Source organism: Silene latifolia, chromosome 11 (assembly GCF_048544455.1).
Source record: "Silene latifolia isolate original U9 population chromosome 11, ASM4854445v1, whole genome shotgun sequence".
Lineage (NCBI taxonomy): Eukaryota > Viridiplantae > Streptophyta > Magnoliopsida > Caryophyllales > Caryophyllaceae > Silene > Silene latifolia.
The window spans coordinates 68,364,795-68,436,883 of record NC_133536.1 but is presented as its reverse complement, the minus strand read 5'-3'; the positions used below and the strand labels follow the sequence as shown (position 1 = coordinate 68,436,883).

General features: G+C 39.8%; 2 protein-coding genes and 1 long non-coding RNA gene across 3 annotated transcripts; 1 reads left to right on the top strand and 2 right to left on the bottom strand.

The window, feature by feature from the left end:
* Positions 1–32,598: 32,598 nt before the first annotated feature.
* LOC141611726 (ARF guanine-nucleotide exchange factor GNOM-like) lies at positions 32,599–41,120 on the top strand. The gene is made up of 3 exons (XM_074430335.1): positions 32,599–33,003; positions 35,673–36,460; positions 37,183–41,120. The coding sequence occupies exons 2-3, from the start codon at positions 35,738–35,740 to the stop codon at positions 40,807–40,809; spliced, it is 4,350 nt and encodes a 1,449-aa protein (XP_074286436.1). The 5' UTR covers positions 32,599–33,003; positions 35,673–35,737; the 3' UTR covers positions 40,810–41,120.
* A 3,909-nt stretch (positions 41,121–45,029) lies between these two features.
* Positions 45,030–45,940, bottom strand: LOC141614913 (uncharacterized). The gene is made up of 4 exons (XR_012529460.1): positions 45,865–45,940; positions 45,630–45,756; positions 45,411–45,540; positions 45,030–45,303 (listed from the first exon to the last, which is right to left on the bottom strand). It is a non-coding gene; the product is annotated as an uncharacterized LOC141614913 (long non-coding RNA).
* A 5,887-nt stretch (positions 45,941–51,827) lies between these two features.
* Positions 51,828–52,445, bottom strand: LOC141613516 (uncharacterized). The gene has a single exon (XM_074432255.1). The coding sequence runs from the start codon at positions 52,443–52,445 to the stop codon at positions 51,828–51,830; it is 618 nt and encodes a 205-aa protein (XP_074288356.1).
* Positions 52,446–72,089: the final 19,644 nt, after the last annotated feature.

Genomic DNA, 72,089 nt, shown 5'->3' with positions numbered 1-72,089 from the left:
AGTTTGCCGATGTTTTTCCAGAGGAAATTCCGGGGTTGCCGCCGGGAAGAGAGATAGATTTCACCGTTGAGTTGAAACCAGGGACGGGGCCAATCTCTAAGGCACCGTACCGCATGGGTCCTAAGGAGATGGAGGAGCTTAGAAAGCAGTTGGATGATTTGATAGAGAAGGGATACATTAGACCAAGTGTATCGCCGTGGGGAGCACCAGTTCTTTTCGTGAAGAAGAAAGATGGGAGTTTGAGGTTATGTATAGATTACAGGGAGCTGAACCGAGTGACGATAAAGAACAAGTATCCTTTGCCAAGGATAGATGGCATGTTTGATCAGTTGAGTGGTGCATCAGTCTTTTCTAAGATTGATTTGAGGTCAGGGTACCATCAGGTGAAGATTAGAGAAGTGGACATACCAAAGACAGCTTTCACGTCGAGGTATGGCCATTATGAATATGTGGTGATGCCGTTTGGGTTGTCTAATGCACCGCGGTGTTTATGGATTTGATGAATAGAATCTTGACGCTTGGACCAGTTTGTAGTGGTATTTATCGATGATATCTTAGTCTACTCTAAGATTAAGGAGGAGCATGAGGAGCATCTGAGGATCGTGTTGCAAACTTTGAGGGACCATGAGTTGTATGCTAAGCTATCTAAGTGTGAGTTCTGGTTAGAGAAAGTTGCTTTTCTGGGGCATGTGATCTCTAAAGATGGGGTAGTCAGGATCCGCGAAGATTGAGGCGGTGACAAAGTGATAAAGTGGGAAGCACCAAAGAATGTTGCCGAGGTTAGGAGTTTCTTGGGTTTAGCTGGATACTACAGACGGTTCGTGAAGGATTTCTCCAAGATAGCTAGACCTATGACCGCGTTGATGAGGAAAGAGAACAGGTTTCGTTGGGATGAGAGTTGTGAGACGGCGTTCCAAACATTAAAGGAGCGTTTGACCACAGCTCCTGTCTTAGCATTGCCTGAAGGGACCGAGAACTTTGAGATTTATACAGATGCCTTGAAGAATGGGTTGGGATGTGTGTTGATGTAGAATGGTAAAGTGATTGCCTATGCTTCTAGGCAATTGAAGCCTTATGAGGAGAACTACCCTACTCATGATCTGGAGTTGGGTGCAGTGGTGTTTGCTCTCAAGATTTGGAGACATTACCTTTATGGAGCAATCTTTAAGGTATTTTCGATCACAAGAGTCTCAAGTACATCTTCACACGAAAGGAGTTGAACATGAGACAGAGGAGGTGGATGGAGCTGATTGCGATTATGACATGGAAATCATCTACCATGAAGGGAAGGCCAATGTTGTTGCTTGATGCTTTGAGTAGGAAGAGTGTACATTTTTACGTATGCACTCTATCCTTGATGAGGCTGAGGGATGAGGTAGCGAGTTTTGGGATACATATGATGCGAAAAGGAGATGCCATGGGTGATATGACAAGACATCTTGAGTTTTTATGATGACATTCGAGGTAAGCGGGCGTTGGACCCTAAGATAGTGGAGTGGAGAGTGGAGTAGAGAAAGGGACAGGTGTCCTGGTTTTCTATTCATACAGATGGTAGTCTGAGGTTTGATGGTAGGTGGTGTGTTCCTAATGATGAGGAGTTGAAAAAGACTATCATGGCAGAGGCTCATTGTACACCATATTCCGTACATCCAGGTGGTGACAAGCTATACAAGGATTTGAAGAAAACGTTTTGGTGGCCTGGGATGAAGAAAGAGACAGCTGAGTTTGTGTCCCGTTGTTTGACATGCCAGAGAGTTAAAGGGGAACAATGACGACCACAAGGTAAGATTCAGTCTTTAGAGGTACCTGAGTGGAAGTGGGAATCCATTTCCATGGATTTCATTGTGGGTTTGCCAAAGAGTCAACAAGGTAACAACATGATTTGGGTAATAATGGATCGATCGACCAAGTCGGCTCACTTTGTTCCAATGAAAGATACATGGACTAAGGCACAATCGGCTATGGCCTATCGAAAGAACGTCTTTGAAGTTACATGGAGTCCCTAAGGACATAGTGTCCGACGTAGATGCGAGGTTTATATCGAGGTTTTGGAAGGAGTTGCAGGAATCGTTGGGAACAACTTTGAAGATGAGTACAACATTTCATCCTGCGACAGACGGGCAGACTGAGAGAACAATCAAGACTCTTGAGGATATGTTGCGAGCTTGTGTGATGGATTTTGGTGGTAGCTAGGAGCAGAGGTTGGACTTGATAGAATTTTCTTACAATAACAGCTATCACACTAGTATTGGTATGGCACCGTTTGAGGCTTTGTATGGGAGGAGATGTAGGAGTCCAATCTGTTGGGACGATAGTCTTTGCCGAGGGTTTTTAGGACCAGAGATGGTGCATGAGATGGTGGAACAGATTAAGATGATCGGGAACGGATGAGAGCAAATCGATAGGCAAAAGAGTTTTGCAGATCTACATCGCAGAGACATAGAGTTTCAAGTGGGGGACAAAGTTCTTTTGAAAGTGTCTCCTATGCGTGGGGTTATGAGATTTGGGAAGAAAGGCAAGCTAAGTCAAAAGTTTATAGGACCTTATGAGATCTTAGAGCGAGTTGGGGAAGTTGCTTATCGTCTGGCTTTACCAGCTGCGTTAGAGAGGGTGCATAATGTGTTTCACGTATCGCAGCTGCGGAAGTATGTGAGTGACCCGTCACATGTGTTAGAGGCCGAGAACTTAGAGCTAGATGAGTCCTTATCATATCTTGAGGTTGTAGGTAAATATCCGTATACTACCCATCGAATTAAGGATTATAACGCAAAATTTACATGTGAATATTGTCATAAAACGATAAACATAAAGAAACGACAAAGATTGTAGGAATAACCTTCGGTCCTAGTGCAAAAGGCAATGAGAGATTAAAGCAAATCTCCTCCTAAACGATGCACCCAAGAAGTCCGAGTAATGCCCTTGTGCTAGATCAATTCCTCTAATTGCCTTTGCAATATTGAGAGGATAGTTTTTGTGAGTTGTGTTGGATGTGAGATCCGAGTCCTGAGAGGCACAATTCCCAAAACCCTAATTTTGTTTAGCAAATGAACAATTAGGTTAGAAGGGAGGAGAGAGCTCTCCTTTTGTCTCCTCTATTCGGTTTGGCCGAGTGGTCTTAGGGGGAAAATGGGCTTCCATTTTCTCCTTAAGTTAAACTCATGGTCCGGTCCAAAACTTGCTAAGTGTATACGACGCGGTTTCATTATAAACTGTTATCGGTTATCGGAATTTAAGGCATCAACTAATAACACGGGTTAGTTGTATATATAATATCAAAACGATGATGTTGTATAGAGTACAAACGAGAATGAATCTAATCCATAAAAAGTACTACAACTCAGGAACACGTTTGATTCCCATGGAATTAACGTGCCCTTCATGCTTATCTTGTCGTAATGCTTTAGTGAGAGGATCTGCTATGTTATCATCTGTAGCAATCTTTTCTATCACTCTTGTCTTTTTTGCTCCACGTAATCCCTGATTAGATGAGCTTTCCGTTGTACATGTCTAGACTTGTTGCTAGACTTTGGCTCCTTAGCTTGGAAGATGGCACCACTATTGTCGCAATAGATGGTGATCGGGTCATTCGAACTAGGCACTACAGAGAGCCCATGTAAGAATTGACGCATCCATATCGCTTCCTTTGTTGCTTCGACGCGGCATAGTACTCGGACTCGATCGTAGAATCTGCTGTAACATTTGTTTCGAACTCTTCCACCGATCAGCGCCATTAAGAGTAAAACGAATCCCGACCGAGATTTCGAGTCATCACGATCCGTTTGGAAGCTAGCATCTGCATAACCGGTTGCGCATAGCTTTTGTTCGCCTCCATAAGTCAAAGCCCAATCTTTAGTCCTCCGTAGGTACTTAAGAATGTTCTTGACAGCCAACCAATGTGGTTCACCTGGATGTTGTTGGAATCGACTTGTCATACTCAATGCATATGCCACGTCGGGACGTGTGCATATCATGGCATACATGATGGATCCTATTGCCGAGGCATAAGGTATCCGTGCCATGCGCTCTTTCTCTTCCGGTGTCTCTGGTGCCTGAGACTTGCTCAAATGCACCCCTGGAGACATAGGAAGGAACCCCTTCTTGGAGTTAGTCATGCTGAATCTCTCTAGGACTTTGTCTATGTAAGACTCTGATCGAGAGATAGCATCCGTCGTGATCTATTTCGATAGATACGGATGCCTAGAATTCTTTGTGCCTCTCCCAGATCTTTCATCCGGAAATGGTTTTTCAACCATACTTTCACCGAAGTTAAGAGAGGTATGTCATTCCCAATCGGGAGTATGTCGTCAACATACAATATTAGGAAGACAATCTTGCTCCCACTCGACTTGATATATAGACATGGTTCCTCGACGGATCGAGTAAATCCATTTTCTTTTATCACTTGGTCGAAGCAATGATTCCAACTCCTTGATGCTTGCTTAAGTCCATAAATGGAACGCTTAAGCTTGCACACTTTCTTAGGATGTGCTGGATCGATGAAACCTTCGGTTGTACCATGTACAACTCTTCCTCCAAAAAGCCGTTTAAGAAGGCGGTTTTCACGTCCATTTGCCAAATTTCATAGTCATGAAAAGCGGCAATCGCTAAGATAATCCGAATGGAACGAAGCATGACTACGGGTGCAAAAATCTCATCGTAGTGCAAACCTGGCACTTGGGTGAAACCTTTAGCAACTAGTCGTGCTTTGTAGATATCTTGTTGACCTTCCACAGAATGCTTTATCTTGTAAAGCCATTTGCATTGAAGGGGACGAACCTTAGCTGGTAAGTCAACAAGATCCCATACGTTGTTCTCATACATAGAGTCCATCTCGGATTGCATGGCCTCAAGCCATAGCTTTGAGTCGAAACTAGTCATGGCACCTTTATAGGTTACGGGTTCACTACTCGTTAAGAGTAGAACGTCATCTATATCATGTTCCTCGACCATACCAATGTATCATGCGGAGGAATAGAGACTCTTCCCGACCTCCTAGGTTCCTCGGGGATATTAACCGCAGTGGGATTGAAGGAATAGGTTCCTCCAATAGTTGCTCGGTATTTGGTTCTGGAATCTCCGACAAGTCGAAGGTTCTATCACTCTTTGCATTCTCGAGAAATTCCTTCTCTAAGAATGTCGCACTAGCCGCAACAAAAACACGTTGTTCGGTTGGCGAATAGAAGTAATGACCACGTGATCCTTTAGGATAACCTATAAAGTATGTCTTGACCGATCGCGGGCCGAGCTTATCTTCAAGTCTCCACTTGACATAAGCCTCGCAGCCCCAAACCCGTATAAAGGACAAGTTAGGGACCGTTCCCTTCCATAGTTCATATGGAGTCTTGTCAACAGACTTTAGACGGACTTGATTAAGTATTAGAGCGGACACAAAAGAGCATAACCCCATAATGAATCAGGTAAAACCGTGTGACTCATCATGGATCGAACCATATCAAGTAAAGTTCGATTTCTCCGTTCGGACACACCATTCAATTGAGGTGTTCCAGGTGGAGTTAACTGTAGGGCAATCCCACAGTCTTTGAGGTGATGATCAAACTCGTGAGAAAGATACTCGCCACCACGATCTGAACGTAGTGTTTTAATCTTTCTACCCAATAGGTTCTGCACCCTATTCTGGTATTCTTTGAATTTCTCAAAGGATTCACTTTTGTGCTTCATTAAGTAGACATAGCCATATCTACTTAAATCATCCGTGAAAGTGATGAAATACCTATAGCCTTCTCGTGCGGTGATTGACATAGGACCACATACATCCGTGTGTATGAGCCCTAATAGGTCAGCAGCGCGCATTCCAACACCTTTGAAGGAAATACGAGTCATCTTACCGATGAGACATGATTCACACGTGCCAAATGATTGAAAATCAAAGGCCGAGATCGCTCCATGTTTGATGAGCTGTTTTACGCGTTTCTCATTAATGTGTCCCATACGGCAGTGCCATAGATATGTTTGATCTTTATCACCTACCTTTGACTTTTTATTCATTACGTGTAATATTTCGGTCGTCTGATCTAAAACATAAATTCCGTTCAAGGAGACTGCCTTGCCATAAATCATATTGTGTAAAGAGAAAATGCAAGCATTATTTTCTATTACAAATGAAAAACCAAGTTTGTCAAGTGCGAAACCGAAATAATGTTTTTCGAAAGACTAGGAACATAATAGCAATCATATAATGATAACTCAAATCCGCTAGGAAGTTGGATCACATATGTCCCCTTTGAGATGGCAGCCACTCTTGCTCCATTCCCAACACGCAGGTCAACCTCACCCTTTACGAGAGGCTCGAGATTTCGGAGGCCCTGCACATGATTACACAGATGAGAACCACAACCAGTATCTAGTACCCAAGTTCCGTAACTTGCATGGTTAATCTCAATCATATGAATAAAAGTAGAAGAAGAAGACATACCAACAGGTTTAACGCGACCCGCTTTTATGTCCTCATGATAAACAGGACATGTACGCCTCCGGTGCCCGGACTTGTGGCGGTGATGGCATTCCATGTTATCCATTTTGCTCTTTGTCGCGCCTGATGAGGTGCTCGACTCACCAGGCCCACTCTTACCCGAACCCGACTTTTTGAACTTCGGTTTGCCTCTCGCTAGGTTTGCCGGAGCTTTGCCCTTACCCTTCCCTTTATTTGACACAACGAGAACATCCTGTTTCATGCTCCCACTTTGAACTTCATGTCCTTCTCGGTGCATGCGAGAAGGGAGTGCAGTTCATGTGGAGTTTTCTTCAAATCATTCATATAGTAATTCGCTCTAAATTGCGAATAACCATCGTGGAGTGAATGAAGAATACGGTCGATAACAATATTCTCGCTGATGTTACGATTAAAGGTCTCCGTTTCTCGACATTCTCAATCATGCTGAGAATGTGTGGGCTAACCGGTTGGCCCTTCTCGAGTCTCGCATCAAAGAAGCGAGTGGTATGCTCATAGGTCACGATTCTCGGTGCTTTCGAGAATTCCTTGGTGAGCGTGGTGAAAATCTTGTTTGCACCTTGGGCTATGAAGCGTTTATGCAAATTGGATTCCATTGCAAAAATGAGCACGTTTTTAATCGCACCCGCTTCCATGACGAAATCGTTATAAGTAGCGGTCTCGTTAGCTCCAAACCGTGACCTGGTGTGGCGGCATGGGCTCAAGTAGATATTTGAGCTTTAAAATCGGCGCGGCGGCATTTCCGTAATGCCTCCCGATCTCCGTTGGATCCATCATTCTTCGATCGAGTAGACTGATTCATCGATTCATGAAGATCCGGCCGGGACTCACGGTCCAATGTGGCACTAGGCATTGGGTCGTTCAAGTGACTTGACCATTTGTTATTTTGCGGTTAAAGAACGTGATCTACATTGAAAAAGAAAGAAAAACAAAACGAAATAAGCAACTCATCGAGGTGATTTAAGTCTATTTTAAAATTCATTTTAACATGTAGACTCAAGCACTTGCACAATTGATCTCCCTCAAGAAAGATACAAGTGATCCCAAGACTCAATTTCTGTAAATTGATAAGCCAACTGTTTAGCTAATTCTTTCGGAAGAACTCTTGGTCGATAGATTTACTCGTAAATCCTATCTATTAGTCCACCATAGTCACAGGATCGTACGAGTGACCATAGTGTTGAGATAAAATAGGTCAATCGGTTCCAATTTACCCGACGTAGAAGGGGTCATAGTATGCCTACCGACGAAGAAGGAGTCGGTGGAGTTTGACCTATAAAGACCGTTCTCAATTTTGGTTTATACGAGGAAGATCCCATCAGCTCAAAAATAATTCATTTTAAGTGAACTAATAACTAGCGTTTGCGTGAATGAATTAATTTGGGTGATGGCTTAAAATCGTGTGACATGCGAATGTCAAAAGAAAACTAACTCGTGACCTCTATATGTGTCAGTTTTCATGCAATTATTAGGTGGTTTGGTTTTTAGGCGGAATATGATGCATACTATCGTTGCAATAAAATAAATAAATGAATGCGATACGTAAATAAGAAATCCTAGTGTGGCCTATCCTAGTAAAAAGAACAAAATACAACTTTGGAATCCACCGTTGGACCCGAAAGCTTGTCTTGGTGTTCCATCTTTGTCCATGTAGCGGGAGTGAGCTCCGGTCTCCATCTTTAGTCTTCTCAAGAATTACAATTTAAAATTTACAAATATAAACCTATTTACATTCTAAATAAAAACTGTAATTAAAAGGAAAAATGGAGATTCGAGATCTCAAAATACAACCAAGACCGTGTTCCATCATTACGGTAACACGTTCTACTAAGGCCACACTAAGTTACAACCTTTTGCAAAATAATTAAATACGTAATTAAAAGGCATTCAAAACATTCAAAATATAAATAAGAACGATAAAACAAAATGCATCAACTAAAAATAAATTTATTCGTGACATAATTCCGTAATTATGTTAAATTTATCCAAACCACCAAAGATAATTAAAATTATGTGACAAAACCGCTTCATCAACTTAATTTTAATTCGATATAATCCGTTACTTTAAATTTTTAAAGTAACTAACATTTACGTGTGTGAACCGTTTCACTAATCAAGCGAGAGCATAAAAAACCGTTTTATGCATTAAAAAGGCCGAAAGAAGAAAAAACAGGAAAAATTTTTTTCTTCTGTACTGTTCACGTGAACAGTACCAGGGCCAAAAAAAAATTTTTTTTTTTTTTTTTTTTTTAAAACCGGCAGAAATGCCGAGAGGTTCTAAAAGCCAAAAAAAAATTTAACACGGCTAAAACGTGATCAAACAAGTGATCAAACAACAAAACGATTTGTAAAACCTCAATTGCAATTTATTCTAATCCGGATCAAAACAAAAAATACAATTGACATGTTCTTTACATCTTGTTGTAATTATCGATTAAAACAACAATTCGCTAAGAACAACACTAAAACAAGAGATCGAACGATCTAACAAAATTGTGTGGCACGCAAATTAATGTAAAAATCAGAAAACAGGCCGTGAACATCACAAGCCTCACGGTTTTCATGAACAAAATGCCGAGACAAAAATTTTTTGTGCAACACGAAATTTTATGCAATGATTTTAACCGATCTTTAACATATAGCGATGAATATCGATTACATAGACAATATGCAAAGATCAAAAATTAAAACAAGGCAATCAACACCGTGTAAACTAGACACGGTTTCCAACAATCACAAAAAAACGCAGCAAAAATTTTTTTTCAAAAAAGCCGTGACAAAAACTGGCAGCCGAGACCAATTTTTGAACAAAATTCATCGTTTTCAAAATCGTTTAATGAAAAAAACACATATAAAAATATACGTGGCCTCGCTCTGATACCACTTGTAGGTAAATATCCGTATACTACCCATCGAATTAAGGATTATAACGCAAAATTTACATGTGAATATTGTCATAAAACGATAAACATAAAGAAACGACAAAGATTGTAGGAATAACCTTCGGTCCTAGTGCAAAAGGCAATGAGAGATTAAAGCAAATCTCCTCCTAAACGATGCACCCAAGAAGTCCGAGTAATGCCCTTGTGCTAGATCAATTCCTCTAATTGCCTTTGCAATATTGAGAGGATAGTTTTTGTGAGTTGTGTTGGATGTGAGATCCGAGTCCTGAGAGGCACAATTCCCAAAACCCTAATTTTGTTTAGCAAATGAACAATTAGGTTAGAAGGGAGGAGAGAGCTCTCCTTTTGTCTCCTCTATTCGGTTTGGCCGAGTGGTCTTAGGGGGAAAATGGGCTTCCATTTTCTCCTTAAGTTAAACTCATGGTCCGGTCCAAAACTTGCTAAGTGTATACGACGCGTTTCATTATAAATCATTATCGGTTATCGGAATTTAAGGCATCAACTAATAATACGGGTTAGTTGAATTCTTAATACGTGTCCGACACAACAATATTGTATAATTAATTTGTCCAATATACATTAATCAAATATAAATCGCTTATATTTAATTTTACGAATTAACTGGTTAATCCGCATTAGCCCATGATATTTAATCCGTATTAAATATTATATCTCAACATCACATTTAACTAATTATTAGTCAAATAATTCAGACTAACTGGTTAGTCAAATTTGGCATCTATATGACTGTATTTTCATACCGTCACATCACTCAAGACGTATCCTATAGGTGTGACTTTTAGGGACCAGTTGATCACCGCCATCGCATGACAATAACGCGTCAAACTTATCTAGCAAGCCAATCGTTATTGATAAACGTGGATCAACTGATTATGATACAAAGTATACCCTTTGACCCTTTTAGAGGTTTATAAGTCCTTGCACTAACTGTTAAGGACACTAACCCCAACAGAGGTGCCTAAGCAGATTCTAGACCGAAAGGTTAGAAAGACTAGGAATGGTGAGACAGTTCTGCTCAAGATCCTTTGGTCTAACCACGAGACCGAGGAAGCTACGTGGGAGCCCGAGGAGGCTATGAAAGAGCGTTACCCTTTCCTTTTTGATCAGGTATGTATGGTTACGGGGACGTAACCTTGTTTCTTTTAGGGGGGTAGGAGATGATCGCGCACAGTTTTTAAGAGTTTTATACCCCTTTTATATGTTGTGTCGATATGTTTGTCGGGATGAGTTGGGTTAGTATCATGTTTTATGTTGAATTTTGTTTGATTATTGAGTCGGGAATGTTGTGGGAGTACCTTTGTTTAGTAGTGGTTTGAACTTCGGGGACGAAGTTCCTTTTAAGGAGGGAAGACTGTAATACTCCGTATTTATAAGTCTTGGGGTACTCTATCGAGTAGGCCTTACTCTGTCAAGTAAGGGTAATTGCGTTTTAGAAATAGTTTCGACTGTTGGGTACTCGATCGAGTAGTCAGGGGCACTCGATCGAGTAAGGGGTACTCGATCGAGTACCTTGGGTACTCGATCGAGTAGCCTATTTTTCTGGGGAGTTTTCTCGGGTTTTGTTAATTATGCGATTAAGGTATTTAAGCTTTGTCGTCATTATTCTAAATCACTTTTACAAAACCTAAATTACTGTTTAAGAGAGAAAGCAATCAAGTTCATCTTCTTAATCGCATTCTTAGCAATTCCCGGAGTTCGGACGGTCAGTTCTTGTCGTTGATTATACCGTTGAGTTCCTTGCGTCGAGGGTAAGATCTATGTACCCTTTTTATTGTCTTTCCTTTGATTTGGTTAAACCCTAATTTAGAGATTTGGGGGTTTTATGAGTAGTATGTGATTTGGTAGCCTCTATGTGTTGTATGATAGGAGGAGGGTTCATAGAAGAGGCTTTTTGACTCAAAGAGAGAGACCGTCGATTGTGTGCATACCGGTAGGATTTCTACTCGGTATTAGTCCCATAATGGGATATTGGTTGATGTATTGTATTTGGTTGTTTGATATAATAATTGTATTGTGATTGTGGTTGTGATTGTTGTTGATGGTTCGCGAGGCGTGGCCTCGGCTGAGTGGGGTCACTTGCGGGAGTGGCTTCACGCCCTAGTTTCGCCTTCTGTGGAACCCGCCACAGAAGGGATGTGCACATTAATGGACAGGGTTATCGCTCACTATGTGGAGCGGGGATTTGGTGGGTACGGCTGCGGTCCCCCACTGGCAGGGCTGGTCCAGTGGACAGTCAGTGATTGAGAAGATTGGATTTGGCGTGAGTGTGTGTATGTGACAGTTAAGCTGTCTTGTTTATCTTATTGTTAGTATATATTGAATTGTGTGATTAGTACTGACCCCGGTGTTGTTTTGTAAACCTGCGGTGATCCATTCGGGGATGGTGAGCAGATATTGAGCAGGTATTGAGATGAGTACTGGGATAGCTGGGATGCCACGACATGATGATAGGAGTCTTCCGCTGTAGCTTATTAGTATTTACATTTCAGTTAGAACAGTCAATTTGAGAACATGTATCGTACTTTTGGTTTGGTTTTGAGGATTGTAACTATTCGCTAATTATTTATAATAAACGTTGTTTCTTCATTGTTGTTTGATTATCATTGCCTCGGGTAACCGAGATGGTAATGTCTTCATACCTGAGTGGTCCTGGTAAGGCACTTGGAGTATGGGGGTGTTACATTTACTCACCTAACTAGCCTAGTTCCTATGCTTTTTAGTATTTATTAAGGTCATTTCTTGTCTTTAGCCTCCTTCTATGCATATTCTATGAGGTTTGGTGTCTTTCGTAGGAGAAGGGCACTAACTTGACTAGATGGAGTGAAGCGGAGCTAAATTGATAACACATAACGACCAAGCACCGAAGAGGAGACAAATACCTAAGGCCTAAGTCAATAAAACAAGTAATTGGGCAATGACTAACGACTCCCACGACCCCTCAATGATCCCCACGAATCTTGAGGCAGTCACGAGAAGAGAAGGCTAAGCTGGCCCATGATCCGTGCGACCCGAGCTCAAGTCGGGCGTCCCAGGGCCAGGACGAGCGGATCCCCTTACAGCACGAGCATGTCTCAAGAGCAGGTCGTGGGGTTCCTCCTAGGACTTGCAAGGCACTAATCTTCATCTTAGGGATCTAATCGTCATTTAAGCCCTTAGTTAACCTAATCCTTATACTACTATATATACCCCTCTTGTATTTAGAGTAGGGGATTAAGTCCTCTTAGATTAGATAAAGCTTCCTTAGTTTAGATTAAGCTCTCATTCGAAGTAGATTAGAATAGATTAGCATTTAATCCTTCCACAAATTACACATTAATCTTTCCTTAATTATTGTTTAAGATTTCTTATTGGGTAATTGAAGACTATTGGGTTATTATTGGAGAATTGACAACTCTTCATCAATCAAGTTTTCCTCTATTATTCTTTGCTTTCTATTTGATCATCTTAAGTTGGTACAATTTCTCTACTCTTTACATACTTAATCCTTGTTTATTGTTTTACTCCTTCATCATGTTTCGACTTGTTAATATGATTGACACCCTTGTTAGCATGTTTTTCATGATCATGAGTGAGTAGTTTCCTAACTAGGGATTATTGGGGGATTAGGGGAGTTAATCATGGGGAAGTCTTATGCTTAATGAGTTCATATGAATGCTTGCTTATTGTTTTCCAACTTATGCACATGTCATGTTTGATGAAATGCTTGATTGATAACCTATAGCATGTTTCTCTTATCCTTTCAATCAGACTTGTAAGACATAAACCAACTCAAGGCTTGTTAGACCATGCATATAGTTGATTATTAATAATTAAGTCGATTGTAGATGTTGTACAGTCTTGACCGACTCGGCTTCGGGACCCAAACCTTCGTAGGACTCATTTATGTTATATCACCATGAATAGGGAAAACCAAGTCGACTTGTAGGTGTTGTAAAGTTTTGACCGACTCGGCTCTGAGACCTAAGTTTCCCCTAGAAATCGTAAGATATACACTAAATTGATTCCAACAATAATAATTGCTTGCATCTATAAAACTTGTTTGTTTGATCTCACCATGATTCCCCTATGATCCCATGATTCCTAGTATTGTTTATCATTTGTTCACACCCTTGTTTTATTGCTTGTTTACCTTTAGTTGCTTTTATTAGTTTAGAATCATTAACCCAACCAATCGTGACACCCTAGTGCAACTACAATTAGATTGAACAATTTAAGTACCCCCGTCCTTTGGGTTCGACCCCGACTTGCGTGCTATGCTAGTAGTTGGGTATAAATGTGTTTTGAGAGCATACAACGACACGTTCATCACCCCTCACTCGTCGCTCCTTATATGCTTAACTTGTTTTTCTTGGTGATTCTCCGATTTCATGGAAGACAAAGAAGTAGAAGATAGTGTCTCGTTCTTCTACTGAAGCGGAATACCGTGCAATGGCTTATACTACTTGTGAGATTAAATGGCTTTGCGGGTTGTTGTCTTTGGTGTGTGTCTTTCTCCATGCCTATTACGCTTTATTGTGATGGCCACTCTGAACTTCATCTTTTCAAGAATCCGATGTTTCATTCATGTACTAAGCACATGAGGTGGATTGCCATTTTGTGCAGGATGAAATCACTCGTGGTACATATATTATATTTAAGAATATTCTTTATTCTTTTCTTATTTCCGTTAGCTTGTTCCTCAAGGCAGTCATGTATATATGTATACATTTTCTCATTGAATAATACAATTCAATCTTTCTCAAATTGTCTTCTTCAACGTGTAAAACACATTTACTGTTAGATTTCCAATATGTTTCTTAAAATAAGTTATAAATTGAAATTAAGGGATGATTATAGCGCTAGAGGGTTAAAATATGTAATTTTTTTTTTAAATGGTGTAAATGCAAGAATATGAGGGAGAAAAAGAAGCGGAAAATTCACGCGGTATCTTTGGGATGTCACTTTGCACGCAATTAATAAACTATACGACAAGTTTTATTACAACTGTGGTTTAGAATCCGAGCTCTGTACTAAAGTTTTCGAGTTTTGTTTTAAAGAATTTGAGTTATACTGAAAAATTTCTAAACTCACACACTTAAATATGAAAAAAAATAAACTTTTTAAAAGCTCAGAAAAATTATACATAAGATCGGATAAATGTATAGTGGTTGTACAATGTTTATTATCCAACTGTAGGTATAGTAGTGTTTACCCTTTGCACGTGCTATCCCTATATTTCAACCGTAAACTTTAAATAACCATAACTCGTGTTTACAAATTAAGAAAATGACGATTTCTTTTCAGATGGACTCTCTTTTACGAGAACTACAACTTGAAAAAAAGTTGTTGCATTCCTAATTCGTGGATATAGTTCTGAAAATGGTCAACTAGATTAGTGTGCCCGTCGAGCCAGTTTGGGTTGGTATTTTTTGGGTTTCCGAGACTTTGGGTCGGATCGGATCGGGTCAGTCATTTTGGGCTGATCATTTTTAGGTGTGTTGTTATCAAGTTATTTAGGAATTATGGTTAATATGAGACCATCAATATTTGGGTTGTTAGGGACGGGTAATTAGCCAGGTCATTCCGCTTAAATAGGTTTTGCCAAGACTACGTAGACATGGATTTCGGGCTGGTTCAGCATGGGTTGGGCCAGACTGGAGCTGGGCTGGGTTAGGGATGGGGAGCCCGAGCCCACAATGCGAACTGGGTAAGTCCCGGCTGGGAGCGGGCCACTCTAGGGATTGGTGGCCCTGAACCAGCCTAGTTGGGCAAAAACGTATAAAAAGGAAGTAGGGCAGGCGGATTGGGCAGTGTGGGCTGAGGAAGAGTAAGCTCGGGACCAGCCCGGGATGGAGAGCGGGCTCTGCGGGTTGTGTGAAAGGGAGGCCCTGTGGGGCGGGGCGGGCCAACCCGCACTGTTATCCACCTCTAGGACTATGTGGGTAAGGAGTTTTTTGTCCATTTCAGAATGCGGAAATTTTTCATTCAAATTAAAGTTCTCGTAGATGACCTATTTGAAATAAATAACTAGTTTTGGGACTCGTGGGAATCACGAGTTTTTTTGTTTTAAGTTTCTTTGTTTGGTTTCCTTCCATTTTTCATTTTTTCGTCCATTTTGGAGGCCCAATTGTGGTTTTTTTTTTGTCTTTGTTTTCTCTTTTTCCGCTTTGTGGTTTAATATGACGACTAACTCGGTTTTGAATTTCCGCTCTCAATTTAATATTTGGTTGTATCTCTGTCGGTGAAACCAACACAATTCAACAATCGTTCTCCATTTTTGCCCTCCCTATTGCCAGTCTCATTTTTTGCCTCAGCTTTAGATCTCGCCAAGGCTAGGTTGTCGTCATTCGGATCCTTTGGTCAACCGTTTTATGCTCTTCCCTTCCATCTCCAGTATAGAACATCGTTTTGTTGAGATGTATCTCGTTCATACATCATTTGGGACAGGCTCTCAACAATTTCCGGTTATAGGTTATTTTTCCCTTCGCCATTCAAGGATGTTACCCGATTTGTTAGTTCATTTTCGGTGTCATGGAAGTATAATTGCATGAACCGTGGTTTTACCACTGGAGGTACGAGAAAGCCAATATTATGGTGGTTTTGGCCAACAAGTCTAAAGCAGTACGGCACACCACATTTGTTAACAGCGTTGTCGACTCTGCCACCAATGGATGTGAATGCGTATATAATGTTGTGCGACCGGATAAGCCTTCTGAATTCACTGGAGTGTGTTACCCCCACCGGATCTAATATTCCTTTCAAGAATTCTGGGGGTTCTTTGAGTTGTGTGAGTTTAACCTTCCCCTTCTGGCAACATATATTGAATTTGGATCTGCCTTTTTTGGAGATCTCGCCTACCTATTCTTCTTTCCAGACAACGGCGTCGCAGAACTCACAAAGTTCAGTTGGGCCTCTGAAGCTCTATGCTTTTAAATATTTCCCTGTTAATTTGACGGATTTAATATACAGAGTCTGTTGTTCATTAGGTGGTGACGCTGATCACGTTTAATCTTACACAATTTACTATGACTACGGAGAAACAGATGAACGCTTAACTCATTAGTTTAGCAGGAAGTAATGTGGGTTTTATGGTTAACGTTTAAAATTCTGAAGAAAAATTCTTTAATTGAGTTAATGTTGCAGGTACAGGTCACGGTGTTCCCCTACTTAGAGTAGAATAACAGGTAGTACAGAGAAATTTAAATGCTTTAAGAGATTCGGTGTTGTCATGATAAGCAAAGTGGGTCATACTTGTTGTTGAGGTGCTCGTTGTGGGTGTGCTGTCCAAAATTGCAGTTGCGGGTCCTTTTTTTTCCAAAATAATAAATTAAAACCAATGTTGTCATTACAGTTCCTCAGTAACTCAGTTTATAAGAAAGATCATTATAGAAGGTTATACCTCTTGTGTTGCTTTCAGAGCTTAAAACTTTTGTTGTTTCGGGGGCGATGTCTGTGGGGCAGTGTTGTGAGCTTCCAGGAAGTGTAGCCTTGCGTGGGTGGCCTATTTGCCGATTGCTGGGGCCCTTGCGGCCAATGCTTGTATAAATTAAGCAGCATACAAAAAGCATGGTAAGTGAAATGAGCTAAGATACAACAGTCTTCACTAAAGGTGCAGCATAAAAGGGGACGTAAGAACTAAAGTAGGGCGTACTTGTAGGCTTCTTCCGGATCGGTAAGGAAGGGGCTTGGTCATGCGTGGGGACGGTGGTGCTCTCTACAGCAGCTATTTTTTATTGTTCTTAATTAATGAAAACATTTTGTGAGCACAGTGAAATGTAAGGCGTAAATATATTTTAGTAATTTACCAGTTTTATTCATGTCGGCTGTGGAAGCCACATCTGGCACAATAGCGTAGAGAAAGGGTTTGTCAACAGGTGCACTTGTTCTAATGCGTGGACGTCCTCTCTTACGGGGTCTACAGTCCGTCTCATGATCCCCTCTATTTATGTTGTGTGGGCTGGTATTGGGATTTGCGGAAGTGGTTGGTGAGTTGTCGCAGGTAGGCTGCCTCAATGGTGGGAGCGTTGAGGTGTCAGTAGAGTAGCCGGTTACCGGGGAGAAACTTGGTTCAATGTCCATGGGGTCGACTGTGGCACCTATTGCACAGAGTACGTTGAGTATGCGGAAATTGTTTTTAAAAAGTATCCCCTATTTACTAAATGAATAGGTGATTCTACGTTTTTTCCCGCCTAAAATATTAACTTCTATTTGGGCTTTTACTTTTTGCATTCTATTATGGGCCAAGTCTAGTGTAATAAATGATTGCCAAAAAATATTTATAGCGTCCTTCTATTCTACTGTGGGCTAAATCTAGATTATATCAATGATCTTGCCTAAAAATAACGTAAAAATTGATTGCCAAAAAATAAGTATAAAAGCCTCAATCATTCCCAAAAAATAAGTATACCGTCAATCATTGCTATAATTATCTCATTAATTCAAAATATATTACCAAGGCCAAATCTGCAAGCTCATAAGACATTCATTGCTATAATTAAATTATCGCATTAATTCATCCCCTATCTACTAAAAGAATAGGTGAATTCACAAATTTTCCTTCCAAAAACATCTTTTTAAATAAGGAAGCTATTAATAATTTAATTGTATTCACTAAATAAGTAAATTAATAATTATAATATATTTCATAAATAATTCTTTTCATTAAAATTAATCTTTTAACCAAATTATGAATTTTCACTAAATAGTAAACTATAATATTTTCATTAAAGTATAAATAATACATAAAACTACTATAAACCATTAACTTTGTGGTATAAAAAATACTTTTAAAAAAATACATTTTAGCACATTACTCAATTCTCTTTGATTAATTTTCAGTTTTAATTTTTTTTGACTCGAAACAAAATACATAACGAAAAAAATGCATAATTATTGAGATGCCACTATTATTTTACAATGAAATTTTACCCAGTTTTCTTGAATAATTTTACAGTTAATTTTTTTTCTCATATCAAAATATAATGACAGGAAAGATAAAATATTAATGAGGTGTTAATTTAGCATGATTAAATAATAGAAAAATAAAAACACATAAATACCGCACATTCATTGCGCGGGATCTAAACTAGTTGGCGAACAAATTATTAAAGCTAAGGAAGAAGCCTACTTGGAATTTCATCGCACATGGCTGCTGCCAGGGTTGACTTGTTTGGGGTAGAGGAATTTGAGCCGTCTAAAGACCTGGGCTTTCGTGGACGGCCTATTTTACGGTGATTGTGTTCCATTGCAATTCTGTTTGTAAAATGATAGATGGGAAAGGTCAGCAAAGGTATCTTATAGGACGAAACTTTTTAAAATATTGGGAAAGGGCCAACGAATAGGTGTCTCACAACCTTCAGAGGGTGTGTTGGTTGTAGGGGACATCGCTAGCTGCACATACGGAAATTAATTCTAGGGCTGCTGGTGGCGAGTGAAACGAACCTGAGCAATTTCTGACAATGATAAATGTCAGAAAAGGTCCGGAACTATAAACACGATAAGTAAGAAAAATGATTCTGACAGCGCCCACATTGATGTTTCTCATACACCTTTAGTTTTCATACATGACTAATGAAATCATTATCAGCGGGTGATGCGTGTGTTTTATATAAGGTTTTTACCTCATTTTTACACGCGTTTCTGTGTTATTTATGTGGCGAATAGCTACAAATGCCCCCGAATAGTCTACTTTGGTTTGTCTTGTGTAAATTGCAGGTACGGACCAGAAAGGAGCAAAATCGAGCCTAAACTTGTCTCATTCGCATGCATTTTGGAGAATAAGGAATCGGAGCATGGAATCCATCGCTTAAAGACGCGTGAACTGATCTCGGAAGGTGCCAAAGAGTCCATATGCGCTAATATAGCTCGATCGACCAGTTATTTGGTCAATCGAATGCTTTATCCATCAAGAGTTGTTCGATCGAGTTGTTTATCTACTCGATCGACTCGATCGAAGTGGTTGATTTGAGAAGTACTCGATCGAACTCTTGTTTTGCTCGATCGAGAGGAATTTCAAGATTTGTCCTCGATCGAGTGGTTTCATTCCACTCGATCGAGAGGTTTTCCTTTCTATGCGTGTTTTTGCCTATTTTCGAGATGGGCTTTTTAATTAGGATATAAGCTAGGTTAAGTAGTACGATAGATTATCACTTCTTCTTCTTCTTCTAGACTATGACACACTCCTCTCTCTCCTATTCTCTTTTTCTTTGAAACCTTACTCGGATCTTACAACTTGTAATTGGTATTTTTATTCTTCCTTTAATCTTAATCCTTGATTGCTCTTTATTATTTCTTCTTCCTTAATCCATATTTGTTTTCATTAATATTTCTTTGCTCTTGTTATCATAAATAATCTTAATTGCTTGTGTGTGATTGTTATTCCTTCAATAATAATGCATAGCTAATTCCCCTTGCTAAGACATAGGGGAGCCATGATTTTAAGGGAAGTGTAAATTGAGTAATTAGGTTTAATGCAAATTTAGTCTTTGTTGTTAATCGCTACATATAATTGTTCTTGTCTAATTGAGTCGACGCAACTAGATAGTAAATTACGGTAAACCTTGACCTAGATCGGAAGATTGGAAAGGGTGAGACCTGTAGCGAACATTAGGGCACTTTAGTGAGGGTGGAAGCTAAGCTATTTGTGTTTTAGGGCGAATTGAGACCGGAAGGAGATATTCATTGCTCCATAGACTACACTTGCATTGACCTGAGACCTTAGATTGCATTGCTAGAGAATCATGGTGAACCGATTGTCTTAGCTGTTTTCTTCCTGCTTGCTTTATTCCTGCTCTCTTTCTTTTTCTCTTTCCTTTGATCTCATTAGATTAGAACAACCAATTCAAATCCCCATAAACTGGTTACCGTGACGGACTTAGTTAAAGCTGACATTTTCCCATCTCCCTGTGGAGATCGACCCTACTTACTGCTAGCTTCTGTTAGTGTATCTAGGTTTTATTTTTGGTACCTGACTACGGTATCAAATTTTGGCGCCGTTGCCCGGGAGGTGGCGTAATTTTGTTACTGTTATTGAGTTTTTCTTTCGTCTCAAGGAATTTATTCCTTGAGATTGATCTCATATTTTTGCAAATTCTTAATTAGTTTTGCAGGATATCTGTTCTAGAAGAGAACATTGTCATACCTGCCTTGCTGTAAATTCTATCTGCTAGGATGCCGAATATAGCCAGTCATTCAGAGCCTACAGTAGATTCCCTTCCTAAAGGTTTCCTGTTACCCACTACTGATTCGGCGACCTTTGGAATCCACCCCTCTTATATACAGCTGGTTGAGAGAAATCTCTTCAGGGGGGTGCCTGGAGAGGATCCTTGCAAGCATATAGAGCTATTTACAGAATACTGCTCCACCATTCCTCTAGCTGCTGGGGTAACGCAAGATAGAGTTAAGGGAGTCCTTTTCCCTTTCTCCTTGACTGATGATGCCCGGGAATGGTTGAGAGATTTGGATAGGGAAGCTGTCGGTGTGACTGACTTGAATTCCCTTGCCTCAGCCTTTTACAGACGATATTTCCCACCACAGCGCACTAATGCGTTGAGAGCTCAAATTACTGCATTTGAGCAACTACCTACTGAAGACCTGAACGGGGCTTGGACTATATTCAAGAAGCTCATCCGATCTGTACCTCATCTTGGTTTCAAGCGCTGGTTCTTATGTACCCAATTCTACAATGGGTTGTATCCGGACCAGAGAGCTATTCTCGATAATGCGGCCAAGGGGAGATTCCAGAAAAATGTAGAGGATGATCAAGGGTGGCACCTTATTGAAGAAATGGCCATCCACGTTGCCGAATATGGAAATCCTCGAGGAAGTAGGTATGTAAATGAGTTGACAGTAACCGAGGTGGAGAGTCCTAGTAGAGGGCTAGGTCTGGAGATTATACAAACTACAGGTATGCATGAACAAGTTTGTGCTATTACTGAGCATGAGATAGTTTGTGGTAGATGCGGTACGGAGGGACATGACCCTATTGGTTGTATGGCGGATGTAGAGCACATCCGTGCTTATCAAAACTTCAAGCAAGGAGTGCCATTCTCTAAGCTTTATGAGGATTTGACAACAAAAAGTATTTCTAGCCCTCTTACACCAATACCTCAACCGATTGATTCACCTTCTACAAATGGAGAGTTCGCAGAATTGAAGTCCTTAGTGCTGAACTTGACATTACAAAAATCGGCCGAAGACCGATAAAAGTGATAATGCCATAGTAGAATTGCAAGAGCAAGTGGCGCGTCTCTCGCTCGCGCAAGAACAAGCGAATCAATCACCCTCGTGTGACCCAATCAATGCCATTAATCTCCGAAGCGGTCTTACTTACGATGGACCAAAAATGCCAGAAGACGGGGTTGTGACAGTTGATGATACCCCGGATAACGAGTTGGAGGAGCTAATAGACGATATCCCTGCTGAATATCATCCTGCAGCTCGATCGAGTGATTTAGCCTCTCCAAGTGCTCGATCGAGTACAATACCTGCTCGATCGAGAAGTGCCCAATTCAAAGATTTCGATCGAGGAGTTAGTTCCTCTCGATCGAGTGACTTGGCAAGATATGTTGTTCGATCGAGTGATTCTGGGACTCGATCGACAGAAGCTGAAATTGAAGAACTTGATCGAGAGATGCACATTCCTTGATCGAGTGATTTTTATGATAAAACAACTCGATCGAGTGAGAAAACTGCTCGATCGAGTACCAGAGCCAGCGGAACTTCAAATTTAACATCTAATTCCGCTACCGTGTCATCTTCCCCTGTTGCGGAGGTGTCATGTGCTGATAAAGGTAAAGAGAAAGTCGCGAGCCCACTCATTGCTACCAGGGTTCCCTATCCGGGACGTCTGAAGGATGCGAAGGTCGAGCGACAGTACGGTAAGTTTGTGGACGTGGTCAAGAACCTCCAGGTCACTGTCCCTTTCACCGAACTCATTACCCAGGTACCTACTTACGCTAAATTTATGAAAGATATTGTGACGTGTAAGAGAGAGCTTAGTGAATTTGAGACTGTTTCATTTATGGAAGAGTCTAGTAATTTACTTTTAAATAAAGCTCCGCCTAAAATGAAAGACCCGGGTAGTTTCTCTATTACCTGTACTATAGGCAATGAAGTAATAGACAAGGCTCTCTGTGATTTAGGAGCCAGTGTAAGTGTCATGCCCTTTTCTATCTGCAAGAAAATTAATATGGGTCACCTTAAAATGACTAACATTACATTACAGATGGCTGATAGATCTGTAAGACGACCCTTGGGTATCTTAGAGGACGTGCCTGTTAAAGTAGGCAAGTTCTTTATACCAGTGGACTTTATTGTTTTAGATATAGCTGAGGATACCCGAACCCCAATTATACTAGGAAGACCATTCTTATGTACAGCTGGGGCCATTATTGATGTTAAACAAGGGCGTTTAATTCTTATAGTGGGGGATGACGCGATCACTTTTAGTCTGCCTAGTACTCTTGCTCGGCCAATGATTGAGGATACTTGTTATTCTGTTGATATTGTTGACGAGTCTGTCTATGACTTCTAGTCGGGTTCTTTTATAAAAGACCCACTAGAAGCTCTAATGCTTTTGGATGAGTGTGCAGATAACCCAGATAACAATGACGCTGTGTTGGATTTGCTTGAAGCTGCTTTAAATGAGCGTGAACTCACCGACGCTGAAGGAGAGAGAGTAGAACAAATGATTAGTACTATCTGCGCCATAGAGGTAAAGGTACCTGAGCGTAAGCCTCTTCCTTCTCATCTTAAATATGCTTTTTTAGATGATACAGAGCAATATCCAGTCATTGTTAGTGCTAAACTTGATGATGATCAGCTGACCGCTCTGTTAGCTGTGCTTAAGAAGAACAGGAAAGCTATGGGTTATTCTTTGGATGACATCAAGGGTATTAGTCCCGACATTTGTATGCACAGAATTGAGCTTGAGGAAGATCACAAGCCTTGCAGACAGGGTCAGCGCCGGCTGAACCATAAGATGCAGGATGTTGTGATGGCTGAGGTAATGAAGCTGCTTGATGCAGGTATTATCTATTCTGTTGTTCATTCTAAATGGGTGAGTCCAGTTCAGGTAGTTCCTAAGAAAGGAGGGACTACCGTGGTTAAGAATGACAAAAATGAGTTGATACCTACTAGAATAGTAACTGGCTGGCGGATGTGTATAGATTATAGACAGCCGAACGCCGCCACAAAGAAAGATCACTTTCCCCTTCCTTTCATTGATCAAATGGTAGAAAGGTTAGCTTCTCATAAGTTTTTCTGTTATCTAGATGAGTACTCAGGGTTCTTTCAGATCCCTATTCATCCGGATGATCAGGAAAAGACTACTTTTACCTGTCCACATGGTGTTTTTGCTTATCGCAAGATGCCTTTTGGTTTGTGTAATGCCCCTGCCACCTTTCAAAGGTGCATGATGGGGATATTTTCTGAGTATATTGAGTCTATTATGGAAGTCTTTATGGACGATTTCAATGTCTATGGAAGTGATTTTGCTAACTGTCTGTCTAACCTTGATAAAGTGTTGCAGCACTGCATTGAGGTTAATCTTGTGCTTAATTTGGAGAAGTGCCACTTTATGGTCAACGAGGGAGTTGTCTTAGGGCACTTAGTTTCTGACAGGGGTATTGAGGTTGACAAAGCAAAGGTGCAAGTGATTCAGCAATTACCTCCTCCTGTTAATGTTAAGGGAGTGGGGAGTTTCCTTGGTCATGCTGGCTTTTATCGCCGGTTTATCAAGGACTTTTCAAAAATTGCTAAACCACTTATACAGCTGTTGCTTAAGGATGCCCCTTTTATATTTACTGATGAGTGTCTTTCTGCTTTTAACAGGTTAAAGCAGACCTTGATTTCGGCGCCGATTATACAGCATCCCGACTAGGATTTGCCGTTCGAGATTATGTGTAACGCTAGTGACTATGCACTAGGAGCGGTGCTAGACCAAAGGAAAGACAAAGCTTTGAATGCAATCTACTATGCGAGCCGAACTCTGGATGAGGCTCAAGTGAAGTACACACCACTATCGAGAAAGAGCACTAGCCGTGGTATATGCGTTAGAAAAATTTCGTTCTTATTTGATAGGGTCAGAAGTTACTGTTTTTACTGACCATGCAGCGCTGAGACACCTTCTTGCTAAGAAGGAAGCTAAACCACGGCTGTTGAGATGGATACTCCTCCTTCAGGAGTTTGATTTGCAGATAAAAGATAAGAAAGGTGTTGAGAACGTAGTAGGCCGATCATCTCACGACATCGTCACAAAGAAGAGGGAGAAGATTCTTTACCTATTGATGATTCTTTTCCTGATGATTCTTTATTTGCTGTTCTGTCTTCTATTACTAACCAAGATCCTTGGTATGCAGATTTAGCTAATTACGTTGTTAGTGACACGCTGCCACCTGACCTTTCTTATCAGCAGAGGAAGCGTTTTCTTTATAACGCTAAGCAGTACTTCTGGGATGACCCTTATTTATTTAAGGAGTGTGCAGACGGTCTCTACAGACGGTGTATTCCGCAGTGGGAGACCAAAGCAATCTTGGAGGGCTGTCATTCATCTCCTTATGGTGGTCACCACGGTCCATCGCGCACCGTGGCTAAGGTACTTCAATCTGGCTTTTACTGGCCTACTTTGTTTGCTGATGCTAAAGTTTTTGTTTCAGCCTGTGATGCTTGCCAACGCTCTGGGAACATTTCAAAGAGACATGAGATGCCACAAAATGGTATCCTAGAGGTCGAGGTTTTTGATGTCTGGGGCATCGATTTCCAAGGACCCTTCCCGTGTAGCAAAGGTAACAGGTATATCTTGGTAGCTGTAGATTACGTGTCTAAGTGGATGGAGGCAATTGCTTCATCCCATTGTGATGTCAAGACCATGATTAAAATGTTTAAAAAGATTATATTTCCCCGATTTGGTGTCCCTAGGGTCGTCATTAGTGATGGGGGAATACATTTTAAGGAAAAGAAACTAACTTCTATTTTGTTTAAGGTTGGTGTTCAACACCGGCGTGGTTTGGGGTATCATCCCCAAACTAGTGGTCAAGTTGAGGTCTCTAATCGTGAGATTAAAGAGATCTTAGCTAAGGTAGTTTCTAAATCACGGAAAGATTGGAGTCTTAAACTGGAAGACACATTATGGGCTTATAGGACTACCTTTAAAACACCGATTGATGCATCACCATATCGACTGGTTTACGGGAAGTCATGTCATTTACATGTCGAGTTAGAATGCAAAGCTTGGTGGGCTATTCGTGAACTCAACTTTGATCCTAAGTTGTGTGGTCAGAACCGTTTATTGCAGCTAGATGAACTGGAGATGTTTAGGCTAAATGCCTATGATAGCTCACGCATCTACAAAGAGAAGACAAAGAGATGGCATGACAAACGGATCATACCTCGTGAATTTCATGTCGGGCAGAAGGTGTTGCTGTTTAATGCCCGACTGCGTTTATTTCCTGGCAAGCTGAAGTCCAGATGGAGTGGCCCTTATACAAAGGATTTGTCACTAAATTTGGGTCCGTTGAGTAAGAAAATTCCGAGGGAAATAGGTTCAAGGTGAATGGGCAATATGTGAAGCATTACCATGAGGCAAATGATGCAGACAACCGCGTTGAAGTCTTGTACTTCGACAATCCTGATGAGCCAGCCAATTGAAGCCAGAAAGGTCGTGCGAGACCTCTTAAACCTGCGCTATCCGGGAGGCAACCCAGACTGTTTTATTGTACTTTTGTTTGAACTTGTTCTTCTTTTTATGTTGTGTGTTTAAAACTCTTTCTACGCTGAACTATCACGCATCTCCTAGTCTTGTACTTCCTTTTCTACGTTTTGCAGGAGATTTGATTTGATCGAGTGGTTTTTCTACTCGATCGAACCTTTTGGCTGGAATTTTCACTCGATCGAGCATCTGCTGCTCTCGATCGAAACCCTGCAAAACCACTTTACTCGATCGAGCCCCTTTTCTTTTCGATCGAGCACTTCTGGTGCCATTTCTACTCGATCGAACTACTCCTAATCTCTCGATCGAAGTTGTTGCGTGACTTGCTGCTATATCTCCTCTGCTGCGATGCTACGTAGCTTTCTTTTACCTCCCATGTTCATGGTCGGTTTGGGGAGGTCCCCCCTTACGCTGTCTTGTAAGTTTTCCGACTCCCGCTATCCTTTTCTCTTTAGTTTGCATTTCTTTCCCTATTTTTGGTACAATGGGGGCCTTGTACGGTTTGGTTTGGGGAGGTATGCATCCATATCTGTGTATCTGTGTCTTCATGTTTTCTTGCATTTCCGCTTGCACGTTTATTCATTTTCGCATGCATCATTGTTTTTAATTCGAAAAATCACATAAAATTCAAAAATTCACGTTTATTTTGAGTCGGAACGATTGAACTTTGACGCTACTTTGAGTCTTTACCCTTGCCTTGCATATTCTTGACATTTTGTTGGCATGGTAATGTGCATAATCTACGAGTTTTTGTTTCTCTCTTATCTGAACGAATAGACTTGACTCATTTATTGGCAAACTACATTTACATTCTAAGGTTAGAGCTCGATAAACTGGTGACATTCATGACCAGTTTCATATAGGATGTGAGTAGTACTCTCTATAAGGCATGTAAACATCAATTTGCATAAGCATGAATTCAGTCTTCTTGATACCTGTATGCATTCGGTCTATGGTTGGTGACACATGTTGGGAGAGGCAGTTCCCTTTATTTCATTCTACCCATGAGCCCCACATAGCCAAATTGCCTATTTTGTCCTGTATAGCTACAATCTATAATTTTGCCTACCCTAGTCGAGCTAGTAATTAGTAGCTGTTTGGAATGTTTCATTGCAGTTTGGTTACATATCTGATCTGATAGGTTGGTGGAAGTGTTGAAGATAATGAAAAGAAGAAAAAATGAAAAGGAAATAATTGTTGTGACAAGAAAAAAATTGAAAAAGAATTGAAAAAAAGAAAAAAAAAAAAAAGAAAGACATTATGAAAAAGTCATGAGCCGAAAGCTTATTATGTTGTGATTTATGCTCCCATGTTCTATTTGTATCCTATGGGGAGTTAACAATTTTATGGTGGTTAGTGAGTTATGTGCTGCAATTTAGCATCGATTTGTATTGATTTATTGAGTATGAAGTTGGGATGTGTTATTAATTTGGATCCGTTACTGCTAGCTTGGCTGCTAACTCCACTTATCCAAATTCTTCTTAGCTCCTTCTTACCCATTACCTCACTTACCCAAATGTAAGTCCTTGGCATGTGTTATGGTTATTAGTTGGTTGGAATGCATATGTACGGTTGTAGAGATTTTATTCATGTTAGATTGCATGCATGTTCTTATAGGTCGAGTTAGGTGAGTGTCTTTACTTCTTTCTATCTTTTACTTATATACTCACCCTATGCTTAATTTGAGTGATGAGAGACCCGTGAGAGTCCGATATTCATGAGTCTTGCAAGGTCGACGGTTCAGTAGTTTGAAACATTGATTTAACTCGTTTGCACTTACCATTTGCCACTTTGTTAGTTGTTGCATTAAACTGGTTTGGGTGGGTGATTTGTAGCTGATGAGTTGGTCCCGTTCCGTTGGTTGTCTTTAGTTGCATTCATAGTTTGCTTGGGGACAAGCAAAGGTTTGGTTTGGGGAGATTTGATCCGTGTGTTTTATATAAGGTTTTTTCCTCATTTTTACACGCGTTTCTGTGTTATTTATGTGGCGAATAGCTACAAATGCCCCCGAATAGTCTACTTTGGGTTGTCTTGTGTAAATTGCAGGTACGGACCAGAAAGGAGCAAATTCGAGCCTAAACTTGTCTCATTCGCATGCATTTTGGAGAATAAGGAATCGGAGCATGGAATCCATCGCTTAAAGACGCGTGAACTGATCTCGGAAGGTGCCAAGGAGTCCATATGCGCTAATATAGCTCGATCGACCAGTTATTTGGTCGATCGAATGCTTTATCCATCAAGAGTTGTTCGATCGAGTTGTTTATCTACTCTATCGACTCAATCGAAGTGGTTGATTTGAGAAGTACTCGATCGAACTCCTGTTTTGCTCGATCGAGAGGAATTTCAAGATTTGTCCTCGATCGAGTGGTTTCATTCCACTCGATCGAGAGGTTTTCCTTTCTATGCGTGTTTTTGCCTATTTTCGAGATGGGCTTTGTAATTAGGATATAAGCTAGGTTAAGTAGTACGATAGATTATCACTTCTTCTTCTTCTAGACTATGACACACTCCTCTCTCTCCTATTCTCTTTTTCTTTGAAACCTTACTCGGATCTTACAACTTGTAATTGGTATTTTTATTTTTCCTTTAATCTTAATCCTTTTTTTTTTTTTTTTTTTTGAAGAGAACCCCGGAGGTTCTACTGCATTACTATTAAATCAAAATTAACAGCATCGTTCGCGATCAAAGGTAGATCCTCCGACCAAACAAACTTACCGACTACTCTAGGGACAGGATGGGCTAAAGCATGAGCCACCCCATTGTTCAAACGATGAGTAAAAGACCAAACAACAGAAATGAAAGAAGAGCATAAAGAAAAAATGTCCGCTAAAACTAAATCAAACACACTTCTGCCAGGACGAGACTTTCACAGAGCTTCCACCACTTGTAGGCAATCGCTTTCCACAATAATCTTTGAATGACCTCTTCGACGAGCTTCCTTGACTCCCTCCAAAACCGCCACAGCCTCCGCAGTTCGAACCTCCCACATTTGTTCCAAAACCAATGTCGCCCCCCAGATCACCCGACCTCGACCATCCCTACACACCATGCCCAAACTCACGCCCATACCTTCGAGTACCCCCGCGTCAACATTGATTTTCACATACCCTTCCGGAGGAGCCACCCAACCTTTCCTCGCCTTTTCCCTTCCCCGGACTCCCTCATCTTCCCGACAACTCTTCTTCACGTAGCCCCCTCCCTCAATTTCCTCCATGACATCTCTTATCCTCTTCACCACACCACATGGATCCACTTCCCGCAGCTCAAAAACAACCTTGTTTCGGTGCTCCCACAAAGCCCAGCAACCCACCATGAACCATCCACACTCCCGTGGTCCAAACACCTTCCACCGAGATTCAATCCAATCCCTCACACTCCCTCCTCCCACGTCCTCCTCCTCACCCGTCAACCCCAGATCCTCCCAGACCCTTTGCGCCACCCCACAATCCCGGAAAAGATGTGCACTCGATTCAAAACAAGAATTACAAAAGGAACAAAAAGAAGACTCACCTCGAACTCGAGAAGCGATGTTTGCCCGTGTTGCTAAAGCTTCGCTGCACAGCTGCCAAAAGAAGAGCTTCACGCGAGGCCAAACCGGGATTTTCCAGAGCCTAGTCCAGAGCCATTTCTCTTTCTCCCAATTTGAAGCACCCCCGATCTCCAGAGAATCATTTCCACCCACCAACAGACGATATGCCGATCTTACAGAGAACACTCCATCTCTTTCCGCACACCAGAACCAATCATCACAAGTAGCAGTCTCGCTGAGTCGAATGTTCTTGATTCTCTCCCCTTCGAAACTCAGGAAAAGGCTATCTACCAGCTGCTCGTTCCACGAACTCCCCCCTTCGCTCAACAGACCCGCCACCATCATTCCTTCACACCCCGGGGGCTGAGGTGAAATTACCCGTCCCAGCTGGTTCGCCTCCACCCAAGCATCCCCCCACACTCGTGTCGAAAGGCCGTCCCCTATGCGCCGTCTGAGCCCCAAGCCTAGCGTTCCTTTCGCCTCATAAATACTCCTCCAGGTATAGCTAGGATTATTACCAATGTTTGACGACAAAAAATCCCCATTTGGGTAATATCTAGCTTTCATGACTCGAGCCCATAAACTCCCCGTCTCCGTAGTGAGCCTCCATGCTTGTTTGCTTAGTAAGGCCAAGTTAAACAGCTTGAAGTCTCGAAAACCCATGCCGCCCATACCCTTCGGTTGACAAAGCTTACTCCACGAGACCCAAGAAATACCTCTCTTCCCCTCCTCGTGCCCCCACCAAAATCTCGACATCATCCTCCGCAGCTCATCACAAAAATTGACGGGAATTTTGAACATACTCATAACATAGGTAGGGAGTGAATTGGCAACAGCCTTTAATCCTTGATTGCTCTTTATTATTTCTTATTCCTTAATCCATATTTGTTTTCATTAATATTTCTTTGCTCTTGTTATCATGTTTAATCTTAATTGCTTGTGTGTGATTGTTATTCCTTCAATAATAATGCATAGCTAATTCCCCTTGCTAAGATATAGGGGAGCCATGATTTTAAGGGAAGTGTAAATTGAGTAATTAGGTTTAATGCAAATTTAGTCTTTGTTATTAATCGCTACATATAATTGTTCTTGTCTAATTGAGTCGACGCAATTAGATAGTAAATTACGGTAAACCTTGACTTAGATCGGAAGATTGGAAAGGGTGAGACCTGTAGCGAACATTAGGGCACTTTAGTGAGGACGGAAGCTAAGCTAAGCTATTTGTGTTTTAGGGCGAATTGAGACCGGAAAGAGATATTCATTGCTCCATAGACTACACTTTCATTGATCTGAGACCTTAGATTGCATTGCTAGAGAATCATGGTGAACCGATTGTCTTAGCTGTTTTCTTCCTGGTTGCTTTATTCCAGCTCTCTTTCTTTTTCTCTTTCCTTTGATCTCATTAGATTAGAACAACCAATTCAAACCCCCAGAAACTGGTTACCATGACGGACTTAGTTAAAGCTGACATTTTCCCATCTCCCTGTGGAGATCGACCCTACTTACTGCTAGCTTCTGTTAGTGTATCTAGGTTTTATTTTTGGTACCTGACGACGGTATCACCGGGCGCACAAATCAGACGAACCTCATCTACTTTCAACTGAATACCGTCTCAACAATGACTAATAAATACCTAACGAAATTATTTAAAGCGTGCGCAAAAAGCGTATAAGCGTCAACTACTTTCAACAAGAAACCATTTCAAATCTATGGTGAAAATGAGACTGTAAAAGATTGACGATAACTGAGTTTCAACTCAATTCAAACAGCAAGTGATTGCACAATTCCATCTTAAAATATCGAACAAAAACATTAAAACGAAAACAATAGGTCACAGTAATACCATATCCCTCAATGCTTAAATAATACTCCAACAAGAGTAGAAATTACAAAAAAACGTTAGTGTCAAAATTAGTCTATTTTGTGGCGAACCTAATTTGGGGAAAACAGAGCAGCAAATACAACACCGGCAGTAGTAGTGCAAAACCCAAATCACAAAACCCATAACTTGTCAACAATGGAATATCATACAACAATAATTAGATTAAAGGCGAAATAGTAAATTGAGCTAAAGTAATGGGAAACAGAAGAGCATACCTAGTTGTTATGGTTCTTGACGTCGTTGATGGTGGTCTGGTGGCTACCGTAGTGGTTGGGGTTAAAATAAAGCACAATCAACTCAAACATGTAGGCGAATAGACATCTGGTTTGAGCAAAACAAATAGAAACATTAGTTGAAAGAGGTGGGGAAATGCAATTAAAACCCAAATTAAATCATATTGTATGAGGTAACTGATTTGGGGAGACCAAGAGATGACAATTAAATGGCATGGATGACTGATTTAGTAAAAGAAAAAATTAGGTATTGAAAAGTTGGAAATATTTAAATCAATACCTGACTTGTGGCGAGAAACCGTAGCCGCCACAACAGCCTGTTTGTCAGCCCTTTAAGGGCCGAGTACAATCGGGAATGAGGCGCAACAATTAAGCCGATGAAGTGGGTAATTTCGGCAGGCATATGACGGTGAAAAGAACGGCTGAAGGGGATAATAAGGTTATACCATGGTGTGAAGGTGGGAGTATGGCGGTGGTTGATGTGGAATAGCGTTCGTCGGTTGAGGAAATGAGCGGAAGACAGTGGGGTAATCATTGACGGCTTCAAGAGTCATGGCGAGGATCGTTGTCGGTTTGAAGAGTATGATGAGAGACGGGGTGATTAATGTCAGTTTCATAAGTATGATGATGAGGGAAGGGGTGATTGGGATCAATGTCTGCGTGGCAAAGAGTTATGTTGTTGACATTTGCTTGAAATGTGTTGCGTGGCTTTTTTTCATCCTACTGGGTTTGTCTATGTGGCGTTAATTAGTCATTTTATGGTAGCTTTTTAATAATATTTTATAGATGTATTTTAAATTTAAACTCGTGGTTACATTATATGATCTCTAAAAGTTTTCAATTAAAAAGTATTCGTAAGAATGAGCCGTAAAATGTCAAATCTCGAGAATAACCTAATAATTTACCGAAAAAGAAAGGAGACGTCTCTTAGTAGCGATTTGTGAGTTGTGAACAGTGAGCATATTCCCAAATCTTAAACTCTACAGTGTAAGAAGGTAGTTTTCTCAACCCATAAAACCCACCAAATCAATCGACATCTCTTGACTCGATTCATCTCAATTTTCGATTAATTCCCAAAATTGAATTTTACCCTCTTTCCATATCATCCTTAATTTAATTATTTACAAAGAAAATCGTATGCCCATTTCGATCTCCAGGCAGTTTTCCACAGTATAACCCAGATGCCCATTTCTCTGATCTGCCATTTCAGCACTCTAATTTCTGGGTTTTATGCTTTGGATACATACATCAAGCTCATATTTTCATTTCTTTAGCAATGGTATAATTCTCTACTTGCTGTAATTTATTTATTTTAATTGTGTTTACCTGCGCTACATTATTGTTTACTGTTGTTAATTGGTCTACCATAGTGATAATCAGTGTTTAGGAACTTGATTGTTAGATGTGTACGAAAACAAGGGATAATAAGTGATCAAGAAGATTTTGATCATTGCATCAATGTTTGTAAAGAAATGACTCTAGATTGTTGTTATGTTGCAAGATACGGAGTAGTTAATGATTGAGTGATCGCGTGAAAAAAGCCCATTGAGGAGGAATGTTTATAAAGGATTTCAAACAATGGCATGATTTGAGGAGGGTGAAAAACAATGTTTTGTTGGCGGTTTTATGGTCCCTCTGTCCCATGTGGTTCTTTTCGTTTTCTCTCTACTTGTGAGGGTAATTTTGAAGAAATGTAAAGAACCATGGAGGGTAATTTTTCAAGAAACGTAAATGGTCCATTCGTTTATATTATTTGGTTGTCGAAGGATGATGAAAAATGGCAACTTTAGACTTACAAGTTCCGAGTTCCAACTCTCTGAAATTGACTTCCTGTAGCACTGCCACTGTTCATCGAAGTTAGGGTTTGATAATGGAATCTCTAATAAGTTGGAAAAAAATTCACAACCCTATCTGATTATTAGTCAACTTAATTTGCTGTTGAAGCTGATAATTATGGAAGTCAAAGTTTCACGTCGTGCTGGAATGTGGTAGTATCTTGACACCATGTAAGAGTTAAGTGTTGAATTAATGTAGATCTTTGCGTCCAGCCTTGGGAGAGGTTGCTTATGCCTCTATAACTTACCTTACCACACCACTAGGGATGTCCTTGAGGCATGACGAAGGCAGATATAGGTGTCCCCAAGTCATGAACTAAAATCCATACCCATACTCACTCCATAACTGACCGTGGGTAAGTTCTTCGAAAAGTATACATGCCCCTATGTATGAAAATTCAAATGCATACCCATCCCATTTGCTTGGTTCCCATCTACTCCACAACTTTATCCTTATTCTGCTTAGTATGAAACTAATGAATATAATTGAGTAATTTGAGGCGGAGGGACTAGTAATTATAATAATAATAATAATAATGAATATATTAATAATTGGTAGGTAGGTGGGTTATGGGTATGAAGCGCCGAAGCGGGTACAATGCAAAATCCCCCCTCGCGCCACCACCTACGATGTTTAATTATCGTTTCCACTAAACCACGCACCGACGTATTATTTATATCCGCTCCAACCGGTGCGAGTGCGGTGTGTCACCCACTTTTACCCATTCTGTGTGTGGGCTTTGTTGGCGGTTTTGTGGTCCCTCTGTCCCATGAGGTTCTTTATGTTCTCTCTTTACTTGTGAGGGTATTTTTGAAGAAATGTAAAGAATGGAGGGTAATTTTTCAAGAAACGTAAATGGTCCATTCGTTTATATTATTTGATTGTCGAAGGATGATGAAAAATGGCAACATTAGACTTACAAGTTCCGAGTTCCAACTCTCTGAAATTGACTTCCTGTAGGAAGCGCCACTGTTCATCGAGAGCTAGGGTTCGATAATGGAATCTCCAATGAGTTGGAAAAAGTTCACAACCTATCTGATTATTAGTCAACTTAATTTGCTGTTGAAGCTGATAATTTATGGAAGTCAAAGTTTCACGTCGTGCTTGAATGTGGTAGTATCTTGACACCGTTTTAGAGTTAAGTGTTGAATTAATGTAGATCTGTTCGTCCAGCCTTGGGACAGGGTGCTTAGGCCTCTATAACTTACCAGTTACCACACCACTAGGGATGTCCTTGAGGCATGGCGGGGGCAGATATAGGCGTCCCCACACCTATAGTCATGAACCAAAATCCATACCCATACTCACCCCATAACTGACCGTGGGTAAGTGCTTCGAAAAGTATACACACCCCTATTTATGAAAATTTAAATGCATATCCATCCCATTTGCTTGGTTACCATCTACTCCACAACTTTATCCATATTCTGCTTAGTATGAAACTAATGTATAGAATTGAGTAATGAAAAGTAGAAAGAAGTGACCCTAAAAAAAAGTAGAAAGAAGTGGGACAAAGTAGGACAGTTGGAATATAATTTTAGGTGGAGGGACTAGTAATTATAATAATAATAGTAATAATGAATATGTTAATAATTGGTAGGTAGGTGGGTTATGGGTATGAATCGCCGAAGCGGGTACAATGCAAAATCCACCCTCGCACCACCACTTACAATGTTTAATCATCGTTTCCACTCCACCACCCACCGACGTATTATTTATATCCGCTCCAACCAGTGTGAGTGCGGTGTGTCACCCACTTTTACCCATTCTGTGTGCGGGCTTGCCTCTGCTCCAGCTCTTGTTGACTTCATTCTGATCATAAATTTTTTTGGTGAACGATTCAAAATGTTTGATACTCCGAGAGTCGTACTCTATATAAATTTTGGTTTTGTACCTTAATCCTTTTTCTACCATCAAAGCAACTATTTTTGCAAAATACACCCATGAGTTTGCTGATTGAAGATTCTAATGTAATACCATTTGTCTTTTTTTTTTTCTTTTTTTTGAAAATCTTCCAATTGGTTTTGGACTTGCTTGTAAATATTTTGGAACTGTATAAGTTCGATTATTGGCTTTGCCACTAATCAATATTTGTTTGGTCCCCATTTACAGCGAGGGTAGTTATGATTTTGCTCGATTGTTCCATCTGAAGCCTACAACATCTCACTCCAAGGTGCATGGTGGAGACTGGAGTAATTATGCATTACCTAGAGATGCAACCTGCCATTGATGGCACTTCTAATAATTCTTCTCTGGCATGCATCATCAACGCAGAAATAGGTGCTGTTTTGGCAGTAATGAGGAGGAATGTCAGATGGGGCAATCGTTTTATTTCAGCCGATGATCAATTCGAGCACTCTCTAATTCAGTCTTTGAAATCGTTAAGAAAGAAAATCTTCTCATGGCACTCTCAGTGGCATAGCATCAACCCTGTCTTGTATCTCCAACCATTTCTCGACGTCATTCGATCAGAAGAAACTGGAGCTCCGATTACAAGTGTTGCTTTGTCCTCTGTGTATAAGATCTTAACTATTGATTGCTTTAGCGTCAACACTATTAATATTCAAGATGCAATGCATCTGATAGTTGATTCAGTGACAAGCTGTCATTTTGAGGTTACAGATCCAGCTTCAGAAGAAGTGGTATTGATGAAGATAGTTCAGGTTCTCCTAGCTTGTGTGAAAAGTAAAGCTTCAACCGTGCTGACTAACCAGCATGTTTGCACTATTGTGGACACATGTTTCCGGGTTGTTCAGCAAACAGGGACAAAAGGTGAGCTGTTGCAACGTATAGCTCGTCATTCAATGCATGAACTCGTCCGCACAATTTTTTCACGTCTTCCTGAGTTCGATAGTACATATAGCGAGTTGGGTAGTGAAGGCTGCTTCATTGATCACGAGGTATTTGCCATATCTTCTATTGCTCAAATCTTTTGGGGGTTTTCCCTAGGAATTTCCGAAGGTGTCGAATTTATCTATACTGAAACATCTCATTTTCTGGAAGATACTTGTTAATTTTATTGCTTGATAAAGTATTTATGTGTTGATATACTTGTTAATTTGATTATGTTGACCGCAATACACCCAGAGGATGCCGCTCGTCAAAAATCAGAACCATGGTAGAGCAAACCTTGATGTCCTGAAGCTGTTTCATTATTCTCTTGTCTACCTTCACTATGGTTGACTTTTTTTATTTGTTTCGAATGTGTGTGAAGTTGTGAAGTATGGGTCATTGGGTCTGCAGATGATGGCATTCTTATTGTGCTGTTTGTCATCTGTAAAAGCATTACAAATTACATCAGCGACAATAACAAATTACCACATTGTCTCAAAAGGCTCTCGCCTATGACGATTTAGGTGGTTAGATGTGTGCAGACTTTTGTCTGAGTTGAGGATATGAAATATCAGAGAATATTTCTGGATGACACCTGATGGAGTCATGGAGATAGGCCGAAAATTGATTTGATCAGATTCTATTGATGGGTGGACTAGTTAGTATTGTTGATTAGATGGGTCTTATGGAGGACCATAATTGAATTATTTATGTACTTGCTACATTTGTCAATTGTCCATAGTAAGTGGCCATGAATGTCAATTTTGCTCAAACCTTTTTCCTTCCGCAGATTCAGAAGCCAAATGGTAACCCCAGTTCCGTGGCTCCACAATCTGTTTCTGAAGATCTCACCCCACAAAATGTCGAGCCGTCTTCATTAGATAGTACTTCTACTTCTGCTCCCGTGGTCAAGAGTGTAAGCCCTGAAACTGAAATTGTTGATACTGTCCAAAGTGATCCACACCTCATGAAGCAGCCATTTGGCATCCCTTGTGTAGTTGAGATCCTCCAGTTCTTGTGTTCTTTGTTAAATGTTACCGAGCACACAGGAATGGGTCCAAAATCCAATACTGTTGCTTTCGATGAAGATGTACCCCTGTTTGCCTTAGGCCTAATAAGTTCCGCCATTGAACTAGGTGGTTCCTCATTCCACAAGCACTCAAAATTACTAAAGTTGATACAAGATGATCTGTTTTGGAATCTAATGCAATTTGGTCTGTCTATGAGTCCTCTCATTCTTTCCATGGTTTATAGCATTGTTCTTAGTCTATATATTCACTTGCGTACTAAGCTGAAACTACAGTTGGAGGCATTCTTTTCTTCTGTGATTTTGAGGCTTGCTGAGAGCAAATATGGGGCTTCTTATCAGCAGCAAGAAGTTGCAATGGAGGCTCTTGTTGACTTTTGTAGACAGAAAACATTTATGAATGAGTTGTATGCTAACTTTGATTGTGATCTCACCTCGAGAAATATATTTGAAGATCTGATTAATTTGTTATCAAGGAGTGCATTTCCGGTTAACAGTCCACTTTCTACCTTGCATATTCTTGCTTTGGAGGGCTTGATTGCAGTAATCGAGGGAATGGCTGAGAGAATAGGGAGTGGGCCCTTTATGCCAGACAACTCTATTTTCAAGCTTGAGGTGTATAAACCATTTTGGTTCTTTAAGCCTGAGAATTATGAGCAACCCAGCTATTGGGTTCCTTTTGTTCGCCAGACGAAATACATCAAACAACGTTTAATGATTGCTGCTGATCACTTCAATCAGGGCACAAAGAAAGGGTTGGAGTTTCTTCAAGAGACACACTTATTGCCGGAGAAACTTGATGCTCAAAGTGTGGCTTGCTTTCTGAGGTGTACAGCTGGGTTAGATAAGAACCTTATAGGAGATTACCTAGGAAATCATGATGAGTTTTGTGTCCAAGTTCTCTATGAATTTGCCCGGACTTTTGATTTTGAGGGTATGAATTTGGATATTGCATTGCGGATCTTTTTGGAAACGTTCAAACTTCCAGGAGAGTCACAAAAGATACATAGAGTGCTTGAGGCTTTCTCAGAGAGATACTATGAGCAGTCACCGGACATATTAGCTGACAAGGATGCAGCACTTGTGCTGTCTTATTCACTAATTATGCTGAACACCGATCAACACAACACGCAAGTGAAAAAGAAGATGAAAGAAGAGGATTTTGTTCGGAATAATCGGCGGATCAATGGTGGCAATGATCTCCCTCGGGAATACCTATCCGAGTTATACCACTCTATCTGCAAGAATGAAATACGTATGACTCCTGAACAGGGTTCGGGTTTCCCGGAGATGAGTCATAGCCGTTGGATTAATCTGATTCAAAGATCCAGAGTTACTTCTCCATATATTCTAACAGCCAACAAGCCGTATCTTGATAGGGAAATGTATGGTATAATAGCAGGTCCCACTATTGCTGCCATCTCTGTTGTATTTGATCATGCCGAGGATGAGGCTGTTTACCGATTGTGCATTGATGGCTATTTAGCTGCTGCGAAGATTGCGGCCTCCTTTCATCTTGAATCTGTTCTTAATGATATGGTCATCTCTCTTTGCAAGTTCACAACTCTTCTGAACCCATCTTATCTTGAAGAGTTTCTTTTCACCTATAGTAGTGACACAAAGGCTAAGATGGCAACCACAGCCGTGTTCAGTATTGCAAATATATACGGCGATTATATCCGTTCAGGCTGGCAAAACTTACTCGACTGTATTTTACAATTTTATGAGTTTGGCTTTCTTCGGTCGGGGTTTCTCTATGATGCTTCAGATGACCCGGCTGTCCCTGGAAAGCCTTTTGCAAATACATTATCTTCACCTCACTTATCAACAACTGTTATCAACTCCAAGAAATCCTCGGGTTTTATGGGCCGCTTTAGTCAACTGTTGTCCTTTGACTCAGAGGAGCCTAGATCACAGCCAACTGAAGAAGAACTTGCTGCTCAGCAAGAAATCCTTGAGACTATCCAGAAGTGCCAGATCAGCAATATTTTTACTGAGAGTAAATTTTTGCAGGCTGATTCATTGATGGACCTTGTACGTGCAATCATGGCCGCAGGTCAAATACAGAAAGAGGGTGGCTATCTTTTAAATGAAGTTAGTGCTGCCTTCTGTCTTGAATTACTGATTGCAATTACTCTGAACAATCGAGATAGAATATCATTTTTGTGGCAGGCGGTATATGGGCACATATCTAATATTGTTCAATCAACTAGTATGCCATGTACTTTGATTGAAAAGGCAGTTTTCGGGCTTCTCCGAATTTGCCAGCGGTTACTTCCTTACAAAGAGAACCTAGTTGACGAACTTTTAAGTTCGCTTCAACTAGTTTTGAAGCTTGATGCTCGAGTTGCTGATGCGTACTGTGAGCAGATCACACAAGAAGTTGGGCAATTAGTGAAAACGAATGCGGGTCATATAAGATCACAAATGGGTTGGCGGGTTGTTTTGTCTCTGCTTGCCATCACAGCTCGGCATCCCGAGGCTTCTGAAGCTGGATTCAATGCAGTCTCATACATAATGAGTGATGGGGCCCACCTGTTGCCTTCAAACTTCGTACTTTGTATTGAAGCTGCAAGGCAATTTGCCGACTCTCGTGTTGGTGAAGTAAAGCGATCCATTCATGCATTGGATCTCATGTCGGGATCAGTCACCTCTTTGGGCCGGTGGGCATCAGAAACCCGTGAAGGTATTACCGAGGAGGACGCGGTCATGCTGTCAAAAGATATTGGGGAAATGTGGCTAAGGCTGGTTCAAGCATTGCACAAAATGTGTTTGGATAATCGAGAAGAGGTCCGAGCTCACGCCCTTTTATCATTTCAGAAGTGCTTGAGTGCAGTCCAAGAAATCCATCTCTCACAGCAGTTATGGTTACAGTGCTTTGACCTGGTCATATTTCCAATGCTAGACACCTTTCTTGAAATTGCTCAAGGAAACTCTTCAAAGATGTACCGAAATATAGAAGCCACACTCGTGATTGTGATGAAACTCCTATCTAAAGTGTTTTTACTCTCTATCAATGAAATTATGAAGTCAGCAACATTCCGAGACCTGTGGATTGCAGTAATAAGAAGGATGGAAAATTATACGACGGTTAAAATCAGAGGCAGAAGAAGTGAGACACTCCAGGAGCTCGTTCCTGAGCTTCTCAAGAATTCATTGCTTGTAATGAAAGCAGCTGGAGTTCTTGTGCCTCGGAGTGATTCCAGTGGAGATAGTTTATGGGAACTAACATGGTCTCGGGTCAATAAAATTTCGCCTTCATTACAATCAGAAGTGTTCACCGATGCTGAATTGGATAAAAGGCAGCATGGTCAACTCAAGGAAGACGGAATTCAATCATCGGCCCAAGCTGGTTCGGCCCCAAATGAAACTGTCGCTTCAGAATGTTAAAACGTGGATTTGACATGATCATTTTTGATGGTACTTCTTTGTCTTGCCGAGTTCATTACAACCTTAGTCTCAGATGATGGTGCTCAAAGAGTTGATCTCTTAGTACTTCATTTGCAAGGAGACTGCCCTAGGCTGGAATGAACCACATTGCTTGAACCATAGGGTTTGTAGGCGGTGATCTCAAACAAGCTCTAGCAACTTTGCAGGTTTGAGCCATAGGTATTATCTTTCCGATCATCCTTAAAAAACATTTTTTTTACATTTACCATGTAGAATATATACCAGCCTTGAAGAGTTGTTTGGGGATTTAATGGCGGCTTCCTTATCTGTGTTCTCGGCTCATTCTTAGTTTTCTTCTCAAGTAGCAAGATATCCTAAATTTTTGCTGTTTTATACCCGTATTGTTTTTGCTATAAAATTCACCGTTCCTGTTGTCGCACAAGTCGAAATGCACGTTTCCCCCTTTTTCCCACGCGCTGTGTCATTTTAGAGTTTTGATCATGGTATTAAACTAGGTTGCGACCACTAAGATGATTTTGAGCGTTAATACGACTGGATTTTGAGGCGGTATTAGATGCTATTACAAATTGACTGAGATAAGGGCCACGACAAATGCTTTTCGACTTTGCCGTGGTATATAGATGTTTTGAGTAGTTATAGATAATTGTTCTTAGGCTGAGAAAATTTGAGTTTTTTACAGGGACATTATTTTATATAAAATTAGCGAAAGATACCACAAAATTATTGAAGAACCATTCTTTTGTACTCCCTTATTTGTTTTTCGTGCCCGTTTTATTGTTGATTGTGGTTTAAAGTGATTTTTTAATTGTGTACCTATTTTCAGATTTTTTGTATCCATTTTATGGTTAACCTTAGTGCATACTAGCACATGTTTTATTACTTGCGGTACCATTTTTTGTTTAAATTGTACATGTTTTATTACTTGCTGTACCATTTTTAGTTTAAATTGTAAATGGTCTCGGAATAAATTTATTCTGAAACCGTCTCTCAACAGAGTTAAGAATTGACCCCAACGGCGGTGAACGGGTAATGATTTAAGGGAAACTTAAAAAAAGTTAGAAAATTTTAACTAAAAACTTTCTAATTTCCGACGGCAAGCGGGGGCGAGGCCCCCCTCTAGCCCCCTAATTCCACCAGTAAGGCGCGACTTTCATGTACTACTATGACGGGCTCACGTAATGTTCTAACCAAATAATCACCCCCAGTTATATACTCCCTCCGTCCCGGTCATTTGTTGTCCTTTGGTTTTGGCACAAAGACCAAGGAAAGAGGAGGAGGCGAATTACTAAATGACAAGTGGATCAAATTGACTGTGAATGATCAAATTGCTCATCAAGTTCATTCTTAAAATAGAAAGGACAATAATTGACCGAGACACCTCAAAATGGAAATGGACAACAAATAACCGGGAAAGGGAGTATATTTTAATATGTAAACGTCGCACATTAGAGGGGCAATTTCCACGATCTATGGTCTTTATTTGAAAGTTGATCTTCTTGTTAGTTGAGTACGTAGGTGATTGGACTAAGTTCATGGTGTTATGATTTTAATATAAGGTTTTTTCATCATTATATTCCAAGTCTCCCTTGTGACGGACATATTTGTCACAAGTTTACGACGGGCCAAATACTACCTATATGAGTAGATAAGACAAACTAGAATGCTACTTCCTAGACACTTTGTTTTTTTCTTATCTCTCTAACCGGGTAGTATTTGACTTGTCGCAACCTCGCGACGGACGTCACAAATGAATTTTTTTTTGACAGTAGGAGAAAAATAACTTATAATGTCCCAGACGTTACAGGTAAGCTATTCGATTTAGTAGCATAGAAATTACATACAACTTATTTATTATTTTTTTTTTTTGCAAAAAGTTGTCATTTCATTTCAATAGAAAAGAAATTACAATTGCAAAACAAGCACACTAGCAAACAAACAGGATACTATCCTGCTAACTATAGCCTGAAATAGGCCAAAGTCAATTAAGTACACATAAGTTTCCTATGATCTTTGGCTGATCCTTAGCTTTGATTTTCATGAACATCCGAATGGCCACCAAGTACTGAATTCTCCTTTCGACAGTGGTAATGCTGTCCATTTTGTTATTGAAGATCCTATTATTACGTTTTCTCCAAATCTGGTGCCTGTGGCAGCAAGGGAGACTTGAAACCAGATGGTTTTCCAATGGTGCTTACCTCCTATCCTGTGTATGCACTCCAATTCAGTGACAAGTTCTGTGTGAGGTCTTTGAATCCCCATCCAGGATAGAATGAAATTCCAAATAACTAGAAGAAAAAGGACAATTGAAGAACAAGTGAGGATAGGATTCCTCATGTGCAACACACAAAGAGCACTATTTTTTTTTTTTTGATAAATCCGACCTACAGAGAGTAGAGCCGAGGAACAAAAACCACAAAATAGTACAAACAAACTGTTAAACACCAAAGAAACGAAAAGAACAAGTATTAAACTCTAATTTGCCTCCTCTTCTCCTTCTAAGTGCGGATGACTTTCCAATTGCAAATCCAATCCTCAACGGAATATGGCAGTCTCTCCTTCCAGGCCTTACTCCAAAAACCAACTCTCAGGATGATCTTCTCCTTCATATGCGGCCAGTCAGGGGTTTTTTGTTCAAAAATAATCGTGTTCCTCAATTCCCAAAGACTAGTAACGACCGCAATGAAAAAAGCGTCCCAAACTTTTCTCTCAAAACCTTTCAGGTGCGAGTTATTCCAAACTAAAAATGCCTCATCAATTTCCAAAGGCCAAACCCAGTCCAACCCCCAATCTGCACAAACCTCATTCCAGAGTTCCCACGAGAACTTACAATGGAGGAAAACATGGTTAATTGTTTCCAGGCACGTCCCACAAAATACACAAGTTACCTCGGCCGCACTCACACTACAAAAAGAATTAAAACAGGCGACTGATTTTGGCGACTGAAATCAGTCGCCAAAATCAATTTGGCGACTGAAATCAGTCGCCAAACGTCAGTCGCGGACCTTAGTCGCCTTTTCTAGCTTTGGCGACTAAAGTCGGTCGCCAAATTTGGCGACTGCCAAATCAGTCGCCAAATACCAAAAATGGCGACTGATTGGGTAGTCGCCAAATTGGCGACTGATTAAAGGTAGTCGCCAATTTGGCGACTGAATAGCAGTCGCCAAATGCCAACTCAGTCGCCTTTTTTGGGTGACGTAGCCAGTTTGGCTGACCAAATTTGGCGACTGAATTGGGATTTAGCGACTGCAATTCAGTCGCCAAATTGGCGACTACCTTTAATCAGTCGCCAATTTGGCGACTGAATTGCAGTCGCCAAATCACAAATCAGTCGCCAAAACCACTGTATGTTTTGGTGGTTTTTTTCGTTTTCATTGCTAGCCAAAAATTTACAACCTGCATACAAACCGATGTTCTACAACACCATACATCCCATTTCAACACACACAACACCATACATTTCAACCCAACACCTCCCAATTTCTCAAACTTCATTTCATATATTGAAAATGAAAGTTTTACAAGCTAAGCTATTCTAAATGTTCAAGTCTAAATGTTCAAGTCTTACAAGCTAAGCTAACCTCCCAATCATCTTACTTGGAAGCCAACACCGGCTCCACTCCCCCCATGTGGACCATGCGGATCATTTGGATCGTAGTTGGGTCCAGTCCGGTTACAACCTTGCCACCAAGTCTCAAACATTGCCATTCTTTCCTTCATTTGGCGCAATTCTTCATCACGTTTGGCATCACGTTCATCACGCTCTCTTATTTGACCTTGAAGTTGATTAATAATTCCCGGTTGATACGTGTTCTTGGGAATTGTTGAAGTCGATCTCCTACGCTTTTTCTCATAGAAAGCCGGTGTTGAACTTCCGGTACCATACACGTGCCCTTTCTTGAAGCCATCCACCAACTTATACCATATGTCATTATCCTGAGGAGTTTACGGATTGGCGGCTTTTTCTTGTTCAAATGCTTCCTACAATATTAAACAAATGGTTGTAAGTTAATATGGTAACCACCTTATATACGACATTTTAACAGAGAGTAAATTAACAAAAATTAAGTGTTACGGAAACTTACATATAATTGCTTGTCTTTTGGCTTAGTCCAAGTTCTAACCCCTTTGTGGTCAACCCGGAATGCGTGTCCGAAAAACAGCTTGATTAAACCGTCGCAATCGGGCCGTGACTTCTTCTTTCCTCTCTGAATGAAAAAAAAAACATACATGTTAGAAAATCAACAAAAAATCTAACATAAAATAAACATGTTGCATTGAAAACAAAAAAAAAGTGTGAAATAATAGACAAACTTACCCCCAACATACGATTCCAGAACGATCGTGAACCCGCGTAATGAGTAGGCTCGTTCACGGCGTCTTCCTTTCCTCCTCTTTTGTTGAGGGATGCTTGCTTAGACTTCTTCTGAAAAGCGGGAGTTTTGGTATGCTTTATTAAGCCTTCATACTTGTCACCTGCAATTACACATATGAAATCATAACTAATAAGTTACTGATATTATTTATAATATAAGAGAGTATATACTAATTAATACAAATAACAAAACAAGTTAATTAAATACCTTTCATGTGGTCTGGTTCCTTTGGGCGCCTAACTACCTTCCAAATCACGTCCCGATATCGTCGAGTACCGACTTCCTCGTACCTGATACGGACATTCCGTTCTTGAGACGGTGACCAAGCAAATGCTTGCTACAAAAAAAAAGCGACAAAATTTCATATTAGTATTTATAAAAGTATAACCTTGGTTATTAAAACAAAGAATTACGGAAAATATATACCCGAAAGTTATTGAACCACGCATCTCTTTGTGCATGAGAAGCTTGTGTCCACGATGTAGGAATTGGACCCACGAAATTAGTCTTCGTGCTTTTCGTGACACCTCGTACCACGCAATCGTCCATAAACCTGCATTTATTTTGAACATGTAAAATTACAAACAATTATTATTTTAAAAAAAAAAAAAAAAAAAAAAAAAAAAAAAAAAATAGTAGACTAATAAAGAATAAAACTTACCATAATCCCGCCGGCTCAAGAATCATCTTATGATCCGAAGTGTACCGTATCGGCACCCGTGGTGGCTCGTCGGTACCGTCGCCTCCTCACCGTCACCGTCTGCATGCGCATCGGATCCTCCTGCACAAACTCCTCCTCCTGCTCCGGACGCGTACTCTGTCCTCCTCCTCCCGAGCCGCCTCCACGCTTCCTACCTCGACTGCTCCAAATCATCTGCGATAATACAAATAAAAATTAACACAAATAATGATAAATGAAAATTATACAGACTTCTAAATTTTAATAATTTACTCTTGAGGAATACAAAATTATACCAATTTAATCATCTTCATCTTCAAACCCCTCGTCCTCATCCTCATCCTCTTCCTCATCGTCATCATCATCATCATAATCATCTTCATCTCCAAACCCCTCGTCCTTCCTCCTTTTCTCCTCCTCCCTTCTCCTCCTCACCTCATCTTCCCCCCTCCTCTCCTCCTCTTCTTCCCTTCTCTCCTCCTCCTCCTCCGCCTCATCCTCCCCGTGAGTCTCTCTTCCACATCATAAAATTCTTCCTCTTCCATGTCTTCACCATCTTTATTCTCATGCTCATAGTTGATTTCATCGGGTGGAGACAAAAGCGTTTCATTTGAAACGTTTTCTTCTTGGAAAAAAGTTGTATCAACTTGTGACCGTGCCTTTGTCTACTTCATCCGGTTTCTCAACATTCAAGTTTTTTGCTTTGGTTTCTATATGTTTTTCAAAGTAAAGAGAACAAAAGTTTGCAATCTCTTCCGTTAAATAAGCATTGCATATAGAACCTTCCACCCTAGCTTTATTACCAATTTTTTTCTTCAAATGATTAAGAAACCTATAAAAGTTAATGATGAGTTTTATTAATAATAAAGTTAACATATAATAAATAGATTAGTTATTATTATTAATTTTAATTTAAAAGTAGCTAGATTATCTTAATTACCTTTCAAATGGATACATCCACCTATATTGGACGGGTCCCCCAACTTTGGCTTCATATGGCAAATGAACCGATAGATGCTCCATGGAGTTAAAAAATGCAGGAGGAAAGATCATTTCAAGCTTACACAATATCTGTGGTATTTGCTCTTCCAGACGAATCATGTCATCAACACATATTGAAGAGGCACATAAATCTCGGAAGAATTGACTAATCTCAACAACTGCATTCCAAACGTTTGTCGGCACGAGGTGTTTCAAAGCAACGGGTAATAATCGCTCCATGAATACATGACAATCATGACTTTTCAAGCCTTGCAACTTCAACTTCTTAAGATCAACACATCGACTAAAATCTGATGCATACCCATCAGGAAACTTCAAATTTTGTAACCACTCACACAATACTTTTCTCTTAGCTTTGTCGAGAGTGAAAATGGATGTTGGCTTAGACCCGTCGCCGCGAATGTGTAATTTGGGACGATGACAAAATTTCTGCAAATCTTTTCTAGAAGCAATGCTATCACATTTTTCACCTTCTACATCCATGATCATGTCAATTAGTTGCTCAAAGAAATTCTTTTCTATGTGCATTACATCCAAATTATATCTTATCAACATTGTCTTCCAATAAGGAAGGTCCCAAAGAATACTTCTTTTAAACCAACCGTTTTTCTGCTTTTTCAATTCTTTAAATTCTTCCTCGGTACCATCAATAGGGGATGGTAAATCACATACCGTCTTCCATATCTCATCCCCAGGCACTCGTTTCGGAGGGGCATCAAGCACCTCTTTACCTTTTGTGAAAGCTTTCTTGTTCTTCCTATGTGGATTTCCCTCTCGTAAGAAGCATCTATGACAATCAAACCAGCTTATTTTCTTGCTATTGGGAAGCCAAAATGCTTTACTTTCCTCCATGCAACAAGGACATGCTTTTTGTCCTTGTGTAGTCCACCCAGATAGCATACCATAGGCGGGAAAATCATTTATTGTCCACAAAAGGGAAGCTTTAAGTTGAAAATTTTGTTTTTTAGACACATCATAAGTTTCCACCCCAACTTCCCACAAATATTTCAACTCCTCCACCAATGGTTGTAAATAAACATCCAAATTACGTTTCGGGCTTTTTGGTCCGGAACAATAAGTGACAAGAAGATAAATGGTCTTTTCATACATAACCAAGGTGGTAAGTTGTATGGTGTGACCATAACGGGCCAACAAGAATACTTCCTCCCAAAATTACCGAAAGGATCAAATCCATCCGTACACAAGCCAAGTCGTACATTGCGGGGTTCCTTGGCAAAATCAGGGATACATCCGATCAAATCGTTTCCATTCTTCCCCATCACTAGGATGACTCATCTTCCCCAGAGCACGTGGGTTTTCTTTGTGCCATCTCATTTGTTCGGCAATGTTTTTGGTGGCATAGATTCTTTGAAGTCTTGGTGCGAGAGGAAAGTAAAACAATTGGTTACATGCTATTGGTTTCTTACTCTTTTTGGCCCTCTTACTACCGTTGCCTTTTTTCAACACCAAAACCGTATCTCCTTCACTTGTCTCATATCTATCCGCCCCACAATCTTTACATTTGTCAAGCAAAGCATCATCTTTCCAAAATAGCATACATCCTTCAGACATGCATCAATCTTTTCATGCGGTAATCAAGACCTTTAACTACTTTTTTGGTAGTATAGAAACTTCGGGTCATGATATTATCATCGGGGAAAGATTCCTCAAGGAACGAGGCAATGCCATCAACAGCAACAAATGGCATATTGAACTCACATTTCAAGGTAATTAGCCTAGAAGCGGCTTGTAACAATGTCATTCCGCTTCCTTCATACAAGGGTTTTTCTGAGGCTTTTAACATGTCAAGAAAGGCTTTTGCTTGTGGGTGTGGCGGTTGTTCTTCAGAAATAGTTGTATGGTCATCACTATTAAAAATAGTGGAATCCATAGCATCAACAACCATCTCTCTATATGGGTTCTCATCATTTTGTATTTGTTGGGTGTGAGTTTGTTCATGAATTGGAGAATATCCTTCTCCATGTGAAATCCAATTGTAATAATTTGGCTTAAACCCGTTTATAATGAGATGTTCTTCTACTACAATGTCAAGCTGGTATTTCAGGTTTTTGCATTTGGCACAAGGGCACCTAAGTTTTTTGTCTACCAAGTCATATTCATCTTGTTGTTTAGCAAATTCAATAAACTCGCTAACACCCTTTATAAATCTAGCGGTAGGACGTCTTTTCTTATTGCAATGGTCTAATCTTCCTTCATACATCCATGAACGTTCCAATCTCTTCATTTTAATCTAAAGAAGACCCCAAAGAAATTTAAACATTTTTAAATAATAACAATAATATTAAATACAAAATTTAAACATTATACTCCACATTATATAATAAACATATGAAAACAATATATAAATATTGTCAATAAGTAATCCATCTTCGAATGGGGTCCTTATCACTCCAACCTAAACCCGTCAATGTACGTTTCAAGTCACTAGCAAACACACTTGTAATTTATTAATGAGGAAAAAATTCGGCAAATTCCCTTGATTCTCCAAATACACATATACATGTATTCGGAGAACATTAAAGGGATCGCCACCAAACTCATTCCTCATTAATAAATCACAAGTACGTGTTTACTACCTAAATGACTTGAAACGTACAAAGACAGTCCCAAAATGGGGACTATTCAAGAATTACTCCTAATGAGTAATTCTTGAACGGGTACTAAGTCAACATCAAATCAAACAACAACACAATCAAGTACTAAATTAATTAAGTCAATCAATAGCCCAATTCAACCACATAGTAAAGGCTTCTATCCTAAAGTCCGTAACATAATTTGAACTAAAATTAGTAAATTTAAAAAGTAACTGGTAAGAGGAGGTTACCTAATCAAGTAAAAGCAAAAATGAAAAGAAAACAAGAAGCAACAACTACACGTGCGGTGGTGCCTAGCAAAACAGCATGTGACAACCCTGAAAAGAGAAAAGAAAAACAAAAATAACAAGGTTATTCTACCTCAATTCATCAATAACATGAATTATCAAACTAAATTTATCAAAATCAAGTCCTAAAGAAGGTTCTACTTAGCTAATAGATAATTTCTCTTAATCCAAAAGACGGTTCCACTTAGCTATTTCCATTAATGCAATAGACGGTTTCACTTAGCTTAATATTAATAATAATAAGGCGGTTTAATTAGTAATAATAATAATAATAATAATAATAATAATAATAATAATAATAATAATAATAATAACAATAATAATAATACTAATAATAATAATAATACTAATACCAATAATAATAACAATAATAATAATAATAATACTAATACTAATAATAATACTAATACTAATACTAATAATAATAATAATGAGACGGACCACCGCCACCCTTCCCCCACCGCCACCCTTCCCCCACCGACACCCACGGCCGACCAAACCCCCACCCATAACCCTAAACCTAAACACAAACCCCCTTAATCACTCCCTTTTAATTCAAACACAAATTAAACTAAATCTAACTACAAATTAATCTAACATACTAACTACAAATAAATCTAACAAACTAACCACAAATTAATCAAACTAACTACAAATTAATCTAACAAATTAAACTAATTAAACTGAAATTAAACAAAAAAAAACTAACCTAATTAAAGAGAGTGATGGAGGCAATGAGAACGGTGGTCACGGTGGTGGAAGTGGTGGTGTGGTTGTGTGGTTGTTGTCGTCGCCTTAATCGCCCGCTGCTTTCCTCTCTTCTTTTTTTTTTTTGTTTCGAAAGAGTAAAGCAGGAGAGAGGAGTTCCGTTTTTCTATAAAAAAATTTGGCGACTGAAAAGCCATTTGGCGACTGAATTTCAGTCGCCAAATTTGGCGACTACACATATATCAGTCGCCAAATTTTAAAACTCGGTCGCCAAATTGATTCCCTTTTTAAAAAATGACAGCCTGGTTTCTACTAAAAAAATTGGCGACTGAAATTCATTTTGGCGACTGAATTTCAGTCGCCAAATTGGCGACTACACATAAATCAGTCGCCAAATTTAAAATCTCGGTCGCCAAGTTTGATTCCCTTTTTAAAAAAGACAGTCGCCAAATTGGCGACTGATTTCAGTCGCCAATTTGAAAATCAGTCGCCAATTTGGCGACTAAATATATCAGTCGCCAAATTTCGGTCGCCTGTTTTAGTTTTTCTTGTAGTGTCAAAGCTTTCCACTTGAGTATCCTATCCTTTGTATTTAGTCTTTTCCACAGTATTGCCCACAACATTATTTCATACCGTGGGGGAGCGAGCCCTTTCCAGACATGACGGAACCAAGGCTTACTATTATCCTCCTTGTATTTCATATCATAAAAAGCTTTCATAAAAGAATTAGCAGTGAACGTACCCGATTTGTCAAGAGACCATATATACATATCAGCTTTGTCTCGTACTGGCGTGAAACCATCAATTAGTAGCCGGAGACTATCTGCTAGCTGCAACTCCCATTGAAATAGATTTCGTCTCCAATGCAAGTGCCACACCCACTCCTCACCCTGCCAGGACCCCATCTCCGATACCTTGCTCAATTTCTGAGTTGAAGCAGTGAACAACCTGGGAAACGAGTCTTTAAGTGTAACATCACCTATCCAAGGGTCATCCCAGAACTTCAGGCTACCACCATTACCAACCTTTACCTTCACACCTTGTTTTGTAATCTTCTCAATGTGTACATCCCAACCGTTAATACTGCAAACTGTCTTCCAAACCCCGTACTTAGCTTCTCTATCACCACTCCAAAAGACGCCCTCAGGGTTTAAATCATGAATTGAGCAAATAATTCTCTTCCATAACGAATGGTGTTCCTGGGAGAATCGCCACCACCATTTAAATAATAGACTCGCATTCTTTATTTCTAAATCACCAACACCAAGGCCCCCTAAACTCCGCGGTCTTTGAATAATGCTCCAACTTATCAGAGGGGCAGGCCGCCCATCATTCATATTTCCCCAAAGCTGGTAACAAACGCCTTATCTATTTGACTAGCAGACCGGCAATTAGACCATGTGAACTTCCGCTCAATAAGGGGCAAAACAATCAGCTCCATGTTACTAACCCAATTATCAAATTCCTCCATACCCGAAGTTATATGTTGCTGCCTTAGTCTTTCATCCGGGTTCAGAATTTCATTGAAATCTCCAAATAGTAGAGCAGGCCCATTACACTGCCTTTTAACCCCAATCAACTCTTCCAAAACTCTCCTCCTACTTTCAGTACTGCAAGGACAATACACAAGGATAATTGAAACTTGAGTCTCCAAATCACCAAAACTTCCAGATATCATAATCCATCTGTCCCCACACACTCCACTCACTCGCCTTAGACTATTGGCATCCCACATAAGTATAAGGCCACCACCTCTATCCTCAGACCTCACCTCCATAAACTCCACATTAGTGTTGCTCCACCAACTTCTAATACTCCTATCAACTGATGAGTTGTGCTTAGTTTCAACTAGACCGCAAACGTGCAATTGTTTTTCAGATACCACTTTCTTTATAGCTGTAGATTTTCCTCGACTCCTAATGCCCCTTATATTCCAAGCAACACACCTCATCTTAGAAACTTTTAATTTAATAGCTCCTCAATACTAAGTCTCCTACCCCCACCAAAACCCAGCAATACTCCTAACTCCCTTGTCTTTCGAGCTTCCAGCACTGGATCAGATTCATAGTCATCCTCAGACCACGACTCTATGCTATCAGTTGCATTCAGTTCCACATCATTAGTAATCTCATTTACTAAGCGCTGATTTCTGGCTCTTGACTTCCCCTGCTTTTTCCTTCCACCAGTATTATTGTATTTTATCAGTTGGTGGTTGTCTCTTCGTTTCTTGCCTTTATTTCTATTAATTTTCTGGAAGCCGGGGGGGCAGTCCTCTTCACTACTCAAGTTGACAAAAGAGTTTTCAATGTTTGCATTGGGTTTACAGTTAGCAATTAATTCTTTCTCCTCATTAATATCATACATTACATTACCAATATGGGTAGATGACTCTTCGGTTCCTGCACTACAATCCCTGGTAGGGGAACCTTGAAGACCACCACCACTGACTGCCACATGCTCCTCCCCAGGGGCACCTCCACCCTCATTAGAAACAATTGTATTAACATTTCTACTTGACAGGGTATCATCCCACTGGAACGAGGATGAAACAATCTTGTCACGCGGGGGTTTTATGTAGCAGGTAGTAAGATTAGAGCCTTCCCTTACATATATGGACTTGCCAATACATTGCTCCTCAATGCTAACATATAAAACCTCAGAAATATAGGACATGATGTTTGTATCAATCATCATTCTACATGATACAAAACTGTCAGGTATCTCAGAGTTAGAGTCTAAACAAACTAGCTCCCCATATTTAGAAGCAATCTTCACGCACGTCTCTCTTGACCACACTTGGGGCGGGATACCCATTACTTCTACCCAAATTCTCCTGGTATCCCCCTGTTGGTAAATGTCCCATGGCCTAATTTGGCTAAAATGTTGCATAAGGAGGGGATTTTTCGTTTCAATAGCAAACTCCATATCATCCTTACTTGAAAACGTAACAATAAACTTATAAGGGCCCATATCTCGTACCTTAGATATTGATAACCATTGAGATGTCAAGGTTTGAGAAAGGACCTCCACCGACCTCGGCTCTTCGCATTCACCAATTAGGCTTCTTTCCAATTCCTCAAGGATAGTCGGATTAACTTGGGCTTTAATGAATTTCTCCTCTTCAATTGGTTTGAAATCATTCTCTGATACTCTCTGCTGCTTACTGCTAGCCCGCCTTTCCCCACCTGATACACTATTACCCTTTCTCCCACCAAGGTTCTTCATCCCCTTTTTGAATCTTGCTTCTCTAATAAAGAGTTTGGAATTGTAAATCCATTTTCCCCTCAGACTCCGAATAGCCCTAAAAGCTCTTGATGGTCCTATCATCTTTACAAACCCAAATTGGTTCGGATTTGTTCCCCTTTTTCTCCTAGATATGTAAACGTCATTCACCTCCCCAAATGGCGCAAACAGCTCCTTAATCGTTTCAACTGAAGTTCTCGGATCTAAATTATCCAGAAATATTGTAATTACTTCGTCTTTCTGTCTCCATTCTTTAATCTCTCGTGATCTACTTCTGGATCCTCCCCTTTGTCTCCATTGATTGTAGTGATTTCTTTCCCTAATTCTCTGTGGGTAATAACGATGGCGTCCTCCAGATCTCCAGTCCATCCTGCGTCTGCTTGGCCACCCCATATCCTCTACTACGGCAGCTCCCGGAGACTAGAACACCATGGTGACTAGTAAACCCCCGATTAGTTGTGATTATGTGTTAAAGACAAAAGACAAAGTTTACTCTCCCTACACAAAGAGCACTATTGGCAAGACTGAATCCTCTAGTTTTTATGTTATCCAGGGTAGCAAGCTGGGATTGAGCAGCCATAAATCAAGTAATCTTATGACAAGGGATAATAACAGAGTGATTACAACCATTAACCCAATACCCTACTGGAGCAACATTCCTGAGATACTGATATACCTCACTAAGTAATAATTTCTGCCCTTTATTCCAACTTGAAATAAGTTGCCGAGCTTGATGAATGGAACCAGCTCTATCAATATGTCTATCCCTTGCTTTCAGGATATTCTTAAAACTAGAAGAAAAATGGGTTTTAGAATTGATAGACCATATGCACTGATTCTTCAGGAAATAAAGAGAATGTCATTTTGCCTATAAGCTATCAGGACTGTTAGAAAGCTTCCAAATCCATTTGAGGAGAAGAGACTGATTCCAGTCATGGAGGGATTTGATATTAAACCCACCAGGGGCGGCCCTTGAATTTTGGTGGCCCTGTTCGAAATGTAAAATTGGGGCCCCAATTCACATGTATATGAATAGATCTCATCATAATAAAACCAATCTAAAATTTAGTTTTGGGTAAAAATTAAACATTTAATCATCATATAACGATACCTAAAATAAAATCAGTGAATATACATAATAGTTTTTTTATTCAAATATATACATAATATATGTTCAGGAAAAGATCAGAGCTTACTCATGAGTCATGATAATTGATAGGAGTAGTATGAACTATGAAGAAGAAAGAAAAACAGTAGAGTAGTTATTTTTAATCGGTGAAATTCATTAATTATTTTTGGGAAATGAGTAAGAGGATCATTATTTCAAAGTTTTGGGAGTTGTTGATGTGAGTATTGATTTGGGCTTTACTGTAAGTTATTAGCCCAATGCCATGGGTATCAGTGTGGCTTTGCTTTCATCGTTTTTTTTTCTTTTAACTGTTGAAGGCAAGTTGTAATTTTTTGGGGCCCTTATCATGTTGGTCCCCTGTTCAGAGGACCGAATTGAACAGTCTATGGGCCGCCCCTGAAACCCACTAGCATACCAAGGAGAACATATGTGTTGCTAGATTTTAAAAACCATCTTTCTCCCTTTATCAAGGATCCCCCAGAAGAAATTTTTGCAGATTATGTCCAAGGTATGAACAACATCAAGGGGAAGGAGAATACTAGCACCCCGGTAATTTCGCAAACCAAAAATGACTGTTAATTAACTTAATTTTGCCAGCATGGGAAAGGGAGTTGAGAAGACCAATGTTGAACAGATCTTTGAACCTTAGTAATGAGCTGATCATACATACTGGTAGTAATCCTAGATGTGTTCAGTGGAACTCCCAAGTATCTAAATGGAAAAGTGCCAATAGGGTAACCTGTATCTTGAACAATACTCTGCATAACATCAGGAGACACACCTCCAAAATAAATGCTAGTTTTCTCAGCATTGGCTGGCATGCAGTCCAGAGTGTTTACCAAAGTTGTCCAGAGCAATCTTAATGGCATGAACAGAGGACCAATCTCCTCTCATAAAGATCATAAGATCATCCGCAAAAATGAGGTGAGTGAGATTCAGTCTGCTGCATTTAGGGTGATATGATACTTGGTTTTCCTTACAAACTTTTCTAAGGATTTTGGAAAGAATTTCCATACTAAGTACAAACAATTAAGGGGATAAAGGGTCACCTTGCCTTACCCCACTATGGCCTTTAAAGAATCCAGAAATCCCTCCATTAATTTTCAACGAAAACCAGGTGCTATTTATGCAGCCCATAATCCAATTTCTGAATTGAGCAGGAAAGCCATATACCTGAAGCATATTATCAATGAAGTCCCATTGAAAATAGTCAAAACCTTTTTTGATGTCTACTTTGATTAGACACCTAGGGGATATATTTTTTCTACTATATCCTTTAACCAGAGCTTGGGATAACATGATATTTTCAAATATATTCCTACCTTTAACGAAACCAGCTTGTTCTTCCCCAATAAGAGAAGGGAGAATAACTTGAAGTCTGTTGGACAAGATTTTTCTAATTGTTTTGTAAAATACAGTGCAACAAGAGATTGGCCTGAAGTCCATTACAAAAGAAATATTTTGTTTCTTAGGCATTGGAGTAATAAGAGTGGTGTTGGCCTACTTAGCCATATTCCCAGTCCTAAAGAAACTATGGACATCTCTACAGTAGTCCTACTCTATAATGTGCCATACAGATTTGAAGAAGCCAGATGAGAACCCATCCATTCTAGGACTACTATTAGAATCAATGGTGAAAACAACATCTTTGATATCCTGGTTAGTAATGGCTCTGATGAGTAAGGCGTGATCAGCTTGAGAAAGACAAGACTCAGAGCCAAGGAAAGTAGGATCCAAAGACATAGTGTTAACTTTAGTCCCCATTAAGGTTTTGCAGTAGTCTTGAAATGCATTTCCTACTTTGTCAATCCCATGTTGGATGTTACCCTGAGAATCCTTGATGGCTCAAATGACTTGTTGATGCTTCTGATACGTGCAATTTATATAGACTTTTTAGCCTCTTATTGCACGCATTTCTATGTCATTTGTATCGCTTTGTATTGCAAAATGCCCCGAATTGGCTACTTTGGTTTGTTTTGTCTTAATTGCAGAAACGGACCCGAAAGTAGTGGAATCGTCCCTTATTCGTCCCATTTAGCATGCATTGTAAGGAGACGGAGATCTTAGAGCAAGAGTCGTACCTCGGAATGCGTGAAGGGAGGTCATAGGAAGCTGGCCAGACGAATTGAAGGCTGATTCATTGGATTTCCACTCGATCGAGAGCTTTGGATGGTCGATCGAGTGGTTTGGCAGCTGCGGGAGGTCGATCGAGTAGTTCCCTATGCTCGATCGAAATGAGCTTTTATGGAAGAGTTCGGTCGAGAGCCTAAAGTGCTCGATCGAATGGTTTTGCTGAAGAAGTCCTCGATCGAGTTGTCTGAAAGGACTCGATCGAGTAGTTTGCTAGATTACACGAGTTATCTAATCCGTGTTAGGTTTATTTTGTTAATAATTTTGCTTCCCTATATAAGGAATTGATTATTAGGTCTAAAAGAACTTCGACACTTTTTAACTTTGCTTAATTACGTTCTTTGCTCTAATTTACTGCTGAAACTTTTCTGCCTCTTTTCTCTCCGGATTCAAACTTTGTAATCCCTCCTTACTCTTAATCTTAATCTTAATCCTTGTTTGCTTTCATTAATTGCTCTCTTAATTAGTTTATGCTTTATTATTATTCATTCATTATGTCTCTTATTAGTATGCTTATTGTTATTATTGTTGATTGCATTAAGAACATGAGTAGCTAATCTCTTTATGTTAGGATTAGGGGATCCATGGTAGTGTTGAGACGATGTAGTAAATAGACTAGATGATTTACATGTGAGAATCTGTCACCATAGCAATATCATTGTAACATATTTAGTTGAGTGCACGCTTCTAAATAACATTAATTTGGTTAACTTTGTTCCTGGATCAGACGATTGGAATAAACAGACCTGCTATGAACAGTAGACTACCCTAATGAGGACAGAAGTTAAGTTAGTGGAAATCTAGGGTGGATAGCGGACCGGAAGGATCTTTCCCTTGCCCTTCTCACAGTAGATCGTCTAGGCTTTTTATAACTGAGTTGATAAATTACCATGGTGAACCGAAATCCTGACATACTCTCTTTTATCTGATCACTTATCTATCATTTTCTTGCTTTATTGCTCTTGCTTTATTTCTCTTACCCTTTAACCGTTAGTAGTTTAGAAAACCAAACTTAAAACCCCCATTTGTGACTTAGATAGACGGACTTATAGATAGATACCTTGCCTCCCTGTGGAGATCGACCCTACTTATCACTAGCTTCTGTTAGTTATATTTAGGTATTATTTTTGGTACATAACGACCGTACCAGCTTCCTTTCAGCTATCTTAGCAAAGAAATACTTAGAGCAACTATTAGAATCTTGAACATGTTTGATTTTAGCTCTTTGCTGGATAATTTGCAATTCAGAATCCTTGAGTTTACTGTAATTAGTGAGTACTCTCATTTCCTTCTCAATAAGATCTTCAGAAAAAGGAGCTAATGAGAGTTTCTCTTGACAACTAGTTAGATTGGCTTTAGCCACTTTAACTCTGTCTGAAATATTGGTGAAGTTTATTTTGTGAAGCTGAGTGAGAGCATGTTTAAAATTCTTAAACTTCTCAAATAAACAGAAAATAGGACTGCCAGGCTTACTAGAAGTCAATGCCTTCTTAACAGTATTTTCATACTCAGGGTGAGCAATCCAGCTGTTAAGAAAGCTGAACCTTTTATTCACTGTGAGATCATTAGAGATATTAACCACAACTAGAGAATGGCCAGATAACTCAGGCTTATAGAAACCTGTATGAGAAGTAGAAAAGGTGGCCAACCATTTAGGATTTGCTAAGTCCCTGTCAAGTTTAGACCAAACCCTAGATTGAGGATTTTGTTTGTTAGTCCAGGTCATGTCATGACTAGTTCTATGAATATCATCCAGGTGACAGGAAGATAAACAAGAGTTAAAATCCAACATCTCTTGAAGAACAGGAGGAGTGGAACTTAGTTTTTCTTCCGGAGTCCGGACAACATTAAAGTCCCCAAGGGCAATCCAAGGTTCATTAGAAGATAAAGCCCTCAAGCTATCCCATAGGTTGTGTCTTTCAATGACATCATTACTGCCATAGATCATACTAATTTGAAAATCAACTGAGGTCTCATAGTGATGGGCGTTACAAGAAATCATTTGGGCTTCAACTGTAGAGTTTTTAATAAAGATTGTTTTTGGGTTAGATAAGAGCCAAGTTCTACCATTGTGATGCTTTTCATAATTACAAATAATATTCCAATTTCTGAATTATTCCTAATAACTCTTTCTGCTTTTTTCCTTTTCACCCCGGTTTCAAGTATACTTGGGATATCAATTTTATTAGCCAATAGAAAATTCTTAACCTCACTATGGTTAATAGAGCAATTGAACCCTCTAACATTCCAGGATGCAATCCTCATTGAACAGGTTTATCAGGAGGGACATAGTCCAAGTGAGTATCCATTATAAGGTCAGAACATTCTGAGTGCTCTACAGATATAGAACCAAGAGGATATGATACATTTAAGGAGGATCTATGGCCTGACATGGAGCTTTCTAAGCCTACATTCCTCCCAATGTTATCAACCTCCCCTTGAATCATATATGAGGTACCACCTAGTTTTGCCTCTCCAACTACAACTTCTGACCCAACTTCCAGAGATAGCTCATCCTGAGACATGACCTGATACCTATTAGAAGTTACAGGTGGATCAAAGGAATCTTTATCTTTCTGATCAGGAGGTCTAGAGTGTAATTGTGGACCATTCCCAGGAGGAGGCCCAGGAGGAACCTGGTCAGCTGACTTAGCTCCATGAGAAGACCCTTTATCTTTTACTAAGACAGTGGAAGCAATTGAGTTTGTAGAACTAAAACCTACAGAGGCAGGACATACTGGATGTATTATAGAATCAACTACCCTTGGAACAACCACCTTTGTAGGGGATATCTGGACATTCCCCATACTAGCAGCAGCTAGACCATGGGTAGGATCTAAGGTACCACCTAGTCCTGAAACTACCCCAGGATAGTGTTTGACACTCTTGGATTTTTTTGCAGTGTTGAGAGGTTGATGTGACTCATATGTGCGCACATTTAGTTCTCGAACTAGCCTCGTTCATATGCTTTCTTGCTTATATTAGGGTCGTTTCTACTTTTAGCTTCCTACTTTGCATTTTCTTTGAGGTTTTGTGCCATTGGTAGGGAAGGAGTGCTAACCTTGCATTTATGGAGGAAAGACGGAGCTAAATTGATCGCATTTAATGGCCAAGCATCAAAGGGGAGACCAATACTAAAGACCTAAGTAGATAGAACAAGTAGAATGGGTAATGATGAAGACCCCCACGACCGCCCAGTGATCCCCACGGATCTTGAGGAAGTTAAAGAAGAGGAAACTATGCTGATCCATAATCCGGGCGTCTTGAGAGCAGCCCGAGCGTCCTGAAGCACAATCCGGACCTCCCATACTCATCCCGAGTGTCCCACAAGCAGGACGGGTGGTTCCCTATGCAGCATGAGCGTCTAATGTAGGGAGGCCGTGAGGCTCCTTAAGGACATGCAAGGCGTTAATCATCTTCTTAGGCACTTAATCGTCATTTAAGCCCTTAATTACCCTAATACCTGTACTTAGTATAAATACTCCATTATATTAAGAGATGATTATGAAGTCATTAGAATAGATTAGAGATCAATTAGCTAAATTACATCTTAATTCTTTCCTAATTATTGTTCAAGAACTTTAGATCTAGTTGGGTAATTTGAAGATTATATTGGGGGATTATTGAGGAATTGACAACTCTTCATCATCAATCAAGTTTTCTTCTATTATTCTTTGCATTCAATTTTGGTCATCCTAAGTTGGTACCATTTCTTTACTCTTTACTTAATCCTTGTTTATTATCTTGCTCTTCTATCATGTTCAAGTTCGTTAATACGTTTGACATCATTATTAGCATGCTTTCTATGATCATGAGTGAGTAGTCTCTTAACTAGGGTTAATGGGGGATTAGGGGAATCAATTATGGAGAAGATATTTGCTTAATGAGTTCATAAGATTGCTTGCTTGTTGTAGTTTCAACTTATGCATACATCATGTTTGATGAATTGATTGATTGACAATCTAGCATGAATCTTTTATCCATTCAACAAGGCTTGTAAGATATAAACCAACTCAAGACTTGTTAGACCTTGCATTTTAGTTGATTAGGAATGACTAAGTCGATTGTAGGTGTTGTACAGTCTTGACCGACTCGGCTCCGGGACCCAAACCTTCTTAGGACTCATTGATGATATCTTACCATGAATAGGGAGAATCAAGTCGACTTGTAGGTGTTGTACAGTCTTGACCGACTCGGCTCCGGGACCTAAGTTTCCCTAGGTATAGTAAGATCTTCACCAACTTGATTCCACTACATTGCTTGCATCTATAAAACTTGTTTGTATGATCTTTCCATGATTCCCTTATAAACCCATGACACCCTAGTGCCTTTTATCAATTGTTTACATTCCCATTACTTTACTTTGCTAGCTTGTTTCCTTTTACTTTTACTTAGTAGTTTAGATAATCATCTCAACCCAAACTAAATTGTGACACCTTAAGATATAGCTACTTGCAATCGGTAACTTAATCTAATACCCGTCCCTTGGGATCCGACTTTTACTTACCACTCTACTAAGGGTAGTTTGTCGAGACTATAAATATTTTTTGAGGGCTCACAACGACACGTACCATCAAAATGGCGTCGTTGCCGGGGACGGTATTCAATTGAGTTGTAATTTGTTGCTTTTAGTTGTGTCTTTCTTTGCCTTGGGGAAGAGCATTTCCTCAAGGTATTTCTCACCTTCTTCTCTTAGTTTACATTACAAGATGGACCTTATAGATTGTTGTGTAGAGGACAAAGCAAATTCTACTCTCTTCAAAGACCCTTTGGAAGCATTGGAGGCCTTGGAAGCAAGTGAGGCCAACGGTAAACATTGGGTATTAGAAGTAGATCTCCTTGAGGCCACTCTATCCAACAAAGAGCTCACTTAAGAGTAATCCATGAGGATAGATAGCGTCCTCAAAGAAGCATCACAACCCATCAAGGTTGAACAAGCAATGAGGATAGAAAGTATGATAGAGGTGGAAAGTGTAATGGAGTTGAAAAGTATTCCTAATGAACCATCAAAAGTAGAAGTTGAGGTACAAACTCCATCTTTAAAAACCCTTCCCCCTAATTTAAAGTAGCTTACCTTGATGAGTCTAAAACCAAACCCGTGATTGTCAATGAAAAACTTGATGATAGTCAATTGGAAACTTTGCTTAGTCTGTTGAAATAACACGAAAAGGCTATAGGTTATAGTCTAGATGACTTTAAGGGAATAAGCTCCGACTTTTGCATGCATAGGATTCATCTAGAGGAAGACCATAGACCTACCATCCAAGTACAAAGGAGACTAAACCCCCACATGCAAGAAATTGTAAAGGCGGAGGTTATAAAATTGCTTGATGCATGAATCATCTACCCTATATCGGATTCCTTGTGGGTTAGCCCCGTTCAAGTGGTACCCAAGAAAGGAGGTACCACTGTGGTGAAAAACAACAAGAACGAGCTAATACCCACAAGGAAGATCACCGGCTGACGAATGTGTATTGATTATTGTAAGTTGAATTCCGCAACAAGAAAGGATCATTTCCCCTTCCATTCATTGATCAAATACTTGAGAGGCTTGCCTCTAACAAATTATTTTGCTACCTTGACGGGTACTGGGGATTCTTCCAAATCCCGATACACTCGGATGACCAACATAAGACCACCTTCACATGCCCTTACGGAACCTTTGCATATAGGAGAATGCCCTTTGGGCTATACAATGCTCCCGCTACCTTTCAACGTTGCATGATGAGCGTCTTTTACGATTACTTAGAAACCATAGGAGGTTTTTATGGATGATTTTAGTGTTTATGGGAAAGACTTTGATTCGTGTTTGCATAATTTATCTCTTGTCGTCTTGCAAAAATGTGAATATGTTAGCCTTGTCTTGAATTGGGAAAAGTGTCATTTCATGGTAAATGAAGTATTGTGTTAGGTCATTTGATTTCGAAAAAGGGCATCGAGATTGACAAAGCCAAATTTGAAGTGATAGAGAAATTACTGCCACCCCTGAATGTCAAAGGGGTGCGGAGTTTTCTCGGTCATGCGGGGTTTCACCGACGATTCATAAAAGATTTTTCCAAAATTGCAAAACCCCTCACTCAACTTTTGCTTAAGGATGCCCCGTTCCAATTTACTCATGAGTGTGTTGAGTCCTTGATAGGATTAAGGAAGCTCTAATCTCGGCACCGATCATTCAACCCCCAAATTGGGAGTTACCTTTTGAGATAATGTGTGATGCAAGCAACTATGCCATTGGCGCGGTTCTTGGCCAACGAGTTGGGAAAGCTTTACATGCTATATACTATATAAACAAGACCCTTGATGCATCACAAGTCAACTATGATACCACGGAAAATGAACTTCTTGCTATAGTGTATACTTTGGACAAGTTCCGCTCCTACCTACATGGATCGAAGGTTATTGTATTTTCGGACCACCGTGATCTTAGACATCTCTTGGTGAAGAAAGAATCGAAGCCACGCTTGTTGAGGTGGATATTGTTACTCCAAGAATTTGACCTAGAGATAAGAGACAAGAAAGGAGCCGAAAATGTAGTAGCGGATCACTTGTCAAGAATTCGACTTGACAACAATGAGGAAGATACACCACTAAATGATTCCTTTCCCGATAATGCTTTAATGGCCATCCACACACAACTTGAGAGACATACCACGCCATGGTTTGCCGATTTTGCAAACTACATTGTAGGAGGAGTCCTTCCTCCGAAATTGAACTACAATAAAAAAAAGAGGTTCTTGTTCGAAGTGAAGAGATACTTTTGGGATGATCCCAACTTCTACCAAGCATGTAGTGATGGCCTTTATCGAAAGTGTGTCCCACAATGGGAAGTTTAAGGGGTTTTGGAAGGTTGTCATTCATCCCCTTATGGAGGACATCACGGAGCAAGGAGAACGATTGCCAAGGTCCTATAATCGGGCTTCTACTAGCCCACCATGTTTGAAGATGCTAGAGAATTCATCATGCATCACTAGTACAAAAATATTAATTTGCGGCTCCAAAAAAGGGGTCTTTTGCGGCGTTTTTGATGTAGCAGCAAATAAGGGGGCCTCAAATAGCAAATTTATTTACGACGTGTTAAAAACGCCGCAAATAAATACCTATTTGCGGCGTTTTTCTGAAAAAAACGCAGCAAATAAGAGTCTTATTTGCGGCGTTTTTTCAAAAAAAACGCAGCAAATAGCAAAAAAAAAAAATTCTTTTTTTTAATACAAAAATAAAACAAAACTTATTTAATTTAACTCTCAAATATATTCTTCCATAATACAATCTTAAATGATTTTAGTAAATATTCTAAATTCATACACCAAATAGAAATAAAACACATACATGATTCCAAAAATAATACAAATGCAATCTAAAACTTGAAGAATTTAACTAAATTAACTAAATATTCTAGGCGCCTAGCCGCAACACCATCTCAGCCAACCACAAGCCTAGCAGCATCTCCATCTCAAACGACCACATGCCTACTAGTAATTCTGCATTCAACACACAAATAATGGAAAATAAGCTGTGACATATTGGTCGTGCTTTTCAACTGCGAAAACAATGGTCACACAAAAAATACTTGCATAATGAGCACAAAAAAATGGGAAACTTAATTGCTTAAAATTCAGAAAAAGCTTGCTTGTTTGGTGGCAACAAGTTGACATCTTTTATCTGTCTCTATTGTTCCATTTCTTACTTCCCAATTCTTAGGGAGCAAGTCTAAGACAAATTAATGCATCCAAACATACCTCTAACCAAATTCACATCTTTGGTGAACAGACCACTCTTAATCACATAAGCGGTTTTCTTCAAAATAGTCTTATCCCATAGGCAACTCATACTTTGATATGTATCTAAGCCAACAAAATTTAATCCATCATGAATTTAGGCAACGAACAATGCAGCTAAACATTCATTTACATATGGGACTCACCTAATCTTTCACGAACAATTGGGTTTTACAAATGACACAAGCACTAAATGGGCCTCACCTGGTCAACCCCAGCAACAAGAAACCTTCCTGATTTACCAATTGCCAAAGAGTTCACATATCCTACCTGTATGAGCAGAAAATAGAGCAAAACTAAAATCAGCAATAAGGACTCGCAAAGCTTTAAATGAATATAAACACCTTTTAGACGGTGTAGATACCCAGTATCTGCTGAGACTCCAACAAACACCCGATGATTATCGGACTATAACATGCTTTGGAATCGCGGTGTTTGATCGACAGTTTGTGTACAACTTTACGTCGGAAAACTTAAAACGATTTCGAAAATAAAACATTTCAAAACATTTCAAAAATACCTGGAGTGTTTGATGCACGACGACGGGGTCGCAATGACACTAACTAGAGTCAAAACCGACACCGGACCAAAAACCGACTCAAAAATTCAAATCCCGACTCCAACAACGAGTCAAACCGAGTCAAACACAAAAAACAAACCTTTTCAAGCCTTCTATGTTAAGGTTTCCCGGAATCTTACATAGTCAAATATCAAACATGTTCATCCAAAACCTAGGATTGAACAAATCATGATTGCTCTTGTGTGAAAGCGACAAGACACCTCGAAGACCCGCGACGTGGCTCGCGCCTCTTTGAGCAGCCCAGGTGGCCACGTCGCTCAAAACTCACACAACCACTCATTTCCCTATAAATACCCCTCAAATGCCCCCATTTGAGAACTTACGCGAGTGTCCGCCCCCTCTTTTCTCCCTTAAAATTCTCGACTCGACTTCTTAAGTCACAATCCGACGCGTATTTACGACCTACCGATCCTAAATACAAGCCTTACACATTGTTTGGTACCATCATCGTGCATTAAATCACTTGACCGACCACTTCGACCACTACACCGTCACTAATCTTAAAACACTCTTTTTACTTACCAAAACGGTTTTAAACCGAGTTTTTTCCGACCAAACGAGTTGTTACACTTACGTCGGTCACTCGCCATAACCAAACATGTAAGTATGAGGGTGTAAAAATCCTTCTTTTATCATGTTTTTATTTGTTTCATGACTACAACATGCTAAAACATGCATAACATGAACCAAAACATGGAATAAACGAGCCAAAACTGATTTTGGGCCTGAGACAGAAGCCCCTTGGTTCGCCGGCTTGCCCGCGCCTCAATGGGGGTGTCCAGGTCAGAACTCAATCGTGTTTGTTCTCGTCATTTCCCTTTAATTCATTTTCATATTTACAATCGGTTTTTACTATTTCAAATATTTTCAAACCTTTTTATTTCATTTGTTTTAACCATAAAACATTTCTCACCCTTGGTTCCTCATACCATGACGGTTAAATCCGTGTTTCGGTGATGATATTTGGTTAATCTCATTTAAAAGGTATTTAAAGCCTTTTATTTCATTTCTTTACATTTTGGGAGGTATTTTAAAGCCTTTCATCATTTCTTTACATTTTCAAAACAAGCATATTAGTCACCAACACAAAGTCATCCTTGGTTCTACATACCATGCCGGATTTTAACCCGGGTACGATGATGTGTATCGACTAATGATATTCAAATGAACTTAAAACAATTAGTTCATAATTATTTTCAAAACTATTCATGTCAAGCTTGCCAAGTCGAACCCGACACCGAGTATCATCAAAATAACGATGATTATTCGAGTCTCGTTCCTCAAATCAACAAATGCGGTCTAAACGACCCTTTCAAATCAAATCGGGTCAAATACCCATTTTTCAATACGTTTTATGAACGTTTTTCAAATGGTCAGAGCACGGCATATAATCGTTGACTGACCCGCGCCTAAACATGCCCTTTTCTTTCTTATTTTCAAAACCAGGGGAGGCCCCCTTACATCGCCGACATGCGCGCGCCTCATCTGGCCGCCTGGCACAAGGCCTGTTCCTTTTCCAGCATTAGTCTAGGACGATCCCGACTCCGGTTAGCCCGGATATAGGACGGATCAGATGACTATTTGCTTATTCAAAATCATATTTGCAAAATGATTTACTAAGACAAATGGATCACGTTATGCACCATAAACCTAATACGGTAAATGGATGTTTAATTCCCGTCTTGCATGCAAATCAACCATAAATCCAACTCGACATCTTATACTTGATACTTGGATTAAATCAACCGACTTAGAAAGCTCTCACATGTTAGGTTTAAATTATTGGATGCGCATTCATGCATTTAAACCGTTTTATCAACTTTTGCATTCAACCAACCAAGATCGATCAGTAGAGGCCGCTACCGCGGGGGGATTGAGTGTCTGATTAAAGGGCTTCCCAATACGTACCTTCACCTCTTACTCAGAAACTTTGGATAGTGGACGACCTTATCCAGGGCGTACGAGAGTCATTCTAGAGATAGGATGCTAAAGAGGGACGATTTCCTTATCTTTAGTACCTATGTCAAACACTGCTTTGTGCTTCGATTTGACCGAGGTATAAAGTGGATTTCGAATGGGTTCCAAGCATCCCACAAATGCTTGGTGGCGACTCCGAACATCTCTAATCGTTTCGAGACCCTTACCGAGACGAAACCGACCGATCTAAAACGATCCGGTCGAAAGCATTTTACGCCGTCGAGCGTGGCTTTCAAAAGACCGCTGTATGTCCACAGATCGGCTGGGCCTGCAGGTGGCTACGTCCACAGACGGTTTTAGTTGTAAGACCAAACAATTAACTACAAATATAAATGGAGAATCCATCAATGTTTCGGTAAACTTGTAAAACCTCACATGTGAGACTACCTCATACAATATTCACCAGCAAAAGAAACACGGAGCAGCGGAACTGTCAACACAATTGGCATACAAACTTGTGAAGTGCAGACATTTAATGAGAAAATTAAGAGATAAAATATTTTACAGCATGCATTGTTAATGTGTGGGATGGTGTCACTGATAAAAACCCCTAAAGGCTAAAAGCAAAAAGTCTAGTAAAAAATCTTCATAGGTGATAAATAGGCAGTGTCTGACATTACCAATAAGGACATGCAACAGTAACTTAAAGAGTTTAAAGACAGTTGCATGATCACAATGAACTTATATGAGATTGTGTTACATGCGAGACCAGCCAACTTACCTTATTATGAGATGATGAATATATACTGGCTTGAGTTACTCTCACATTTGAAACAATCTCATATAAGACTACATGATAATAAATAGCTCAAGAAATCCAAACTCATAACAGGAACGCCAAACAAGGTCCGAATCCCCCTGGCCTCACAACAGGAACGCCAAACTCACCTTTTCTGCAATTGCAATTACAGCTCAAGACAAATATTTATCGGCAGTCTCTGAAGGGAATATGAGAAGGGAGGCTCATAGAATGGTTAACTTCGGAACAAGCATGACGTAAAGAGTGGCATGTCAAAAATGCACAACATGTTTGTAGTTAAAACAGTAGTTGAAAACATAATTTTCTACAATACTTTGTGACACTAAAGATAAAGATACACAAGATTTAGTAGCATCACAAATTTCACAAAAGTATACAAGTTAATAGAATCCAATGCGGCTGTTAAACTACTTCGTTTTCCAGCCAGCTAAAGCTATGCATTTGATATGTAAAAAAGCGAAGACATAATTTAGCAGCTTGCTGGTATATGGAACAGAGCCATAATTAGGCAGCTGATGGCAATAAAAACAATTAAAAAAATAGAAGTACAGAAGGCAGAGAAAAATACCTGTCATACCTCTGATGTCTTTGTTCTTTCTCTGTCACAATTGAGTTCCTGAAAAATGCCCATCATAAGTTCAGAAAGCAGAGAAAAGGAAAGCAGACTATGGGATTACAATTACTGCAAACAATTAATCAGTAAGTTCAAAATCTAACCCTAAATTAGTTAACAAATACAATAGGTAAGCTAACATTGAAGCACTTTCTGTGGAATTTCTCAGAGGCATTACTTACCATGTAATCTGGCCCGATGTTGAAAAGTTCAACTTAATTTAATCATGTAGATAAATAGAGTCGACAACGAGCAAAAATTCATGTAGGGATATAATGATGTAGGCTGAGAAACCTTTATCCCTTTGCCTTACCAAAATATTCAACACATCAGTTATAAATAAGCGCATAAGTAATTTTTTTTATATTGAAACCTCACTTGGCATTTACAATGTCAGAAATAAATACGAAGATTAAAGAGTTATACCTAGCGAATAGTGACAACATTGATAATCAAGATAACAAATACATTTTACCTATTGAGAGGATATACCTAAGGTTATCATCAGGAGTTAACTAGACACAAGTCACAGTAGTAGCGTCAGCAGGAAACGAATCCTTAAGGCCCTTTGAAATTCATAACAAATTTGGTGTGTCCATTTATATGATAGCCATTTTGCTTCAGCAGAAAAATGAGAGGCAAAGACACATTATTTTCTATAGAAATCTCTCTTTGCTTCAGCAAAAAAAATGGAAAGGGCATACATTTCATGAAAAATAGAAATCTTTCTTCGCTTGAAAGTTGAAACCAGTCGTCTGTGTAGAAAAACAACACATTTGCATAGATAACTAATCCAATACGATTCATACCCCTCTTAGTAAGAATGTAAGATAAATTACAAATGTTTAAAAAAGAACATACCAAGAGTGCAATTTGTATTATAGATTAAGAAAAGAGAACAATAAAGATAATGATACACTGAGAAGACCAAGGACTGCAAGGAGAGGGCAAATTTTGGTCAAGGAAGCAATGCAGTTGGTGGTAGAGCTAGATTTGGACATAATATAAAGCTTTGTCTTATACTCGTGCTCGCTAACACCAACGACAAGCATATGAGCATCATTGCTAGGCGAACACCCATCTCGAACTCGGTATAAATTATGAAATAAACCTCAGCTGGGGTTGGTTAAACGATCAAAAATCAAAGATGAGTAATGTTCGGAAATAAGAATATGATTAAACAAGCTTAATTTCTAGTGAATAACAATTAACTTGTATAAAAATAAATGGTGAATTTGATCTGAATGAAAAGCCCCAATTTCAATTATCTGTAAACCCTAACTAAGTAAGATGAAATTACTCAATTGAAATAATACGGAGTACTTATAATATAGAAAAGAGAATAAGGAGGCAGAGAGGAGACAGAGAGGAGGCGAGTAAAACAACAACCTGAATACCGTGGGCATGGTGCTACTTGTGGTGGGACGTCCGGATTGTGAGAGATGAAGGTGTAGGCGAGATCAAGCCATAAACAATTCTGAGCAGTGGACGGGGGAGACGCAACGACTGTGGGAGAGGATTGGTGTTAGTTGTGTGCGCACAACGACGGTGGGAGAGGAGTGGCAGAAGTACAGTGGCCATGGAATACGCCCTTTCCACCCTTTTACTTAAATCGAATCAAACATCCATCAACCCTAATCCTCCAAATCAATCAATCAAAAAACACAAACCCAAAAAACAATAGCAACAGAAGATAGAGAAAGACGACTGATGCGTGTCTTTTATATGATGTTGTACACCTCATTTTACACGCATTTCAGAGCTCATTTATGTAGTTTATGCTACTATTTGCCCCATTTCGTCTACTTTCGTATTTTTATGTAATATTGCAGATTTATGCGGAAATGAGTAGATATTGAGCTAAATCCGTCCCCGAGTATCTTGCATTGCATTTGACATGAAGTATTTACGCAAGGAACAAGCTTGGTGCGCATTTCGAGGCCCGAAAGATTAATCCACGAAGTTTTTGAAGCAAAGTACCAGCTACAGTGGTCGATCGACTTATTCCTTTGGTCGATCGACCAAGGCACGTAGATCAGAAGCTACTGTTCAGCATAGGTTTGTCGATCGACTGAGCATCATGGTCGATCGACCAGACCGTGATTCAGCGTGAATTAAAAGATCGAGAAATTTAAAGCCCATAGTACATTAGGTTTTGGAATAAGAACTACGTTGTATTCTATATAACGTAAGCTAGGTTTACAGAATAGTCATTCAGAAAAATTACCTAGTTTTCCTTCAGTTCTTTATCAGTTTTAGCATATCAAATAATTAGGGTTCGGAATATTGCTTCGTATTCAATACAATTTTCGTTCATTCTTTTAATCTTTCCATTACAATTCCTCTTCACGGTATTTTTCTGTTCTTGTTTTCAGTTTCATTGCTTTATTATCATTCATAGCTAGAATTGATAGATTAGTTTCCTGAAGCCAATCATCGTTTTATGCTAGTCCTTTATTCCGTTAATTTAAGCATGAGTTCAGTAGTTTATTTCATTAATCTTGCTGTTATTTTCGCCATAGCCATGAGTAGCTAAATTCATCGTGCTAGGATGTAGGGGAACTGTAGATTAGGCAGCAATAGAATAGGGAACCCTGAATCGCGCCACGGTCGATCGACCGCCTACCTTGGTCGATCGACTGGCCTCGTGAGATATGCTTCGTTTTAATTAATTTAATTTCTATATTTGACGAATCGAGTGCACGCGGCTAGTTGAATGTTTAGGATTTGACCGACCCGATAAATATCGAAAGATAGGGAAGGGAGATAGCCTACCTAATTAAGACGACTAGATTAGCGAGATCGAAAGATATGCTAGGTTAGTCTTTTGAGTCACTTTTCAGGACGAAAGTTAGTATTAGTGATATTAGGGACCTGTAGCGAGATCGAAAGATGCTACTTGTGAGAGTGGACCGAGAGGACCTCTTATTTTCCCGTCTCACGTGTTTGATTTAGACCTACCTAGTATGCTGCTGCCGAAACTATAGCGAACCGACCATCTTAGCACCCTTTTAATTCTTGATTTCATCTACTGTTTAGTTTATTTTTTACTTTTATTGCCTTAGCTATAGATCACTCAAATCAATCAACCCCCACATTCTGTTACCTTAAGACTAGAAATAGACAATTATTAATTACATTCGCCTCCCTGTGGTTCGACCCTGCTACCACTGTCTATAGTTGTAGTTGGATTATAAATTTTATTTTTGGTACTCACAACGACGGGTATCAAATTTTGGCGCCGTTGCCGGGGAGGCAATTGTTCTAATTTTTAGTTGTTTCATTTTAGTCTGTTTCTTAGTTTAAGGGACATTCGTTCCTTAAACTATTCTCATATTCTTTTTGTAGTTTCTTCTTATGCGCAGGTCACAGGGTGGTGAACTAGTAC

Coding starts and splice junctions, on each gene's coding strand:
- LOC141613516 (XM_074432255.1), bottom strand. CDS start 52,445: ATGAGGTGTGTTGCTTGGAATATAAGGGGCATTAGGAGTCGAGGAAAA.
- LOC141611726 (XM_074430335.1), top strand. CDS start 35,738: ATGGTGGAGACTGGAGTAATTATGCATTACCTAGAGATGCAACCTGCC. Junction 36,461..37,182: donor GCTGCTTCATTGATCACGAG/GTATTTGCCATA, acceptor TTCCTTCCGCAG/ATTCAGAAGCCAAATGGTAA.